General features: G+C 37.4%; 3 protein-coding genes and 1 long non-coding RNA gene across 7 annotated transcripts; 2 read left to right on the top strand and 2 right to left on the bottom strand.

The window, feature by feature from the left end:
* The first annotated feature begins 28382 nt into the window (after positions 1-28382).
* Positions 28383-29210, top strand: LOC145799022 (uncharacterized). The gene is made up of 2 exons (XR_014341008.1): positions 28383-28565; positions 29000-29210. It is a non-coding gene; the product is annotated as an uncharacterized LOC145799022 (long non-coding RNA).
* A 2975-nt stretch (positions 29211-32185) lies between these two features.
* Positions 32186-33890, top strand: LOC114271876 (CASP-like protein 1B1). Its single transcript, XM_028213543.2, has 3 exons — positions 32186-32554; positions 32836-32959; positions 33444-33890. The coding sequence occupies exons 1-3, from the start codon at positions 32313-32315 to the stop codon at positions 33684-33686; spliced, it is 609 nt and encodes a 202-aa protein (XP_028069344.1). The 5' UTR covers positions 32186-32312; the 3' UTR covers positions 33687-33890.
* Positions 33891-35232: 1342 nt separating this feature from the next.
* LOC114272143 (putative beta-1,3-galactosyltransferase 8) lies at positions 35233-39776 on the bottom strand. Of its 2 annotated transcripts, XM_028213809.2 has the most exons (8): positions 39246-39776; positions 37417-37487; positions 37076-37287; positions 36658-36930; positions 36464-36551; positions 35953-36078; positions 35736-35845; positions 35233-35631 (listed from the first exon to the last, which is right to left on the bottom strand). In XM_028213809.2, exons 1-8 carry the CDS (start codon positions 39423-39425, stop codon positions 35483-35485), a joined length of 1209 nt encoding a protein of 402 aa, XP_028069610.2. In that variant the 5' UTR covers positions 39426-39776; the 3' UTR covers positions 35233-35482. The 2 variants fall into 2 exon arrangements, with proteins under 2 accessions (XP_028069610.2, XP_028069616.2); XM_028213815.2 differs by lacking the exon at positions 35953-36078 and having other exon boundaries at positions 39246-39479.
* An 842-nt stretch (positions 39777-40618) lies between these two features.
* Positions 40619-54791, bottom strand: LOC114272123 (NAD(P)-binding Rossmann-fold superfamily protein). Of its 3 annotated transcripts, none has more exons than XM_028213800.2 (7): positions 54538-54791; positions 53964-54142; positions 48709-48861; positions 43015-43108; positions 42378-42460; positions 41339-41492; positions 40619-41080 (listed from the first exon to the last, which is right to left on the bottom strand). In XM_028213800.2, exons 2-7 carry the CDS (start codon positions 54114-54116, stop codon positions 40845-40847), a joined length of 873 nt encoding a protein of 290 aa, XP_028069601.2. In that variant the 5' UTR covers positions 54117-54142; positions 54538-54791; the 3' UTR covers positions 40619-40844. The 3 variants fall into 3 exon arrangements, with proteins under 3 accessions (XP_028069601.2, XP_028069595.2, XP_082742097.1); XM_028213794.2 differs by having other exon boundaries at positions 53964-54118; positions 54538-54672; XM_082885971.1 differs by lacking the exon at positions 48709-48861 and having other exon boundaries at positions 53964-54118; positions 54538-54672.
* Positions 54792-72089: the final 17298 nt, after the last annotated feature.

Raw genomic sequence — 72089 nt, 5'->3', positions numbered from 1 at the left:
CGGTACTATTCAAACTAGGGGCAACTTTCCAGTTGCTAGGATCCGAGGTTGTGCATCTCAATGACAGATTTCAGGTGTGTCCAGCTTTGATCCATATAGAAAATAGTTTTGAAAAGTTTTAATAAAAGTTGACTTTGTTCAAAATTAATCTTTTTACAACTTAGACCATTTTTGGACCAAAGCGGAAAATTTTCAGTACCCACAACCTTCAATTTCATTGATTTCAATACAGAGTTCTCCTACTCTTGCATATAAATTGAAGTTGCTTTTTATTACATTCGTAAAGAAAACTTGAAAGTACTAATAAAGCAATAAATCCGGGGCATAGATAAGTCAGGTGTTCCTGCGCCCCCTTCTAGAGCTGGTCGAAGCCTCTGATGCCAAAGTGGGCCCTTCCTGTGCCTCGTCATTGAGCCAGTCCAAGCACTCATCAGACAAAGTGCAACTGAAAGTGGGAGCGGGGGCCAGGAGCTCTCTAGTCCTCTATGCTGTGGCATACCGAGCAAGCTGTGCGCCTCGGACTGGAAATGCAGCGGGGTACTCTATCCCCTCTAACGGGCAAGTCTGATCATGTCCGAACTGGCGCCGGAACCGGAACGGAAAATAAAAGACACAGTGTGTCATGCCAATCAATTGAATCCCAGGTTGACGAGTCATGTTGTAACTCATTGCGGCAGATTGAGCCAAGGGCAGCGCCAAGCGATGCGGTTTGCAGACAAATTGCACATCCAGTTGTACCACCACCCCTCATCCAGGGCCTCAACTAGACGTTGTCGAAAAAAGTAGCCGCGAGCTGAGTATGCTGGGCAAGACTCCACAATCTGTAACCTGTCCATCAACCACACCTGGGGAGGGACGAAAAATGAGAGAATAAAGAATAGAGAGATGTACGATGAGAGAAAAGTAAGAAAAGGGTTTTGTGAGAAAAACCGAGCCTGAGGGCCGAGTGATGTGAGCAATACATATGTGAGATTGGGTGGGAAACATTACCTGCAATAGTAGTGGGCTCCCCGCAAGCCTAGCCGTCTCTCGGCGATGAAAAGCGTCTAAGCCCATCAATGTCTCAACCAATGTCATGGCAATGCAGCTCTTGCCCACCTTCAAACCTTGGGCAACCTCGATCAACCGGACACTGAATCCACCGGAGCCCGGGGCAAGCAAGAAATGAGATAGCAAGCATAGGCAAAGCGCTTGTCGCCGATAGCCCTGCCAATGATGGTCGCCGCGGTCACTAGCATCAGAAAACCAGCGAACCAAGCTTAGGATGTCCAGCTCCCTATCGTGAACCAATGATCGAGCATCATGCAAAGTGAGGCTGCACATTCGTCCTAGGGCTTGGATGTGGCCAAATCGCAGTTGAGGCAAGATCTCTTCATTGCTCTCGGATTCCATCAAAGCTTGGAAATCTTTGAAAGTATGACACATCTCTTGCCCGCTAAAGATAAAAACGTGTGTTACCGGATTCCAAAACCTTGCCACGGCATGGAGGAAAGGAAGATGCAGTGGAGTACGGCCCAGCGTGAATAGTGCATTCAAGCCGAAGCCCCGGAAGTTCAACTTTCCCGAGCCATCTAGAGAAGCAATCCAAGCTGTGAGATTTTGGATGAGGAACGCCTCCATTTTGATGCAAAACTGAGATAAAATGAATGAACCACGAGGCTGGAACTTTTAAAGAGGATAAGGCACTGTTCGGGGGACACATGTCGAAAAACTGGTGGTTGCCAAACCAGGTGGTCGGCCGACCACCTTTTCTGGTAGGCTGACCACCCTTTGGTCTCCAATGAAAAAAAGCTGGTCGGCCAGCTTCCTTAAGTGGTCGGCCATAGAGAGAAACAGGGCTTTGGTCTTGTCCTAGCTTCTAGAAGAAAGTTCCTAGCATTTCCATGCGTCGGGAGTGTTGAAGGTTCAAGTTTACCTCAGTTTTGGATACGTTCCGTCACCCAGATCGTCCGAAATGCATTTGTTTATCGAGTTGTTGTTAAGTCCTGCTTATCGAGTTGTTGTTTTTGCTTATCGAGTTGTTGTTTTGCTTATCGAGTCGTTAGGTTTTGTCGAGTTGTCGAGTTTTGTATATTGAGTTATTACTTTTTGTTTAATCAACATTGTCGAGCTTTGCTTATTGAGTTGTAAACTTGCTAAGGTTTTGTTGTTCTTAGTAAGTTGGGTTGTTTAGTTTGTTGTGTCGGTTCACTGCCTGACTTGGTAATATCCGTTATTCAATTTTCATTCCATCTCATTTTTGTGCGAAATGATGTGATGCGATGCAAGAACATAAAATGCAACACTTTTTCAAAATTTGTTTCATTCCATCATACTTCCCTTTGTTACAACATTTTACAACAAGGGTACAAGTTTTACAGAAAATAAACTACCTAATAAATGTACAATGTGCTACAACTACTAGTAAAAAAGGAAAATAAAGCAGGAACAGCTGCGTCAGTGCTATCAAGCACAGGAATAAGAGGCCCTTTTCGTCCTCTTCTGTGGAACAACCTGTGCACCATCATCATCATCTGAATCGGAGTCGCCGCCCTCGGAATCCTCCTCGGCATCATCTTCACTACCGAAACCGGAACCAGAGTCATCCTCCCTGCCAGCGGAGGTCTTTGATTGGGGATGTGCAGACTCCTCCTCCTCGCTGGACTCCTCCTCTATGACAGGCGCTCTGCGTCCGCCTCGGCCGCGAGTCGAACCTCCTTTCCCAGCTTTCCGAGAAGGCCTAGATGGCCCGGCTTGTGGCCCAGTATGTAGCGGAGGCATCTAAAAAGAAAGAGCGCAATTTGAATACATCAACCAAAGTTTGTATATCAGATGCAGATGCAAGAAAACTACACAGAGTGAGTGTATGCAGATACAGTACATGAATGTGGTATGTGTCAGATGTGCCCTATACATGCAGTCAATCAGTGCAGTGAAATGTTCAAGTTCAACATGTCATCAGAAGTATGACAAATGCAAGAAAACTAAAGAGTACTGGGACATCGACGATGGACAACTGCGTCTCCCTCCGCAGGACCATGCCCTCAAGTGAGGCTACTAACCCGAGTCACCCCTCCATATACTCCTTGGGAGGCTGCAGATACAAGCTCAAGTCATCAATGAGTAAATGAATGCTTAAGTATTTGAGTGGTAAATGAAAAACAGTGGAACATACCGGCGGTGAGTCAGGATCACTGACGTATCGGTGATCAGGCATAGGGGACTCTATCGGAATCGGGTAAGAAGTCCCATATCACCATTCTGTCAAATCAGTCGGGATATCTGGCCATCCGGCGTGATGATAAGTCGGGGGGACCAGTCCAGCCCCACCTCTCGATGTGCCGGCCCTGCTGGTCGAAGAAATATCTGCAGCCCGGGCCCGGCTCGATGATGGCATGCCAGCAGACCTCCTCGTGGGAGTACGGACACCTGTCAATGGAGGCATCAAGTATGTATGACGGTAAGTCGCATACTCCCTCTCTTCCAAATGTAGAAATACGTCGGTACCCAACATGGCGTTGTTGACATCTTGGAGAGTGAGCCCCTCAGTAGACCGTATATCGTCCGGAGGTGCTGAGGGAACACTCTGCTCGGGGAAGCCCATAGTCTGGCGCATGAAGCGGTCCCCTAGAAACCAGGCCCTGCCAACGGGCCCCTTAAATAAGATCCTGTACCGAGATGTGGCCCATCCCCCAGCAAGCTGAAATCGGGTATCTCCACCCAAGGGCGCCCAGGGCTGCCATGTGATCTGCGGATAACCAATGCATAAGCTGATTAGAAATCGTAAATGTGCAAGATGAATCAAAGATGAAAACATGGAGAACTGAGAGTTCTGAATTACCTTTGTCGACCGCACTGTATCAAAAAACTGTCGTAGGTAGGGGAGAGACTCCCGAGCTCTCGGCCGGTACTGGCCCTCAAATACAAGCGAGTAAGGGAACATGAGAGACACCTCCACCTCGAGCTCCGGGGCTAACATCAGGAAATACGCGAAAACCCATAGCTGTGGAAAACAGGGCAATAGCCATCAGAATACAGAATGCTGAGTGCAGAATGTAAATACAGAATGTACAGAGAATGCAGAATGCCGAGAGCAGAATACAAAGTACAAAATGTAAAGTGTGTCGTGTGTGCAATGTACAAATAATGAAAAGCAGAAATGTAAATCAATAGGGTAGAAAGTACCTCCCAGGCTCTCCAATAGCCGCCGACTATGTTCCCCCGTCCGCGGGAGGTCACACTCATGTAGCAATAGATGATAGCCAAGCTGGCGCCACCCCAGTCATAGTGGCTGACCTGTGATAAGTTTACCAGAGCACTCAGCAGGTAAAGTCCAACTGTGTTCCCCCTATCGGAGAACAGAGTGGTCTCGAGGAGGAACATCAAAAACTCTCGAGTGTACTGCGCTATCTCCTCGGGAGTCTCGGGCTCAGTCCTCCTGAAATGTGTGGAAAACCAAGTGTACCGAACCCTGCCCGATGATCTGTCAACCGGTGGGCGAGCTCCCAACAGATAAATCCAGGCAGCCTCCCACTCACCCATGTCCTTGTCATAAGGGATCGACCAGCCTGCCACGTCAAGGCCTGTCAGCACAGCAAAGTCGAACGGGGTCATAGTCATGTCCCCGGTAGCTGAGAAATGAAAGGAGTTGGTGGTGTCCCACCATCTCTTTACAAGGGCGCCTATCAACGTCCTGCTAGCAGGATAGCGAGATATCCCCGTGCAAAAGGGTCTGAACCCTGCCTGGTCAACCCAATCACGAATGGCCTCCGGGAGCTTCGTGTACCACTCCCTCGCAACGATGGAGCCATATCCTCGTGTAATACGGGAAGATACCTGCATTCAGAATGAACACATGTATTCAGTTCAACATGAAAATATAAGCTGGCTGCAAATCAAATCAATTACAATATTGTGAGCTGTGTGTTCAACATGAAGTATATGAGCTGTGTTGTGTGTTCAACTCAAGAGTTTGGGCTGCGTGTTCAGATTTCAGAAATAATGAGCTGTGTGTTCAACATCAAGTGTTTGGGCTGCATGTTCAAACTTCGAAAATAGTGGGGTGTGTGTTCACCTCAACAGTTTGGGCTGCGTGTTCAACTCTCAACAAGTGTGTGCTGCGTGTTCACAATCAACAATGGGCTACGTGTTCAGAAATTCAAAGTTTGGGCTGCGTGTTCAACTCTCAACAAGTGTGTGCTGCGTGTTCACAATCAACAATGGGCTGCGTGTTCAGAAATTCAAAGTTTGGGCTGCGTGTTCACAATCAACAATGGGTTGCGTGTTCAGAAATTCAAAGTTTGGGCTGCGTGTTCAACTCTCGACAAGTGTGTGCTGCGTGTTCACAATCAACAATAGGTTGCGCGTTCAGGAATTCAAAGTTTGGTTGTGTGTTCAACTCTCAACAAGTGTATGCTGTGTGTTCACAATCAACAATGGGTTGCGTGTTCAGAAATTCAACAGTTTGGGCTGCGTGTTCAACTCTTAACAAGTGTGTGCTGCGTGTTCACAATCAATAATGGGCTGCGTGTTCAGAAATTAAACAGTTTGGGCTGCGTGTTCAACTCTTAACAAGTGTGTGTTGTGTGTTCACAATCAATATGTGGGCTGCGTGTTCAGAAATTCAAGTGATTGAGTTATGTGTTCAAGATGCAAACGGAATACTGTGTTATAGACTAAGTGTTCAGAACAAGCTGTGTGCTAGAATGAGCAGATAAGCACAGTGAAAGCATGAAATGCACAGAAAATGCATAATACATTGCGAAAAATGTAAAAGTGAAGTACATACCTCTCGTGCCTGATGAAAGAGGTAGGACTTCGGCTCCCGCAATAGCAGATCCACAGGTGCTCGATCATCAAAATCGATAAAATGGTAGAAAACGGCCCGAGGAAGGATGTGCTCCTGAGGGTGATACCTCTCGGGATCGAATGGCCGAACCCTCGGAGGCAAAGACATAATGTTTGGCTCATCTCCGGCACCTGGAGGACCTCCGCCTTGAGGAAAATGACCTACCATTTTAAGAAATTTGCGAAAAGGAGCAAAAATGAGCGAAATGAGCCAAAATTGGAAAAAGTCAACAAAAGTCAACTCTCGGGAAATGAAAAAGTCAACAAAAGTGAACTCTCAAGAAAATGTTCCAAATATTGAGACAAACTTACCCCAAGTGGTGAAAATGGAGAAAGAAGCACCGAAATCAAAATTTAATCGGTTCAAAGTGAAGAGAACTGAAAGTTTTTGCGAAACAACTTTGCGTAGGACGTTGGAAAACGTGTATAGAGCGCAGATCTGAGAGAGAAAATGATCTAGGAAGCAAGGGGAGATGATTTTGGATCTGAAGGTGTGAGCCAAAAAGTGTTTGGTAATGTGTATTTAAAGAAACAAGGGTGAAAGGACAAAACTGCCCCTGTTTCTGGCTAGGTGGTCGGCCGACCACCTTTTCTGGTAGGCCGACCACCCCCTGCACCAAACCTGGTCGGTGGTGTTCCCAAGGTGGTCTCCAATGTCTCTTTGAGCTCCCTGCAAAATTTGGTAGTGATCGGAGTCCCCGGCACCCAAGAAAGTATAAGAAAAGTGCACTTTTCGTCGCGAAATCCCTCCACGGGAACTTCAACTCCAACTTTCGATGCGTGTTTCATTGTTACTCGTCAAGAGCAAGATGTATCCTTTTTGAGTACGTTGTGACCCTTCCAGGAGGTAAACTGGAGGCCGCGATTGAGTCGCCCTCGTCGAAACTTGCATTTCTTTGCCTGTTGTTTTGTGTCAAATGTGCATTCGAAGTTATACTTATCCTGCATTCTTATGCACGTCACTTGTATTGTTATGCACATCACTTACATTATTGTGCACGTTTCACCGGTATTGTCATACCTCCATGCTTAACTTGCGTTGTCGCGCACATTTCTCCTCCCATTGCGATGCACTCTCCCATCGACACCATGTTTGTCTGCGTTCGATATAGCGTTGAACATATGTTGCTAATTATGTTGTGCTTGTTAAGTTTCCTTATTTTGCAGGAACGATATTGTATGTACGGTTCATTTGAGGCTAGTGCGACCAGACGAACCGCACAGGTATTGTATCTTCTCCGTGTGAGACGTGTCGAGAATTGAATAAATTCTCCGCATTTTTTTGAAACTGCATGAAATGTAGTTTTGCTTTGCATTCTTGCTTAAAACTATTGCATCTATTGTGAATATGTGCTTCATTACAGCTTGCTGCTTTGCATGATCATGAGTTATGTTCGACTTGGTGCATATCGTTTTGCATTTTTCCCTCTCCCTGCGGGCACATCTTTGTTTATCTCGTCTGTTTGTCTAAGTCTTCGGCCTTGTCAAAAATGGATCATCTTTGGGCTTTGACATTTACTCCCGTCACGTATGACTTTTGAGTTCTGTCAAAGAGGGGCAACTATAGACACCCCATTTTTGACCGACCTTAAGACTCAGACGTCACCGATTGAGCGTTCGGTGATGACGCATATTGTGCTCGTTCTGAGGTTGCGGAGTCTCGGCTGAGAGCCTTACCTCCGGACTTCGGGGCTCTTTTGTGTTTTGCCTCGATTTGCGAACCAGGTCCTGTTTTCTCTATTTTTCTCTTCCCGAAGGGAGGGAGAGGTCTCGTAGACCATCTCTCAATGGCCGTAGGCCACGTTTCGTGGTCGTAGACCACTTTTCCCGTTTGGAGACCAGTTTTTGATTTTCGGAGCCGTCGGCCGCGCGCCTCAGTTCGGGACCGCTTAACTACCTCTGTTTGCTCCGATTTTTGGCACACACCTTATTTCCTCTCCCTAGAGGGACACTGTGGCCCGGGAGACCACCTTCGGGGTCGCACGCCACTTTCGGCGCTTAACAGTCAATTTTCGGGGCCCCCGGCTGCGCATTTTGGCCCCCGAACCCTCCTTTTGCATCGGTTAGGGTTCATTTTTGGCATGGACCCTAGTTTCATTGTTAGAAAGGTGGTAGTATGGTGGGAGACCACCTTTTCTTCTTAGAGACCATTTTTCTTTTCGTCGCCCGATTTTCTTGTTAGAGAGGTGGTCTCTCTCACTTTTGGGCCATAATTTCTAGTCTCTCATACCACCATTGTGTTGCATTCATCTGGGAGGCCACCTATTTGGTATGGCCGACCACCTTTGGTGCTTGACCCTTTTGACCCCTTGGTCTCCCTCACTTTTGAGCCACATTTTCTGGTCTCCCATACCACCACTGTGTTGCATTCACCTGGGAGGCCACCTTTTCAGCATGGCCGACCACCTTTTCTTGTTGACCCTTTTGACCCCTGGTCGGCCGACCAGGGGAAGTGGTCGGCTGGCCACTTGAACTGGTCGGCCTGCTATCTCCTTTTTGGCCTTCCTGAGTTGCATACAGCTGTGCTAGCTGGGAGGCATTTGCCCCATCTTCCAAGATTTAACCCTTTTGTTTGTCTTCTTAAGGAAGCTTTGGCCCTTTTTCCTTAGCTTCTAAGGAAGCTTGACCCTTTTGGTTTAGCTTGACCCTTTTGGTTTAGCTTCTTTTAGAAGCTTGGTCCATTTGCTTGAGGCTTCTCCAAGAAGCCTTGGACCTCTTCTTCTATAAGAGAGGCTCTCCTCTCCATTTGGTAGGGTTGAACATTTTTGGCTGAGGCATACATATACTCTCCCTCTATATCTCTACATCCAAGCTCCATAGCTCCATGGTTCTTGGCCATTTGCACTACACCTCCAAGCATAACACCTCCACTACCATCCTAAGTACCTTGGAGCTGTTTTTCAGAGGTTGAGGGCTCACTTTCTTGGTCCAGAGCTTGCTGCATTGCTGTGCTACAGGGGTAAGTCACCATTTTCCTCTTTGTAGCTTTATTTTGCTTCATTCTTTAGCCTTATTTGCAAGCATTTTTGGGTTTTGTCATAAACTAAAAAAAGTTTTTTTTTGAGCTTATAAACATGTTTGTTTAAGACATTTTTTCTGTTTGGGGTCATCTTCCCCTTTGCATGCTTCATTTCCTTATGTTTAGGGCTATGCATTAGAGCATTTGTGTTGGCCTTGGTTTGGCCTTTTAGCCACTGAAATCCAGTAGATTTTCAGTGGCTAACATATGTTTTTGAGCCCTAAAATCATAGAGGGGTGACCCTCTCACCCCTTGATTTGTTTACTAGCTTTGTTAGCCTTCCAAAGGGGCTCATACTTGCATGTTTCAAAGCCATATTTCAGGCCCTATTTGGTGAGTTTTAAGGTCTACATAGGCTCTGTCCAGAGCCCATTTTGCCATATAAAGTGTCTATTATGCATGTGTAGAACAATCCTATTCAAGGCCTTTCAAAGGGGCTTTCACTTGCATGCTTCCTAGACTAATTTCAGGACCTTTTTGGTGGGTTGTAGGACCCTCATAACCTCTTTCCAGAGGTGGTTTTTCCATTTTGTGTGTCCATCATACATGTGTAAAATAACCCCTTGCATGGCCTTCCAAAGGAGCCTATCATTCTTGCATGCATTGGCTGAGTTTCAGTGAGTTTTTGGGCATATTTTGGCATGGCATACTTTTGTTTTTGGCTGGTTTGGTGAGCTCTTATATGCTTCATATAGTTGTAGTACAACTCATGGTTCACTAGCTTTCTTTGCATGCTTTGTTGACCCTTAATTTTAGCACTTTTTGGCCATGCCTTAAACTGATTTTTTGCATATTTTGGACTACCTTAGCTCTGTTTTTGGGTCTCATGGTCGAATGATGCTTGTTTTGCATGCTTGTAGTTCAATGTCCATGCTTAGCTTTGAGTTTTGAGGTCCACTACATGCATATATTGAGATGTTTTCTTGTTTTGGGGCCATTATACATCATATTTCAGAGCTTATGTGAATGCCATATTCCCATGTTTTGTACTCTTTAAATGTGTTTGAGAGTCGGGCTTGTATGCCTCATTTACTGACCATTGAATGAGCTCCATTTCTTTACATTCCGAGCCATCATTTTAGGTCATTTCCCCACTGTTTCGGACCTGCCTAGGGTCTGTTTGGGGTTGGTTTTTCTATTGGTGCATTGCTTTGTGTACCTCTAGTGTAACTCGCTTCACTAGTTTCGGTACCCAGGCCATCTAGCATGCATTGTATGACATATTCGCATGTTTCGGGATCATCTTTTATGCCATTTCAGAGCTGTGTCATGTGTGTTTGTATGCCATACTTCATCCCTTGCCATGCTTTGGTAGAGTGGCATTTGATGCCTTAGGATCGGTCCTTGGCATTCGTGCACATCTGTATGTATTTCGGTTGTCTCATTTTCATCGTATGGCCACTGATTGGAGTGTGGCTGAGGTCCACTCACATTGGTTTAAGTCCATCTTGCATTATGTATGCCATTTAGTTCATGTTGTTGCATGTTTGGCCATTGCATTGTGCATGCCTTGATCATCTCATTGATAGTCTTCATCTATGCATGATAGTCTTCGTATGTGCATCGTGTATGCCATATAGAATCATCTTGCATTGAGTATGCCTTTGATTATTTCATAACATTGTGTATGCTAGTAGCATGTTTGCATGTCATCCCTTGCATGTTTGCGTCATTTAGTGGCATTTGCATCTAGGTTGCATGTTAGAGTTGCATTCATGCATGTCATGCATATTGCATGGTATTTGGAGTAGGGTCTAGTCCAAACACGGGAAACGAGGGACGTTTCATACTCCAAGTGACGAATCGTGCCTTGATTCTCAGTCGCCGACACTCTTGACTATCCATGATAGAGTCATTGGCTTTAGTTGCTTATATGTGCATTCATGTCCCATTGAGTCGTGCAATTCGACTCCTCGGCCATTATGCATCGAGATATGTGATTGATGGCACGAGGATCGAGGACTACACTCCCTAGAGCTTGTGCAATGATAGGGAGAGTGGTCATGCACACATTTGTTAAAAATACATTGCGTTTCCTCTCTCTTGCCTTTGTTACAGCAAAACTAGAAACCAGAGGTGGAAACTGGTCGGCCGACCAAATTTTCTGGCAGGCCGACCACCCTCTTTGGTCTCCACCACAAAGGGTGGTCGGCAAGTGGTCTCCCATGCTAATAATTGGTAGGTGGCCTTCCCAAGGTGGAGTTTCAGCCTTCTGGAGCTTTGTGTAAGTTTCTGAGATCAATTGCAAACAAGGGTGAGGCGAGGCATCGCAAGGAATTTCCTGATGAGGCGATGCAGGCATACATGCATCTTTCATCATTCGGAACAAGAGCTGAGGCAGTCCATTTTATAGCTTGCATGCTAGTTTATTTGCTTTCCTAGTTAATTTGTTAATTAATTAGGGTTTTGTAATATTTAATTAGCTAGATTCATTCGGTTGTATATTATTTATTCGGACCCTCCGAGAGAGGGAACAATTGTAATAAGTATGCGTGTGTGTGATGTATGTCTTCTAACCCCACGTCTTTCTCCTTTTTATTTACCAGCTTATGATGGTTAGATTAGGGCATGTTTCAATTAGCATACTTATGCTTGCATGTTTGCATCATTCATCTGTATTGCATGCACCGGGCTCGGCGCATCATACTAACTGCATTGTATTTTAATTTCGAGTTGAATACGTGTATCAGTTATTGCATTTCATATGCCATTTTAGAATAGCCGAGTCTATCTTAGTTGCATTTTTGCATGTACTGCATTAGCCATCTTAACATGAACTAGGATCATACATTGATTACTAACTAGTTTCTGTTTTGGCTTGGAGTATTCGGTAAGTATTTATGCTTTAGCATCCTTGCATGTGTGTGAGTGACTGCCATGATAGCATGCTTACCATGAGGCTATGCGCTTATGTGATATACCTGCCTGAATGCCTATGGATGAAGGTTAGGTTGCTTGAGTTGGAATAATTCGTCAAAACCCGCATTTTAGCTTACTTATGAGTAGCAAACCATTTTCAAAATAAACAAGCAAAATGTTTTGTTCCAATTCAGGCGACCCAGTCTATACTTGTATGCTGTGCGCATCACATAGTAAATCTAGGCTAATAACCGGAATAAGATCACATAATGTTTTCAAAACTCGATATCATGGTTAGTAGAGGCCGATCTTTGATCGGGCAAGTGGGGGTGCTCACGAAGTGACCTTCTCCAATCGTACCCAAGTTCCTGAGCTGAGGCAACTTTAGTGATGACGGACACGTGGCCTTAGGCAAACGAGTCAGGGTTTCCTAAATTCTCCAAAATAAAATATTTAGGTGGCGACTTTGTATCTGGCAAAGCAGTCTATGTTTGGCACTTCTTTCAAAAAAATCTGTTTTCAAAAATGATTTGCCGAATTTGGACTCTTTGATGATTTATCGGTCTTGCATTGCACTCTGCGAGATTAGATACAGGACCGTGACTTTTGAGTCCTGAACTGTAGTGAGCCCCAAATGAACAGAACGGGATTTCCCTCCCGGGACGTTCGGGGACGTCTACAGTAGCTCACGCGCCTCAAGTTAAGTGAATTGCTTACACTACTCGTCTATCTGGAGCCACCGGTTATCTGTGAGTAATGACTTAGTAAAGCTATGTTCAAGTTAAATTATTTTCTGTATATGAAATAAGATCTATTTTATGAAATGTTATGTTCACACTATGAATGATTGTCCGCCTTTGGCAAACATTTATGACATTAATGTTAATATTCAAGTATGCTATATGTACTCAGACCGGAGGTTCCTTATTAGAACTGGCAAGTTATCTGTACCTGGCTGGAGGTTCCTTTATGGAACTAACAAGTTATCCGTGCCCAGTCTGGAGGTTCCTTTATGGAACTGGCAAGTTATCCGTACCCGGCCGGAGGTTCCTCTGTGGAACTGACAAGTATGATCTATGATGTTTTGTATATGATCTATTAGCACTAACGGATGAATTATGAATGATCCAACATGATTTCTGAATTTTGTATGCGCGTTGAATGAGAACACAAATATGAATTGGTTCTATGTACGGATTTAATTATGGGACGTCATTCATTTAACCCTTCATTATGTTATTATTCACGGGGCTCCCGCTCACTATTTATATTACGTATGTAGGTGATCAGGTACGTGACCAGGCTCAAAGTTGAGGACCTGGAGTTTCTATTTTTGTCAGCCAGCTTTCGTGCCTCCCAAGGAGGTTCCGATTTGAGTCAAGCCTCGTGGATGTGTATTGGGGATGTAAAGGTTTTTGTTCCTTTTGATTTGCAATCAAGTTTTCTATTGTGTATACATGAAGTGACTTAATTGTTGCTTTTTGTTTTGATCACACATATGATTATGAAAGTTCAAAATTATCAGTCCCATGTATGTCTTTACAGCTCATTAGACTATGCATATTTCATGTATTTGCTTCCGCAGCCCCTATTTATATGGTATTATGTTAGGAGGCCTTTGGTAATCCAAGGATTACTGGCCGGTTACGACACTAAACCTATAGGGGCGGGTTGGGTCGTGACAGAATGGTATATCAGAGCACGCGTCTTACTGCACACACGAGTCCATACAAGCTTAGGGTGTCCTAGTAAGAAGTAAGGACATTCCATCTGCATGTGTAAGTGTTCGTGTTCATTGAAAGTCAAAACTAAATCTGAACATAACCACAAGAAATGGAAACAAACAATTTGAGTGTTATAAAAGGACTGTTTGCCTATATTTATAATGTTTTGTTTACCTATAGCAAATGGAAAATGCAAGAAGTGATGGAACAGCTGAATCCTCCGAAGCCTGAATGAACAGAATGGAGCAAATGCTCGCAGCTCTAATCGAAGCAATGACACAACAACAGAGACAATAGCCTTTGCCTCATCCGCCTCCGCCAGTACAACATGAGCCAAATAACAGTGACATAATCAATCTGACTTAGAAATTTATGAAGATGAAACCGCCAACTTTCGTGGGTGGTATTGAACCATTGACGCCAGAAACGTGGCTACTAGAAATTGAAAAATTGTTTGAGATATTTCCTTATTCCAAAACGCAAAAAGTTCTCTTAGCCACTTATATACTAAACGACGAAGCCTGAAGATGGTGGCTGCTGATCCAAGCTAATAATGGGAACATGACATGGGCTCAGTTTAACGAGATCTTCTACAACAAGTATTTTCCCCAATGCTTTAGAGATCGAAAAGTGTCTGAATTTTAGGAACTTAAACAAGACAGGATATCAATGGCTGAGTACGAGGCCAAATTTACTAAATTGGCTCGATTTGTTCCACATATGGTGGATACTGACTACAAGAAAGCATGGAAATTTGAAGGCGGTTTGGATTTGGAGATACTAGATCGGGTGGGAGTTCTCAACCTACCCACGTATGTGAATGTGCTCGATAGGGCATTAATGGTAGAAGCCATTTTGGTAGCAAAAAAGCAAGCTAAGACAACAGCAACTGAATGGCGAAGCAAAAGATCTGGATCCACTTTTCAGAAGGGCCGTTTGTTCTTTACGAACAAAAAGCAAAATATTGGATCTTCAAGTAGTTCGAGCCAAAGTAGGTGGTCTAAGCCAACCTATACAGAATGTGGAAGGAAGCATATAGGCGTGTGCCATCGTGCATCGAGTGTATGTTTCCGGTGTGGCAAGACCGGTCATATGATTAGAGACTTCCCAATGAGGTTCGTTAATGCAAACCATCGAGCAGCAAGTTCAGCCGGATTTGCCCCTGTAACGAGAACCAACACAAGGACTAATAATGCCAAGGGCAACGCCGGGAACGAAACACTAAGGCAAGAAAGGGTATTTGCACTAGTGCTTGGGGATGTACAGAATACTGAACCAGTGGTGTCAGGTATAATCCCCATCTGTGCTCAGACCGCCTACGTATTAATTAATTATGGTTCTACACATTCATTTGTGTCACATGCTTTTTCTTGGAAATTGACTCGACCATTAGCACCTTTAAATTACATACTATCTGTGGCTACACTATCGGGAAGTTTTATGATGTGTGCATATGCATATCTGACATGTAATATTATGATTGGTGAGATGACATTATATGTTGATCTACTATCCTTGAGCATTGATCATTTTAATTGTATATTGGGCATGGATTGGTTGTCGAAATATTGTGCCACTATTGATTGAATGAATAAAACCATTGAGTTTAAACCACCTGGTATGCCTGAGTTTGTGTTCACTGGGCGTAGAGTAGTTCCACCACCATACTTGATTTCATTTATGAAAGCTAGAAAATTGTTGAGAAAAGGTTTTCAGGGCTACTTGTTTAGTGTGTTGACTAAGTCTTCGAGTAGTACTAGTGTGGACCCTATTCCTGTCGTTTGTGATTTTCCTGATATGTTTCCTGATGACTTACCTGGAGAGCTAATCGATAAGGAAATTGAGTTCACCATTAATGTTGTGCCTGGAACACAGCCGATTTCTAAGACCCCTTACAGAATGTCAACCTCAGAACTGAAAGAATTGAAAGCCCAACTTCAAGAACTATTAAACAAGAAATTCATCCATCCGAGCACTTTGCCTTGGGGTGCTCCAGTTTTGTTTGTTAAGAAGAAAGATGGGTCCTTGAGATTATGTACAGATTACTGTGAATTGAATAAAGTAACGGTCAAGAACAAATACCTTTTACCCCGAATAGATGACCTATTTGATCAACTTCAGGGAGCCCAAGTGTTTTCTAAGATTGATCTTAGATCCGGGTATCACCAGTTAAAAGTCAAGGCAGAAGACAGAGAAAACTGCATTCAGAACCAGATATGGGCACTATGAGTTTTTGGTAATGCCATTTGGGGTAACTAATGTACCTGCAATGTTCATAGATTTAATGAATAGGGTGTTCAAACAATTTTTGGATGAATTTATTGTTGTCTTTATTAATGATATATTGATTTACTCTAAAAGTAGGGAAGAACATGAGAATCAATTGAGAACTACCTTGTAGATTCTGAGAGAAAAGAAATTGTATGCAAAATTGTCCAAATGTGAATTCTGGCTTGACAGTGTGGTATTTTTGGCGCATGTAATCAACAAAGATGGTATCTCTGTTGACCTACGAAAAATTGAAGCTGTTGTAGACTGGACTAAACCGACAAATATGTCAGAAGTTAGAAGCTTTCTGAGACTTGTAGGTTATTACAGAAGATTTGTAAAAGACTTTTCAAAACTTGCTATGCCATTGACCCAATTAAATCAGAAAAATGTGGCGTTTGATTGGAACAATCAAAGAGAGTCTGCCTTTGAAGAGTTGAAGACTAGATTAGTAACTGCACCGATTCTAACACTACCTAATGGTACTGAAGGATTCCAGATTTATAGTGATGCTTCCTACAAAGGCTTGGGGTGTGTCTTAATGCAAAATGGAAGGGTAATTGCTTATGCCTCTCGACAGCTCCGTTCTCATGAAAAGAATTATTCGACCCATGACCTTGAACTCACCGTAGTGGTGTTTGCTTTGAAGATTTGGCAACATTATCTATATGGTACGACTTGTGAAGTGTACACGGATCATAAAAGCCTCAAATATTTTTTCACCCAAAAAGAATTGAACATGAGACAGAGAAGATGGTTGGAGTTGATCAAAGACTATGATTTACAGATTTTGTATCACCTGGGAAAAGCTAATATTGCGATAGATGCCTTGAGCCGAAATTTGATGGGAAATTTATCATGTTTTCTTACCGGTCAAAAGGAATTACTATGCGACTTGGAAAAGAATGAGATTGAAGTTGTATTGCGAGAATAGGGTGGGATCTTAGCCACTATCTCTACCCAGCCTGCAATCGTTGAAGAAATTAAAGAGAAACAACTGCAAGATGAGTTCTTGAAAAAGATTGTGAATGAAATTGACTCAAAATCAAGGCTCGGGTTTGTATTTAAAAACAACATGTTGAAATTTCAGAGTCGTCTTTGTGTACTAGATTGTTCTGATTTAAGGAAACGAATCATGACAGTAGCTCACAACTCCAAATTTGCCATGCATCCAGGAAATACAAAGATGTATCATGCTATGAAACAAAATTTCTGGTGGCCTGGAATGAAAAAGAGCATTGCAAACTTTGTAGCCCGATGTTTGTATTGCCAACAAGTCAAACCTGAACATCAACGACCCATTGGGTTACTACAATCGCTTCCGATACCAGAATGGAAATGAGAGCATATCACTATGGACTTTATTGTGGGATTACCTTGCTCTTCTCGAGATATGGATTCTATCTGGGTAATTGTTGATCGTTTAACTAAATCTGCACATTTCTTACCTGTTAAATCATTGTATAATGCGGATAAGATGGCTACCTTGTACGTTAATGAGATTGTGAGATTACATGGCGTGCTAGTATTTATTATGTCTGACAAAGATCCTAAGTTCACTTCAAGATTCTGGCAGAGTCTACAGCAAGCTTTGGGAACTAAATTGAGGCTAAGCAGTGCTTACCACCCACAGACAGATGGCCAATCTGAACGGACCATTCAAACGTTGGAAGACTTGTTACGAATGTATGCTCTAGATTTTCAAGGCAGTTGGGAAACCTACTTACCATTGGCCAAGTTTGTGTATAATAATAGCTACCATTCAAGTATCGATATGGCTCCTTACGAAGCTTTGTATGGTAGAAAATGTGGATCTCTGATTTGCTGGGCCGATGTAGGTGATAGACCGTTATTGGGACCAGAACTGGTGCAAGAAACAACTGAGAAAGTGAAACTGATTCAACAATGCCTAAGAACCGCACAGAGCCGACAAAAGAGTTATGCGGATGTCCGGAGAAGAGATAAGGAGTATGAAGTTGGTGATTATGTGTTCATAAAGGTGACTTCTATGAAAGGGCAAACCCGATTTGGCGTTAAGGGTAAGTTGGCGCCAAGATATGCTGGGCCATATGAGATTCTTGAGAAGATTAATTCAGTAACATATCGAGTAGCCTTATCTCCAGTAATGGAAAACATGCACAATGTCTTTCATGTCTTTATGCTTTGGGATTATTTGAGAGATCCACTACATGTGATTGAGCTGACACATGTACTTCTAAAAGATGATTATACATACGAGGAGAGGCCAATGCAAATTGTGAACCGCCGAATCAAAAGATTGAGAAACAAGGAAATTCCGTTAGTGAAGGTTGATTGGCAGAATTATGGAGGAACTTGTGCAACTTGGGAGACAGAAGAAGACGTGATGAGAAGATACCTTGAGTTGTTTCCTCTGAATCCGGTGTTCTTCCAAAATGAAGATAATTCGAGTTCAGAGGACCAAACTCTTTAAGGGGGAAAGACTGTAACAACGCTAACCCATGATTAGTGCTAATTCATACTTAAGTATGCCTAATAAGTAATTAAGAAGAAATCCTGAGTTAATTACATGTGCATTGCATTATTTTGTGTTTATATCTTTTTAACGTAGAAAGATCGGTTCATGTTTTTATTCAATTTATGAATTGAAGGCCTTGTTGGCATCCGATTCGGAAATTAACTTGATTTATGTGTTATTTGGAATTTTTAGAACATTATGGTAAGTTTAATTAAAATTCGTTTCGGAATGAAATAATTAGAATGATTAATGCTCAATTAAGCACAAGTTAATGAATTTATTAATCAAGCCTATATAAGGCCATTTCATTGACTCCTACACATTGTTTTGACACTTTCATTTCCTCTTAATTGAACATCAAAATGTCATAGAGGAAGAAAGAAGAAAAGTTGAGCTCAATTATGAGGATTGCTAGAGAACTTGTGAATTTGGACTTAGGAACTCAAGGATCAAACTCTTAGCTCTCATCTTGACAAGTTTAGGTAAGAATTCAACCCTTTGTTTGAGCAACTATGAAGTATAAGACATGAACTCTAGAGAATTGAGATGATTAATGTAAGAATTGAGTTAGAAATGAAGAGTATTGAGCCATACCATGCATGCATGCATATTTTCTGATATTTTGAGTTTAATTTCCAAGAATTCCCTCATGAATGTCTTGAATTCACCTTAATTTTGGGAAATCATCAAGTTTCATGTTGTTTTGTAGCATTTGATCATGTTTTGAGAAGATTAAGTTCAAAGAAATTCATGTATGCCATGTTCATGGAACATTCATAAATTTTAAGTTGAATGCTTACGCAATTGGCAAGCTATTAGGCCATGATTTCTTGAAATGATCCTTAATTCATGATGTTTTATGAGTTTCTCAATGTTTCCTCAAGTTTTGACCCAGAAAAATCAAGCTTGATGCTTTAAGATTGAGTTTTGAAGCTTGGAAGCAATTCTGGAAATTCTAGAATTCTGTGTCCACGCTCGAGCGACCACTTTGTGTCTCACACTTTCGCTTGAGCGACCAAGGGCTGGCTCGAGCATGAAATGCATGCTCCCAGAAGTTTTTATGTTTTACAGCATGCTCGAGCGACAACAGTTGCGCTCGAGTGCGGGCATATCTCTCACGCTCGAGCGAGTGTTGAGTGGGAAAAACAAGCAACCAGTACTTCTTCAAGGTTTGTAGACCACTCGAGCGAAAGAAGTTAAGCTCGAGCGGACCCTCACATTTTGTATGTCCACTCGAGCGAGGAAAGCCACACTCGAGCGTGGACCCTATTTTCAGCAAGTTTTGAAAAAATGTTTTCACGTACATTTTTGCATCTTCATTCCATCCTAGGCATTTCTAGGCCAAGATTAAGACACTATGATGAGGATAAAGGCTAGAAACACACTAGGAACAAATGAAATAAGTTGTGTACAAACCTATCGTGTGTTCAATGTATGTATCTGTCATGTTATGTAGGTCACACGCCTCACGCTAAGTAAATTGCTTACTCTACTCGTTTATCTGGAGCCACCGGTTATCTGTGAGTAATGACTTAGTAAAGCTATGTTCAAGTTAAATTAATGAAACGTTATATTCACACTATGAATGATTGTCCGCCTTTGGCAAACATTTATGACATTAATGTTAAGATTCAAGTATGTTATCTGTACCTGGACCGGAGGTTCCTTAATGGAACTAACAAATTATCTGTACCCGACTGGAGGTTCTTTTATAGAACTGACAAGTTATTTGTGCCCAGTACGGAGGTTCCTTTATGGAACTGGCAAGTTATCCATACCCGGCAGGAGGTTCCTCTATGGAATTGACAAGTATGATCTATGATGTTCTGTATATGATCTGTTAACGCTAACAAATGAATTATGAATGATCCAACATGATTTCTGAATTTTGTATACGTGTTGAATGAGAGCACGACTATGAATTAGTTCTATGTACGGATTTAATTATGGGACGTCATTCATTTAACCCTTAACTCTGTTATTATTCACTGGGCTCTCGCTCACTATTTATATTACGTATGTAGGTGATCAGACACGTGACCAGGTTCAAAGTTGAGGACATGGAGTTTCTATTTTTGTCAGCCAGCCTTCGTGCCTCCCGAGGAGGTTCCGGTTTGAGTCAAGCCTCGTGAATGTGTATTGGGGATGTAAAGGTTTTTGTTCCTTTTGATTTGCGATCAAGTTTTCTATTATGCATACATGAAGTGACTTAATTGTTGCTTTTTGTTTTGATCACATGTATGGTTATGAAAGTTCAAAATTATCAGTCCCATGTATGTCTTCACAGCTCATTGGACTATGTATATTACATATATTTGCTTCTGCAGCCCCTATTTATATGCTATTATGTTAAGAGGCCTTCGGTAATCCAAGGATTACTGGTTGGTTATGACACTAAACCTATAGGGGCGGGTTTGGGTCGTGACAAAGTTGGCCTAGGTCCTTAGTTTGGTTAAAGATTTGGGATGTTTTCAATTTGATACAAGTTTGATGAAACCATTGGAGACCAAAAAAGTGTAATTTTTCACCAAATTTAAATTTGGTGATGGATTTGGTTAAACATCGGAGATGGCCTTAGGCTAATAGTATTCAAAAGTTTAACATATAATAATACCAAAAAAAAAAAACTAAAAGGATATGATTAATGTTGTAGAGTAATTTTGATTGTTAATTGCCTCTACTTATTATTTTTTTTTGAACTCCACTTTTGAATTTAAAAAAAAAAAAAAGAAGGGATTTAGGCTCTCACCTTCTTCTTCTTCTTCTTTATTTTTTTTAATTTAATTAATTAATTTATTTTTTGGGTTTCTAAGGCCTCGCTTAGTAACAAGCTATTTTAGTAACTTTTTTACTTTTTATGAAAAGATGTGCAGAAAAGTAGATAGTGATGTGACCACTTATAGTAACATTTGACTAAAATGTATAGTTGACAAACGCGACCTAATATTACTTTTATCCTTAACATTTGGAACCCTACCTAATCCCCTATTTATATCTTTGGCCACCGGCACCCTACTTTTCCAGCAATCTATTCCCCACATCCGTATCACTCCTAGCCCATCCTCGTCCACCCTTGCCACCCCTAGCTCATCTCTATCCACAGTCATCTCTTTGTTTCATTATTTCTAAATTTTTTTTTTATTCTTGGCAATTTTACCTTTCCCGAATGAGACCCTAACTCCTTGCTTGTCAAAGACAGAATGTGATAGAGAGGGAGGTTATAAAGTGAGGAAGAGCAAGAGAAAAAGAGCGATAAAGAGATCAATAGAGAAGATAGAGAGAGTGAGAGATAAAGAGATCAACACAGAGAGAGACAAAAACAAAATGATAGCGAAGAAGGTTGTAAAGAGGAGATTGAGCGGGGCGAGAATGACAAGAAGGGACTAAGATAGCGGAGAAAGTGGTTGTTAAAGCTAATAGGTGGTAGAGGTAGGGTTAGAGTTAAGATTATGATTAAGATTATGGTTTGAATATAGGAAGTTACGAATGAAGACAAAATTAAAATTTTATGATGTGATAAAATTATAATGCAAAAACCATAAAGAGATGGAGGTTCAAAGAAAAAAGTAAAGTGTTATGAGCAACACTCAACATTAACGACATGATTCTAACATTTAAACCAACTAAATTGACAATATTACAAAAATATATATACTTTTCAATTATTGGGTTCTAGGAGAGCATGGCACGTGGTATCTTTTTTTATTGTGATTGGATTTGACAGTAGGATTCATTACATTTATGTTGGGTGTTTTAGAATCAGTAGCAGCATATACATTTGTGATTAGTGAAAAATACCACTTGATAGTGCCATGTGGTATTTTCAAGCATGTGAGGGTAATAACAAACCAAAGCATGTGAAATCAAGCATGTGAGAGTAATAATATCTTATTAGAGTTAACCCTTTGTATTAGAAATTTACATAAAATGATCATATGCAAAGTACATAACACATATATAGAATTTTTAAGACAATAAAACCCTTATATAGTGATTCCGTTTATATTTTGCTACTAAAATAAGAAAGACAAAGTGAAAATGAAATTACTAAATAAAGATATTATTGTCTTAAAAGATCAATAACGGAAACTATTATCCTAAAAATTCAATAAAGATGTCTATGCTTTACCTATGATTTGATTGGGCATAAAATTTTAACAAAATAATACTTTAAGATGATTAATAATTAAATTTTAAAGTTTAAGACAAAATGCAAATAGATCATAGTAAAGAGAATATACTTTAATTTACCCTTATTTAAAAGAAGAAGAAAATAAAAAGAGTAGATGAGCTAAGTCATGAGAAAACAAAATAAAAAAAATGAAACAACAAAAGACAGATATATATATATATATATATAGTGAGAGAGAGAGAGAGAGAGAGAGAGAGAGAATGGCATAAGAGGGGAAAGGAAGAAGAAGAACCGTCGCTTTTGTTAACCCTCATACATTAATATTTCTTCATTTTAATTATTATTATTGTTACTTTACAAAGCAAAAAGAAAGTAAAGTATTGCAAAATCTCCACCTGTGTTTAGACACACACCCACAGAGAGAGAGAGAGAGAGAGAGAGAGAGAGAGAGAGTACATATTCATCATTTTTGATATCATTCATTCCTTTTCATTTATATCGCAAATGAGTTGAATTACAACAAACCTAATCATTCAAGCTCGAATCTTGTGAAGATGATTTCCATATTCTGTTAATGTTGTTCGTTCGACCTCTTCTCTGATTCACCTTTTCATCTCTTAATCCATCCAAAAAATAGGTTTTTTTTTTTTTTTTACACACTCTCTCTACATATATATATATATATATATATATATATATGTATATGCATGTATGTATGATTCATATAGGTTTATCGTAATGATTTGTGGAGAGTGTTATGAGTTTTGATGTAGGTGGAGACATTTAATTTGTGCCTGATTTGATCTGGATTTGATGATGTAGAGAATATGGATCTGGATACTTTTCAATTCTTACGTTACGGGGACTTGTGTTTGTGTCCGTGAATGTGAAGGTGAAGCGATAACAATTAAGACTTGAATGGTTAAGCTTGTACCTGTAGCAGATAAGGAAGGATTGATTCAAGCCAAAGCTTGTTTCCAGAATCAGACCACGTGATGGAAAAATCAATAGATTGACGAAAAAGTGATCAAATTACAGTGACTTCGGATGATAAGAAACAAGTGATCGAAGTAGAGAGATGAATAAGTTGAAATACGAATGAATGATTCGAAGACTCACTGAGACAAGAGAGAGAGAGAGAGAGAGAGAGAGAGAGAGAGAGATTGAGAGTTCATACCATTGGAGATCTCTTCTTCAAATGACCATGGTGATCTATAGAGCGAAATCGAGAAAGGGAAATCAGATTCTTTTACTCAGACACGATCGAGCAAAATTAGATTTGGGGGAAATGAGCGTCTAGGACAAGTTTTACACAATCAAATTTGGAGGAAATGAGAGTTTAAGAAAAAAAGAAAAATATAAATAAATTGGGCTGAGTGGGTTCCCAATAGTGGATTTACAAGTTTTTGCTTCCGCTGATTGAATTCACAAGTTTTTGATCGTTGGCTGAGTGGGTTCACGAGTTTTTACTTCGGCTGATTTGCCGTTGCAAATAATTTTTTTTTGCAATGGTCAAATAATCAGATGCAAAAAGATATTTTTCTAGTAGTGCCATGACCAAGATTGAAGAGTGTTGTCTGCACTTGTGAAGTACACCATGGATCTCGTTCGATGATTCAAACAATTTATTTTGTAGGATCATTCATGTATACTATTTATTAAAAAAAAATATTACGTTGATTCGATAATTATAACGTATTCAATTTATTACATTTGTCTTAAAAAGAATGCACGATAAATATATTTTTAAAAATATATCATATATTTTTTTGGTAATAAATACAATAAATTGAACATGTTATGATTATCTGGTTAACCTTTTTTTTTTTTTTTTGTAGGTGATATTTATGAAGAATCTTACAAAATAAATAGTTTGAATTATTAAAATGAGACCGTTGATGGACCCATAGCCTTCTCGAAAGAGCCTCAAATATATATTCTACTTGCTCTTTGTGTTTTATGGCCCTATTTGGGAATATGCTATTTTAATTGGCTATTTAATTTTTTATAATAAAAAAAATGTAAAAAGTAAAGAGAGTGATGTTATGGGATGTTTTCTTTTAGAAAAATGATATGCAAATACATTTTCTAGACCCATTTTTTAGACTCAATGATGTGTAAGTCATATAATTGGTTGATGATTAGAAAAAGATTTGAGAGAGTGTTTATCTTTAATATCTTAATTGATTACCACATCATTGAGTTTGAAAATTGAGTTTAATTTTTAATCTTAAATAACAATGATTTTTATTTTATTGACTATTTTAGCCTGAAATGGCTTAAAATGCCCATCCCAAACACCCACTACCGTTTCGCTACAAGAAATTAAGGTTTTAAAGACAAATTTTTAGGAATAAAAATAATTTTTTTGTAAAAAATATACTTTTAAAGACAAAATGAAAGAATTTTTTTGAAAATATATTTAATCATGTTATTAAATTTTCTAGATAAATTTATTTGGTTGTAAAATGATCAATCACTTTTTCCAACAATTTTAATTGTTCCCTAATTAACTCAAATCATATCCTTACAATTTTAATTGGTCCCTAATTAACCCAAATCATATCCCGATAATTTTAATTGGTCCTAGTGAACTCGAATCATATATTATTATATTTTATATATTAATTTTTGATCTCAAAGTCGGGACTACCAAAAACAAAAACAAAAAAAAGTTTCATCACTCCATTGCCGCCTCCGATTTTGATTCTCCTTCTTTCCCCCCCCCCTCTCTCTCTTTCTCTCCCATTCTCTCTCAATTTAAATTTCTTTTCATATATCTCTTCTCTACTGATTCATATATCTCTTCTCTACGGATTCGATATCTGGATCGCTCCGTTGCCGCCTCCGATTTCCCGATTAAATAGATGAATTAGTCTGGATTCGATTCTCCGATTTCCCGGCGAGTCTCCGGTAGCGATTCTGATAAGGTATCATATATTATCAAGTTAGTTGATGATTGACTATCATATATATGAATTGCCTATATTTAATATGTTTGACGTAGCAGCAGCTTCTTGGATGCTTTTAACATTCTGAGATTTGTTGGAATTGAAGTGAATGAAAATCTCCCTATTTCAATGCATGATATATGGATGTAAAATTTGAAGTCAGTTGTTTATAATTGTTATGTCAATGTGGATTCGTTTTTGTTTTTGTTTGTTTGTTTGTTTGTTTTTTTTTTTTTTTTTTTTTGAGAACTAATATAGATACGTGGATGTAGCAACCTACATTTGCTACATTTACAGACCATTGAAATCTCTTATTTCATTCATGTAATGATGAGGATCATATCCAATCTAGGCTTCAGTCCATCATAGATCATCCAACTGATGCTCTGTTAATGTGAAGCCATGATGGAGTGAGGGGAACAATTTCACATTCAGAGGGCAAATGGAATTATGAGTGGTTGAATGTAGTACCTATAATCTGTTAACCTCTAGAATTCAGAACAATACCAGACCACATTTGCCTACCAACATGCACATAAACTTATCTCCTTGTTACTATGTCTAATCAGTAACTTCAAATCTTCATTTATACGTTAATCTGCTCTTCATATTGTCATTTTAGATTTTTCTTGATATCTTCAAATTCAGCAAACAGAATAAACCTACAGAGAAGATTCCTACGTATTACCGTCAAAAAAATGAAATAAATTTGGCTTTGGCTGATCTGCTTTCTTATTTTTAGAACTACTTGTTTTCATACATAACAAAACAATTGGGTCTTTTGTCATTTGCAGAGAATGTGGATGGAGGTTCAGTGATAATACTCATGCATGCTTAGACCCTTGTGTTGTTTGTTTGGAAAGAAAGTGCACTGTAGCTGCTTAAGGTACATTCCTTTCCAAACTTGCAAACTAGCACCATAAGGATTCTAATCGATTTTTTTGAGTAATTTTTTTTTTAAAAAAAAATGTTTGGATTCTTCCTAAACGTTAACATGTGAAAATGATGCAGTTCAATGCCATCTAAATGTTAACATGTGACAGTATATATCTTGATGCTTCAATTTACATTAAGCAGCAAACTTGGGTATGGATTTTAGCTGCTTGTTTATCATGTATTGTTTTCCTGTGATTGTATTCTCATGACCTACTTTGAACTTATATTAATTGCTGTATTGATTTTTCCCTAAGAGATGAATCCATGTAAATCAAATATATGTTCTTGATAATAATGTTCTTTAAAATTGTCAATAAATAGTTGAAACTTCAACTAGAAAAGAATAATAAAATAGTTGAGTAACTGCCTAATTACAGACTAGCAGAAGAGTTCATTGATTCTTGGGATTCTGTTGGATTAGTATCTGCTTGATATTACATACTGCTGATGAAAATAATGGTCAAAAGTTATGTGCAACAAACCTTTAAAGAAGAAAAGCCTAACATGTGAAAAGCGAAAACAACTTTGCTCAAATAATAAACTAATATCTTGACTAATAAACTAATAAACTAATTTCTTGAACAACTTTGCCCATATATTAGTTTTCAATTTTGCTCAAATAACAAACCTTTCTTGAATGTTCTCACTAAATTATGTGAATGTTCTCTTGAATCAGTGAGATATTAGTTTTTGTGTGTGAGTGCACTAAATATATTTTTTCTAAATTTCTACACATTTTGAGTATTGTGAATTATTGCAAGTTGCAACCATATGCGCATTGTACAATGTAGACCTAATAATTCTAGAAAGACAATGTCACTCTTTGCTTTTGTTTTCTATATCTATTCCTCCTCTAAACCATTCTCTCTCTCTCTCTCTTTGTGTGTGTGTGTATGTGTGTGTGCATTGGTAATTCATTTGCTGAGCTATTTGTGGCATCAAATAATAAACTAATTCGTAATTTAGAATAGTAGAACCAAACTTTGATTTTCTTTGCCTTGATTTTCAAATGCTATATATATCTATCATTGGCCAACATATATATTGGCTATGGTTTTAAATAAGAGTATAGGGATATATATCAATATTGGCGATCACGAGTTATCAATATATATGTATATCACGAGTCACGGGATAGGTTGTGATCACAAGTTACTAGAAAACTCTAAAATGACAATATGAAGAATAGATTAACATATAAATGAAGATTTAAAGTTATGATTAGACAGAGTAACAAGGAGATAAGCTGTGTATGAAGAATTTGTAAAATCCCTATATTGATGCTTAATCTGATGTTTCTTTTGCTTTGATGATATGGTCTGATCTAATCCTGATTTGTTTGATTTGATTATATTTGTGTTATTTGGAAATGTAGATGCCAATTTGATTGATTGCATTGTTAAATTTATTTTGATTTGCTTGTTTTATTAGAGTAAAAAATTGTAGCATCATATTTGCTATTTTTAGTATATCCTATTTTTTAAGGTTTTTTTTTTTTTTTCTCTTTCTTCTTTAGTTCAAAGATTGCAAAAACTGTGGGGCCACTATTTTGTGATAGTGGTTCTCATCAGTTCACAACTTTATTCAAATCAATTTGTAATTATTAAAATTTTGAACTTTCTAAGGCTGCTAAAAAAAAAAAAAGAAACAATTTATTACTGATATACATTATTGTAACAAAGCAAAACAAAGTTTACAACAGTTGATGCTGATCATTGAGTTGAATTTATTAGTTTATCGATAAAATTAACCTAATACACTAAACCCAGAAAACATTTTCTTTGTCTGCACTATGTTCTGCTTCAATTGGCTTGAAGTATTCTTCTATGGTTTTCTTCCACAATAACTGTAAATTAGAATAGAAACTCTCATGAGCTAAATTCATATGTGGCCTTGAGAAAAATGTAAGCCCGTTTGTTTAAGATTGTGGAATTTCTTGTGAGATCTTGTGTTCAACTTTGTTGTTGTCAAGACCAGTAGTTAAATGAATGTCTCCCTTCCTAGCCAACCACCAATGCAGTATTCATTAAAAAGAAAAATCATGAAACCAAGAATTTGGATCATAATGTTATTTGTTATTAGACATCGTCTCAAAGCGTGCTTAGATTTGAAGCACTGAGTTACTTAAGATGCTGAAAGTGGCAATGCATTATCTTTGTGACAGATTTTATGTTCTTGTGATTATCTATGATGTCTCTGTCTTCTGTGTTTTCCCACCTTCAAGTTGTAATTTTTTCTGTTTGGTGGATCTGCAGGTATGTGAGCAGCCTTGGTAATAAGAGAGTTGAACTCTTTGATATGGAAGCAGGTGCTAGTGATCCTACAGCAGATGATAATGTTCAAATGGAGTCAGGTGAGATTAGGACCCTCTTCATGTCTGCATCTGAACAATTTGTTGAGCATGGTGTATTATTTTGAAAAGAAAAGTTGTTCATGTGCTCTATGCTTCTCATGTTTGTTGTTATTGAATGCCCCCGATATGATTCGTGGCTTATTTGTTTTTGTTGTTAATTTGTTTTCTGCAAATTAGTAATTTTTAGGCCCTAAGTTCTATGATTAGCAGCTTGGACTTTTTCTGCTATTAAGAACTTCTTGGTGGTAGAATCCTATTATATTTCTGTTGGAATTGAAATCTGCCTTCACCTCTTCTGTAGCTAGTAGCCAATGAATGTAATGATGTTAATGGGTGTGAATTATGATTGTTGCATATGAAATGAGTACAGAAACGAAGTCATTGGATAATTTTTGATTGGTAATCTATTTGAGAGTTTGGCCTATTCTATGCAGGTTCTGAAAGCTTGTGTCAATTTGAAGCTTGAGAATTGAATGCCATTTCAACGAAGCCATTGAGAAGAAGATGCGATGAGTTGAGTTGTTTTGTTATGTAGGTAGATATAACTCTAATTACAATCTGTTCATTGAATAGTTGAATGCTACAAACAATGCTTATGACACTAGCCTTATAAATTGGAAATGATACTTTTGAAATCTCTATCAATTTATGATATACAATCAAGATATTACATACTAATGAATCAAAGTATGGTATTTGTTTGTTATTGAAATATCTTTTAATTAAGCCTCTTTGAATGTGATAAGCATTTTTTTTTCCATGTAGTTGAATTTTAATTTGGAGATGAGTAGATGATCTGGTGATATGTTTGATATTTTCTGTTTGGTTGTTGAGAAATCAAGCAAGGAATATAGGTTGATGTTCAAACTAGTATTTTTAGATTAATTGTTACAAAATCAAAAGGCCAAAAAAAAAAAAAAAAAATTATCAAACTTTTAGAGACCAATTTTAGTTGTCTCAAAAAAATTATAACCTTTACATAATACTTTCATTTGTCCCAAAAACTAAAACTTTTAGAAACCACTTTCATTTGTCCCCAAAACTAAACTTTTAGAGACTAATTTCTATTGTCTCAAAAATTAATTTCATTTGTCCCAAAAACTAAACTTTTAGAGACCAATTTTTGTTGTCTCGAAAATAAATTTTGTTGTCCCCATAATAATTAGATTTTTAGAGACAAATTTTGGTTGTCTCAAAATCAAAACTTTTCGCAACTATATATTTTTGTCTCTAAAAGTCTATTTATAGTGACAAATGCAAAATTTTGTCTCTAAAAGTCATTTTTTGACTTTTCCGGACTGACCATTTGGGACAAACTTCGCGACGGAGGAAATTAGTTGGCTAAAGTTTTTCCCAACAAATATTACGCTTTTAAAGACAGAATAAATTTGTCCCTAAAAAGCTAATTTCTTGTATCCTTTCTCGCATAAAGAGAGAGAGAGAGAGCGAGAGAGAGCTCCTTGTCTTGCTCATTCAATTTTGAAGTTCATTAAGGTACTATGTGACATCCCTTACAAAAGTGCATTTTTTTTTTATTATCTTTTTATCTTTTTGGGAAATTTAGCTGTAAACCCCTTTTACCTTCCTTTTATTGTTAAAAGGACTAAGAAAAAAATTATACTTTCTAAACCCCCTCATAATTATAAAGTCTTTCCTAAAGGACAAAATTTATTATTTAAATATTTTATATGACTATTATACCCTTAACTAATTCTTCCCACTCTCTTCCCCACCCTCTTATACTTGATTGGTTCAAGTTAACCCACTGTTTTGCAGTCCTCATTATCGGAAAGGCGGTGGAATAAGAATATGATTTTTCATGTTCATCGTTGTCAGGAGCTTTTCATACTCATCCAAATACGCAGGTCACTCCATGCTAAACTTTCTTTTTGCTTTTGATAATTTCTCGAGAAACAAACAAGCCAAATATACAAAGCACCAACCAGATCAAGAGCTTTATCTATACTTCCGAAATTGAACATAAATAGACCTCAAAAGTATAATTCTCTCTTTTCCTTCTCTCTTCCATTCCTAGGGTTTGGATTGAATTCGTTCGGAGCTCTCGTGATTTCAACCAAAACTGTGAATATATCTCTATATATCTATATATATATATATGTGTGTGTTTGTGTGTTTTGAGATTTGAATTGTTTGTGTGTTTTGAGATTTGAATTCGAATATATATATATATATATATATCTACATATTCCGATCTCTAATCTATATATATGTGTGTTTTGAGTCTTTAAAATCGCAGATTTGAATGATTGCATAGATCGGTCTCGGCGATCATTTGATTCGAACTCAAAAGCTCAAAGATGTAAAGTAGAATCTGAAAATCTGTGTATGAAAAATCTCAAGATGTTTGAAAGCTCAAAGTTTCAAAAATCTGAAAAATCTGTAAAATCTGAAGAACCGGAGTATGAAAAATTGATATTTCTCTAAAATTTTCAAATTATAAGCCTGATTCAATGATTATAGGCATGATTCAATGTTTTTCAAAGTAAACATCGACTGATTCAAGGATTATAGGCCTGATTCAAAGCTCATAGCTCAAAGTTCCAGCGATTTTTCAGAGTAAACATCAAATTTCATTTGATAGAACCTGAGTAAAATTTTACTCTGGTTCTATTGCTCTGTTTTTTTCATTTGACAGAACCAGAGTAAAATTTTATTTTTATACAAAGTAAAATTTTACTTTTATACAGAGTAAAATTTTACTTTTAGTTTCAGAGTGTAAAATTTTACTCTCATTCAGAGTAAAATTTTACTTTCATACAGAGTAAAATTTTACTCTGAAATACATAGTGAAAATGTAGAGAGAATGATGTAGAGTAAAATTTTACTTTTAGCTTCAGAGTCTTACAGTTTACTTATTTTTCAGAGTAAAATTTTACTTTTATACAGAGTAAAATTTTACTTTTAGTTTCAGAGTGTAAAATTTTACTTTCATACAGAGTAAAATTTTACTTGCATACAGAGTAAAATTTTACTCTGAAATACATAGTGAAAATGTCTTAATAGGAGAGCTGATAGATATGAGGATAATATAGTAAAAGAAACAAGTTTTAAAATATCAGGAGGTTTTGAAAGTACTTATATACTTCTTGTCCTTTTGAAAGAGAAATTAGATAGTGAGGGGGCTATGACCAAATCCCCCTATCTTTTTTAAGTTATATCATCTTTCTATTTTTTGTGTATCTTTTCGTAAAAAAATCAAAAAATATATTTATTTAAATCATTCCAAACACCCTCTAAAATTGTTTATGCTCTCGCTCTTGTTTCTTCCTCCGCCCTTCCTTTCCTCTTTTTTCCTTTTTATTTATTTATTTTATTTGTCTTTTTTCTTTTAATGCCAAGCTTTCATGTCATGAGGGGTCAGACATGTATAACCTTGTATTTAATTCCCATATGTGTCTGTATATATATATAGATATGTATATATAGGATCAGTAGTAACGTGGATTACACACTAGTGTATATGATGAGGGATGGTTAATTTTTTCACAACCACCAAATACAAAAGACGTAAACATAAACTGGTTAGTTAGGCTCCCCAAAGAAATTACACAGACAAACGGCTCTTAGCTTATTAGACTTGCAAATTATGTAGGTAATCCATCTCACTCACTCTCATTCTGTGGCATTGGAAGCCAAGGGAGGACTCCAATATATAAACCCCCAGCCCACCCTCCCTTCCTATCCGCATAATTGTTCCATACATACATATCTATATATCTCTCTCAAATGGATCCAGCAGCAGCAGGAGGAGGTGGAGAGAATAAGGCAGAAGTGGCAGTGAAAAAAGCAAAGGGTTGGGTGGGTTGGGTGATTCCATTGCTGAGGGTGGTTGCATTCTGTGCGACTGTATCAGCAACAATTGTAATGGCACTTAACAAACAAACCAAAACCATGGTTGTTGCCACTATTGGAACCACCCCTATTACGGTCACTCTCACCGCCAAGTTCCAACACACCCCTGCATTTGTGTATGCCCCCTCCTGCCCCCCTTTCCTTTCCTTTCCTTTCCTTTCCTTTTTAACATCTCATTCATTCTTTCTTTTCTCTTTCCTCCATATTATATTATTTTTGGAGATGATGATGATGAGGAACCGTTCACATCACATTAAATTTGAACTTATACATTAATTACATCATACACTTTATTTTCATATTACTTTTTGATAAATTTTGTCTGTACATATACACGAAGCAAACTGTGAAAAGTAGTAAGAAAGGTGATGTAATAATTGTTGATATAAATATACAGGTTCTTTGTGATTGCTAATGGCATGGCCAGCCTCCATAACTTGTTGATGCTAGTGTTGGAATTATGTGGTCACAAGTTCGATTTCAGGGGACTCCGCCTGGTCACCATTCCCATTTTAGACATGGTATGGTATATTTAAATATAGGAATATGAAATCCAAGGTCCCAGCTGTGACCTTTGGCAGGTCCATTCTAGATTTATGTTCATGATCTAATTTGTTCATCTTGTAAGTATCGCAAGACAAATAATTTATGTAAAAAATCATTTTGATCAAATATCAATAATTACATGCTCATAACACATAATCTCAAACTAAATAAATACTCTATTTGTAAAATTATATTTGCAGTTTCTTTATTTTAAAAAAATATGTCTCTATCATGTGATTAAATAATATCCAATGAAACTAAATTTTCGCATGGATGATCTGCTCTGCGATTTCTATAAGATGCATAATTTAGATCATGGAAATAGGCTTGGGACAAGCCGCACTGAGGGTCACACAGATCTGTTTTGGATCATTTTTCTTTTTAGATTTGAAATTAATGTCCGAAAGCTCATTTTGTTGTTGTTGTGTATATGCATGAATGAATGAATGAATGAATCAGATGATAGCCAGTCTATTGTCAGCCGGGGGAAGTGGGGCAGCATTCATGGGAGAGCTGGGGAAGAATGGGAATTCACATGCAAGGTGGAACAAGATCTGTGACAAATTTGACTCCTTCTGTGACCATGGAAGTGGCGCCCTCATAGCTTCCTTCATCGGCCTCCTCTTCTTGATCCTCCTCAATGCCATCTCCATCTTCAAACTTCGAACCCTCAACTCTCTCACTTATTCTGTTGTCCCCTGAATCTCATGCACTGGACTGCATCACTCCTCTCCTCTCTCACCCTTATAATTCTCTTCCTGTTTTCCATTTTTGTGTTTACTTAATTAGTTTACTACTTTGCATGCACTGGACTGCATCACTCCTCTCCTCTCGGCCTTATAATTCTGTTCCTGTTTTCCATTTTTCTGTTTACTTAATTAGTTTACTACTTTGCTCTCTCTTTAATTAGTTTACTACTTTGCTCTCTCTCTCTCTCTCTCTCTCTTTCTAATAAAATATAAGAATAATATTAGGAATCGTGAAAAAAATATCATGAAATATTTCATGAAGATTTTTCATCCCTTGAATAGTGTGTGGTATTTTCTTATATGTGTAATCTAACGGTGAAGAATATTTCATGATATGTAACATAACTCTTAGGCCTAGTTTAGGAAGACTAAATAAGTGCACTTTTTGACTTTTTATGAAATATGGGTTGTGTTTGGGTTGAGTTTGAAGTGATGTGTTAGAGAGATGATGTGACTTAAATAAGATGATGTGACTTAAATAGGATAGTGACTTTTTGACTTTTTATCTTTTTTGTCTCATGCCAAACTTGACCTTAGTTTGTGGCTCAAAAGTCTCGTTTGAAATGGATTTTTTGGTTTTTTTTGACTTTTGTAAGAGAAAAAATAAAATGATTACGGTTTGAATGTAACATTTTGTCTTATTGAACTAAAAAGACTATTTTGTCTTTTTGTGATTATTTTAGCCAAAAAAATCCCATTTTAACCTATGCGAAACGAAAGCTTAATTAGAAAATGAGTAATGCTATAGTGAATATTTAATTATTTGATGCGCAGTACTATAAAAGAAATATACATGAATTATAAAACCCAATACACTAATATATTGTATTAATAAGTAAGATGATAAGTATAAGATCATACCAAAAAAAATATATATTATAAATAGTGTTATTGGTACAGAAGTCTTGGGTAAATTACAAATGCATTCCCTGAGTTTGTTTAAAATACAGGTTATCCCTTATAATTTGAAAAATTACAAATACATCGTTTATTAGAATTTTTTATTTAACAGAATTAACTAAAAAAATAAAATTCATAATTGCTCTCCTATACAATAACAAAATTACCTAAATTATTAATTGAAACATATTTCTAACATATTAAAAATTGTTAATTGATTTGACGATTTATTAATAAAAATAGCGATTTGATATGAAATTAAAAAATCCAAAGGTTGGAATGTAATTTTTAGAATTACATGGGACGATTCGTATTTTAATTAAATCTCAGGAGATGTATTTGTAATTTATCCTGATACCTTTTACCGAAAATTAAACTCCATGTCTAATGCTTCTAGTTCAAAGTAATAATGGATAGTATAGTATGAGTCAATAGATCAAGATCTTTTACTATAAATCTATATGAATGATTTTGTTTTATTAATTCAATGATTTAAAACATAACAATGCTATTTTTAAAATACGTGTGCTAAAATGGGGTAAGACCAGGCATGACTTGCCATACATATAGACATTATTACAAAGGCAGACAAACTGAACTTGTCATAATCTTTGAAATTATATAACTTGGTGTCATATATATAGACACTGTTACAAAAGCAAACAAACTGAATTTGTCATAATATTTGAAATTACATTATTCAATAATTTTGTCTTTCTAAATATATATAAGATAGAGAAAGAGGAACAAAAATTATGAAAGGAAAAAAGAAAAAGGCGAGTATCTTGTGTTTTTGAAGGATGTATATGTATTGTATGAAAACATAGTGAGAGATTGAGACATATTCATTTACAAACTTACGTTCCAAACAACACCATCTCCTTCTCCACACGTATTGTGAACATTTTTCATTCTCTCCGCGGATTTGCATATTCCACTGCATGACCAATCAAATGATGCCACACATACATTCCCTGCTTGTGCCTTCCATTCACAATCTATATATATATATATATATATATATAAGTAGTTGATCAAGATAATTTCATTTAAAGGTAAAAAAAGTTGATGGAAAAAAATAATAAATTATTTGTACATATACCTGGAGGGCTTCCACAGCACATAGAACGATGGTCAACATGTTCAACTTCTAAGCCAATGAACCATGACCCCAATGACACGTCCTCATTTGCATATCTATGCAAAATGGGCCTATATATACATTCCATATATATTATCAGTCCTTCAATACTCTTCTATATATTAAGAATTTGAAACATAATGTAGAGAGATATATATAATATAATAGTAGTACTAACGAGTTGATAGAGATGTAAGTTGCGAGGTCATTGGAAATTGCATAGATTTGACCGGTAGCATGTCTAAAGTACTTGTTCCCTTCTTCCCCAAACTTCCAAAATTCTGGCTCGTGATATTTTGCCCCTCTACAATAACATCCCAAACTATTTACTATAAAGTAAAATAATTTGCTAAATATATGATGTCATTGCAGCATTTTTCAAATATATGATGTCATTGCAGCATTTTTAAGAATAAAATTCATGCAATTAGAATTATGAAAATCAAATCGATATAGGAGGCAAATTAACTATGAATATGTAATTTGTTTTTATAATTAAATAAATATAAAAAAGTTATATATATATATATACATTACGTCTACCTGATGAAGACTAATTACAAATCAAGATAATTTGAATTATAGATTCACCATATCATACGATAGATATAGGTACATAAAAAATGCAATTTCTATATAAAAATTACGTTAACATAAAATTATCCTCCAACAAATTAATTATAACTTACATTCTAGAGTGAACTGGTCCAGACTTCATACATCCAATGTAGATCCTGGGTTTCGACCGATACTGCGCTAGCGTACTCGCTAGCATACCTATATATATATATATATATAACATAATATTATTAAAAGTGTAAAAGAAAATCCTCAGGAAGAAAAAAAAAAAAAAAAAAAAAAAGGGGAGGAGAAAGTGAGATACCCAAATTGACATGGACATCATCATCCACCTTAACATAGAATTGAGCATCCCAGATTGAGAGAGCGGTGGAGAAATACAAGCGAGTCTTGGTGGAGAGCCTATGGTAGGCCTCCACGTGGTTGAGGCGAAGGAAGTCATTATACTCAACCTCCTCTTCGTCGATCGCTCCATCAAGGACTCCTCCACCAGCACCACCACCCGGTGTGGCACTGTATCCTATTACAAACCTTATTATGATCCCTTTCTCTTCCTCCAATTTCCTTAGCTTCTCTCCTGTTTCATTTTACTCCATTAAAAAAAAAAAAAAAAAAAAAAAAAAAAGGGTTAAAAGTGATTGCGACAATTGAAAGTAAAGGAGGTAAGGTGGATCAGATGAGATAGACATAGATAGATGAGATGAGATGAGAAGGAATTAAACCTGTGGGCATCCAAGTTTGACGAATAGAATCTCGTCGTCTCTTGCTGCTGAAAGCAGTATTAATTCCGATGACCACAAATGCTTTCTGTATTTGATTTTGATGAGTCCTATTGGATTCCTTTTCTGATGATGAAAGTTGACTGCCTAGTCTTCTTGTTCGACCTACCGCCGCCAATTCCATTTCCAACGTTGATATTGTTTTGTCCAGTGATCTGCATACATGTTTATTACACACACAAACAAAAGCGCAAAAAAAAAAAAAAAAAAAAAAAAAGGAGATATCTCATGAGATTGTAAACAGTAAACACACAATTAATGTTCCAAAAAGATCATATCTTAACTGGATAGCTTGATGCGTCTTGGTTACTTCTCTCATAATATCGCCTGAACTACTACTACCTTCAACCAATTCCTGATCCAACAACAATAATATATTTGCTCAGAATATTCAATATAGACGCCAAAGTGAAAGTGATTGTGGCAATTCTAAGCAAAAGAGATCAAAATGCAGCACTGCCCCCACACTCACACCCACACCCACACCCACACCCACTTGCAAGCCTTTGCAATTGTATGTGGCTATAGGCTTATTCGAACCGCACAATCCGTTCAACTCAAATCGATTCGCATACAAATGGATGGTTTTGTAGACACAATACAGGCAGATGCGGTTTGAAATATGACATGATTGCGGGTTGCGAGTTTAACCCGCACTCACAAGAACCCGCCTGCACTTAAGACTTTTTTTTTTTTTAACCTGGACCGTTGTTATTTTATTATTACATTTTGAATGAATGTAAAAATTAATAAATAATTACTTTTAGGTAAGCTTAGGATTTTGAATGATTTTATTTTAATTGTATTGTTGAATAGTAGATAGTGAATGAGATCGATGATCTAGTTTAGGATTTTGAAAGATATGCTTGTGTTAGTTTATGATTTGATTTAAAAGCTAGGATTTTGAATGATTTGTTTATGTTAGGAATTGATTTTGTTATGTTTTTAATTTATAAGTTTTAATTAATTAATAATTAATGTTGGAGCATTTTAAAAAAAAAGAGACAAGGGCCCAAAATAAATATTTACAAAATGGGAAAAAAAGACTCCAAAATAAATTTTTAAATAAAAAAGTCAAATCCTCAAACCGCCCGCACATCCGCGAATCCTATCCGCATAAACCGCAACCCGCATTGCGGGTAGTTGTGGGTTGAATTTTTCTTAAACTACATACATGCGGACAGATCTAAACCGATTCACAAACCGTCTGAAATTGAACCGCAACCACCCCCAAGTGTAATGCCTCAAATATCATATTTTATTCCTATAAATTGAACGAACAAAACCAACAATCAATAGTTAAATTGGCAAATGGAGAGTTTTGAGCCATCAAAAAATTATTGGTTAATCTAAGCATTACGTAGTCATATTCTTATTCAATCATAAACTTTCATATCTCTTACGTTCCTTAATCATCTGACCTAAAATTATAAATCTTGCCCCTCCATCATCTTGGGCACCACGTGGTTGTAGCCCAGGACCGAAGAATAACTTCTCCGAACCATCTCACATATTCATCATCGGACGATCTTCCCAAAGTGGGATCAAGTATTATAGCTAACAAAGATAGTATGTTTACAGCTGTATTGTCATAGCCCTAGCCTCCCATAAGCCAATTGAAAGTAGAGAGGGTGGCTGGAGCTACAATTGAAAGTAGCGGGTTCAAAATATAATTTTAATGAAAGTGTATGAATCATAGGTATAACTAATTTTAAAAATTCTAAAAGAAAAATAAAGTCACATTTTACAAAAATTTCTAACTGTGATATCAGAGATTGACCAAAATTCCAACATTATTTGCGTAAATAAATAAATATATTCTATTAGTAATAGAAGTTTTGTCAAGTTTGTTTGTTTGTTTGTTTTTATTATTATTTTATTTTTCTAAGAATATTTTTAAATTTGTTAAATACAAATTTCACATCACATCCAATAGCTGTCTTAAGTCATTTTCAAATTCAACTTATCTTCTTTATTTATTAAACGTTTCAAAAACAATTAAAAAAGAAAAAAGAAAAAAGAAAAAAAAAAGGGAAAAAGAAAAACTACACTAGCAAAGGCATCATTTGCATCCACCTAGTATAATTATAAATACATATATAAGGGTACTCACGATTTTATGATCAAAATCATTTGCAATTGTGGTGAGTTCGTCGTCTGCATCTTTATTATGTAATAAAGAAGAGTGAATAGATGTCCTGATGGTAGTAAAAAGTGATCCTCCCAGGAAGCTTGCAATGCAAAGCATGAGAATGACTTTTCCCGAAACTGCCTTTATTAGCTTTACACGCATATTGCCCTTCTTTTACTCTATCCTATCTCTCTCTGCCTCCTTTAATTTCTGTTGTCACTCTGCCAAATGCCACGCGTACGGATGATATCAAATGCTGAAGATTAACCCATTACAAAATATGATTGGTAATAAAATTCTTCATGAACCAAATTAATTAGCAGTATAGAAGCAAGTATAAGCCCAGTTTGGTGCAATTTCTGGAGCTAGTTATTAACTCTTTTTTTATTTTTTTAAAATTTTATATATACATTTAAAAAATGAGATTAAATTCAAAATTAACATCAGTCGCAGACAAAAATGAAAATGTAAGCTCAAATTAGTTAAAATAAAAAATAAAAAATAAAAAAAAAACTAAGTGAGAGTGAGTACCTGCTAATGACATACAATATCAAAATGCTTGGTCAAATTAATTGGAGGATATATATATATATATATATATAAGTAATATTCTCTTTGTTAATAGATAGGATAGATATATAGGTTTGGTTGCTAGGGGGATGGTATGCATGGCAGTTCAGTCATGTGGTTTTCATGTCTCAACAAACTGTCCACTTCAAATGACATATAATAAGAGATTTTGAATCCATTAGGGTTTCCTCAGCTAAGTATCACTTGCGTGTATGCATTTATTTACATATGTGTGAGACTGACAGACAGAAGCAGTCGCCCTACATTTTAGTTGTCTAAGTGTCTAAAGAGGGTACACCACAATTCATCTGTTTCACTTCCCATCTCATCCCCCATATTGTCATATTGTGTTAATGAGAAAACTTGAATCTGTAGTCACCAGAGTACCTACTACTCCTATTCTATAAGTCTGTTAAATTCTAAGATTGTTAGAAATTTCTTTCAAATGAATTCTATATTAATTATAATAAACTGAATAGTACTAAGGCTTTTAACCGTTACATTTACAAATATGAGAAACTCTAAGCGAATTAAGAAGCAATCCAAATAAGACAGCTCCTTAATTAACACCGCAAAATTAAAGAAAACAAGAAAATTGAACCCCATTCATATATAGATCAAGTAATTGGCAAATCAAAATTTTCTAAAAATTGATCAAATCACTCTTGATTGATTGCATATTGTGCCATACTACATATATGATATGATTATTATGCTGAGTAATATACTATTTAAATTTAATTTGAAAACTTAACACATTTTAAAATGTGTTCAAATTTAACTAGTTTAAAAAATGAGTCAATCTCAATCGAATTTTAAAGTTAGGCTCAAATAATTTAGTTTGTTTTACAACCCTACTCACAAAACATATAAACAAATTCAAATGTGCATCAAGAGCTATTGATAGCCAGTTAATTCACATACAATTCACTCAACTGAATCTTCATCTGATTTTGACAAAGAAACTTTGAGAAATTGATCGAAGAATTCCATTTAAAAAGATTTCACCTATTACCAAGGGATTTCTTGACCATCCCAGGCAAAAAACTTGCCATTATCATGACTTTTAGCACCATTGATGATACTTAAGAGCTTCTGCACTGAAAACTGCTTAGTGAAAAGCTTGCCTTCAGCTATATTTCTTTGAAATGGCCTAGAGAGATCAGTATCCACTGTGCCTGGGTGCAATAGAAGGCATATGATTGGATCTTTCTTTCGTGCAAATTCCACTGACACAGTTTTTGTCACTGCAAGCATCAGTAGATGTAGTTATCATAAATACACAATTCAAATTTAACAAATCAGTGCCAATTTACCCTGAATGGTACTTCAAAACTGGAGTCAGAATAATACCAAACAAAACACAATGCTATCTATATGAAGGTCAATTAATGGCAGATTTTCCTCACATCCCATGAAAATAAAAATAAAAAAAAGTATATTTTATTTTGATAGTAAAAAATAGAAAATCTAAATTAGAGAAACTTCAGAACAAACCATCATACACTGATTAAGTGCAGCCTTAGAAGATCGATATGAGTGCCATCCCCCCAAGCGATTATCCCCAATGGATCCCACTCTGGCACTTAAGTTGGCCACAACTGCAACATCTCTTTCAGTCCCATACCCTCCTCCAACCTTTAGGAGAGGCCACATGTGCTGCTCATACAAATCACATAGTATACAATTATATTCTGAGTTATTGAGGCCTAAGATGAATGATAAAAGGTGCAAAAAATCCTATTTAAATGGCATGTTATTCAGTCACCATCATCTGACAAGTTTGTCGGAGTGTGTCATATATGGATACTTGTCTATGAATTAGCACTGTCTAACCTCCATAAAAAACCTATCTTAGCTCAACATCTTCTTCCTCACACCCTCATGAATTGAAATGTCTATGTAACATGGCATGCGCCTAAAACAGCTGGTAAGTTTTTTAATACCCATATATGCGTACGAAGTCAATAAATGATGTTTTCTTCAGTTGAACAGACCAGTTGGGTGACATATCCACGAGCAGGCTCACTAAATGCATATCTGATATCCTTATTGTGACATTTTCAGGCAATTTGGAAGGCAACAACCTCTACTGAAATAATTTGTAGGAAGAAAACTACGAAATAAGAAATTTTATAGTTGGCTAAGTTAGTCAACCCATTGTGGGGATGGCTGCCATCTTTCTTTTGAAGATGGTCTCCAACCTTCGATGTGTTGCCCTGGGGTATGCCCTTGCATGGTGTATATTTTCTTATCTTTCCTTTTTGACTGACTTACTTTCACACACACACACACACAACAAAAAAAAAGTAAGAAAGAAAAATAGACATTTATTTGCCACAGACATGTGCTTCTGTTCATGCTTGATGTATCCATATACCTCCAATGCAACAAAATGGGACTTTGAAGAACATTATCCACTAAAATTATTCAAACCATGTATTTGATGCATTTTTTAGCACTCAAAAGTACTAACTTTCTGCTGAAACAAATGGAAAAAGCCATAAAAAATTGAATAAATTTTCATTAGTTGAGTGATCATACCTTTATCACCAAAATTGGACCCACAGCATTAACCTCGTAAGCCAGTAACAAGGATGATTTCTGTACTTTGCTCAACGTTGTTTCTGTACTGGAAATTTTACATGATAAGTCTATTCATTTTTGTTGTCCAGCAAAAGGAAAAAGAACTTTAATGAATACTAGTAACTATTTGAATATATATTGCTGTTGATTAAGTTTATGGGTAAATTACATTGGTAGTCCCTGCATTTTTCTGCTTGTATCATTTTGGTCTCTGTAATTTTAATTAGCTCGATTTTGATCATCAATTTTATATTTTATGTCAATTAGTCCAATTGATAATGACGATTAAGGTTTTCGAAAGAAAATGATCACCGAGTTGGTTCAAGTTAACTCATTGAGTTGAACAAGTTTATAATTTTGCCTATAAAAGCATAACATATGTTGCTTATGTGCGCATTTTCCATTGAAAAACATTAACAATCATAATCAATTGGATTAAAATGAAACAAAATTATAAATTCAAGGTCAAAATTGAGCCAGTTGATATTATAGGGACCAAAATCACACAAGGTTAAGGACTATCAGTGTAATTTGCCCTAGGTTTATTGTGATTGAGAAAATCCTTGACCAAGCAATGAAGTAACAACATCTATACCTGGTTGGAAAACATCAGGTATTGAGAGAATGCCAGACGCATTAATCAGAAGGTTTAAAGAGCCATATCTCTCTCTTATGGATTTCGCCGATGCCTGATGTACAACATTATATAATGTGACTTGCAAAACTGAAAATAAGAAAGATTGAAGAGAGAGAAAATTTGGAACCACACAATTAACTTTCCAAACCCAAATGGTTGTAGGATTCCAAGTGTCTATTCTCTTAACTGACACTTTCACTAAAATATAAGCCAGTACCTCAATGACACCAGTCAACTAACTCAAAGTTTTTGTTAGAATAGGAAATAGGAAATATTAGAATTGTAAATAATTGGTTGTATTCTTATTCATTCATTTTTTGATTACTCAAACTATGCTTGTAATTGCTCAGTTATCAATATGAAGTCTAACTCATTCCCTAACTCTTTCTCTTCTCTAAAACTACATGGTATCAAAGCCAAAACCCTAGCCCATCCGTCCTTACCTTTCTTCTCCTCTGTCGGCAGTCCTCTCTTGAGTCCAGGAGTCTCGATAGCCCTTGTAGACCCTCCGACAGCCAGTGTTGACCTTCACCCAGTCTCCGACAGCCACCGTCGACCCTCACCCAGCCTAAACCAGCCTCCGACAGCCTTGCCCAGGCCTTCAGCAGTTCGCCTAGGCTCCCCGACAGCCTATTCAGCTTAGGCGGCAGCCCCTCTGGCCTCCTAGGGGCCTGTCAGCAGCTCCACTGGCCCTCTTGGCCTCAGTCGGCTTCTCTCCTACCACCTAAGCTGCTGTCAGCTTCTTGGTATCATTGTTTCTCTCCTCGCGACTATCTCCTGTAATGGTTTCACCCTAGACTTTGTTTAAAACACAAAAACAAAAACAAGAACAAAAACAAAAAAGAAAAAAAAAAGGAAAAAAAAAAATGATGATACATTAAAATAATAATAATAATATATATTCCTTTGCTGATCTCTTTGTGGTCATAGTGTTTGCTATTCCTCTACTATCTTCCGAGTTTGTGATTGGCACTGGGTTTGAGGGTTACTTAGTAACATATTCATGGCAGATTTCACTAGTGAGTCCACAATCTCTCAGCCACCTAAGAGCGAGAGTTCCCTTATCCCTTCTACTATGACTGATAATCTCAACCCTAGCCTTAAAATCACCACTTCTCTATTCAATGGTCAGAACTATCTAGTATGGTTGTAGAGTCTGACTATTTTCTTAAAGAGTAGAGAGAAGATGGGGTATGTTGATGGCAGAATCCAGGCTCCCCTCACCACAGACCTGAGTTATGATCAGTGAGAGATCACCGACTCCCTTATTATGGGTTAGTTGATACATTCTATGGTCCCGGAGATTGGAGAGGGCTATCTCTCTATGGGCACTGTCCAGGATATTTGGGAGGCCGTGACTACCACTTACTCCCGGAAGAGGAACTTCTCAAAGGCTTTCGAGTACGTCGCTCCATTGAAAGGTCGGTACAAGGTGAAATGACGATCCTCCAATATTTTACCTTCCTTAGCAATGGGTGAAAGCGACTTGATCACCTTCAGGATTACAAGCCTGTCTGTCCCACTGATTTTGCTGCTTACCGGACATTTGTGGCGCAAGAGAGGGTCTTCAAGTTCTTGGAAGGCCTTAATGTGGAGTATGATTTGGTTCGAAGCAGAGTACTTGGCATGGATGTGCTTCATTCTCTCCAATAAGCCTTTGCTTTTGTGCAAAATGAGAATAGTCGCCGCTCTGCGATGCTTCCTTCTACTACTCCTGATCGCTCGGCCTTGGTTTCTACAACCCCTTGCGATGGAGACCATGTGACTCGTGGTTCTTGTTCTTCCTCTGAGAAGGATAATCTTTTCTCTGACTACTGCCGTCGACCTCACCATACACGAGAGACCTGTTGGAAGCTGCATGGGACTCCTCCTTCTGGTGGCTAAGGAGACCGTCTTGGTACTCGAGGGGGTAGGTCTGGTCAGTCTAGAGGCCGAGGGGCCAATGCTCGGGCACATTATTCAAGCACTGTTGAGCCACCATCTTCTTCTCCAGTTGTCTCTCCTGCTGTTGATGTTTCGGGTTATCTGCCTCTGATTTTGAGATTACTCTTCGCCATTTGTTGGACCGTCGAGCCTCCACTTCTGCTACAAGTGCACCATCTTCTTCTTTTGCCCATTCAGGTAACTTGGCTTCCTCCCCATGTGCATTGCTCACTCATACGACTGTACCATGGATTATTGATTCTGGTGCTTCCGACCATATGTCTAGCTCCTCTAATTTATTTTCAGAGTATAAACCCTCATCAGGTCAGGAAAAAGTGTGTATTGCTGATGGTGCTATGTCCTCGGTGTCCGAGAAAGGTTTAATTCATGCAACATCCTCCCTCCCTTTGTCCTCCTTCCTCCATGTTCTAAATTTTGGTATTAATCTTTTATCTTTAAGTCATATTACCCGTGACTTAAATTGTAGCGTGACATTTTTTTCCTGATCATTGTCTTTTTCAGGACCTCGTTACGAGGAAGAGGATTGGCAGTGGTAGCGAGGAATATGGTCTCTACATTCTGGATCAGACCAACAAGTTGGCTCACTTATCTCTTCAGCTACCATCCACCAAGGAAGACATTTGGTTATGGCACCGTCGCTTAGGACATTCCTCTTTTTTATTACTTAAGCATTGATTTCTTTATATTTTTGAGAAAAATAATGTGTCAGATTTTTAATGCGAGTCTTGTCAACTTGAAAAACAACACAGAGCCTCTTTTGCTCATTCTCTTAATAAAAATTTAGTTCCATTTTCTTTAATTCATTTTGATGTATGGGGTCCATCCCGTTTTGTGTCTTTGACCGGTAAAAAATGGTATGTTACCTTCATCGATGATTATTCCAGGGTCACTTGGGTCTATTGGATGAAAGATAAAAGTGAGGTCTTTTCTGTGTTTTAAAATTTCCATAAAATGGTTTGTACTCAGTCTAGACAGTTGTAAAAATTCTACATTCTGATAATGGAGGGGAATATATTGACTCTAGCCTTGCCACTTACTTCGCCACTCATGGTATTATTCACCAGACTTCATGCGCTAATACCCCTCAACAAAATAGTGTTGCAAAACGAAAAAATCACCATCTCCTTGATGTCGCTCGTTGTCTATCCTTTGAGATGTGGGTTCCTCGATCCTATTGGGGAGACGCAGTTCTCACTGCCGCTTATTTGATTAATTGTCTTCCTACCCAAGTTCTTCAAAAACAGACACCTCTTCAAGTTTTGTTCGGGTTTACCCCTTTCGGGTTCTCTATTCCTCCTAAGATTTTTGGCTGTGTTTGCTTTGTCCATAATCATTCACCCACTTGTGGTAAATTGGATCCTAGGTTTCTTAAGTGTGTTTTTCCGAGTTATTTTGCCACCGAAATGGGTTATAGGTGTTATCATCCTCTCACTCGCTAATGGTTTGTCTCCATAGATGTTACTTTCTTTGAGTCTCAGCCCTATTTTCTGACCCCCCCCGGTATCACAGTCATCCCTTCAAGGGGAGCCTTAGTGTGAAGAGATTCCTGTTCCTGTTAAACAGATAGCGGATGATGAGCCAGCAGTTGTTGAGAAAAAGAAAGCAGGCAAAGTTTATATCAGGGACAAGGATAGACAACAAGTCACCTGGATGCAAGAGACTACTTTTCTTCCTCTACTGCCAACTTCTTCTCCGGATGTGTGTCCAGAGTCACCTACCTCTACTGAGAGTCCAGGTAATTCTGATTCTAGTGCTTCTATTCCTGCTTTTTCAAATCTTGATGTTCCCATTGCCAATAGGAAGGGGCTAGGTCATGTACTCAGCATCCTATTAGTAATCATGTCTTTTATTCTCATCTGTCTTCCTCATATAAAGCTTTTCCATCTAAAGTGTCTTCTGTGAGTCTACCTACCAATTTTCAGGATGCTCTTTCTATTTCTGAATGGAAACATGCCATGATGGAAGGGATGGGAGCTCTCTCAGCAAGAGTGGCACTTGGGAGTTAATGGAGTTACTTAGCGACAAAAATTTAGTTAGGTGTAAGTGGGTGTACACGGTAAAACATAAAGCAGATGGTTTCATAGAACGATACAAAGCAAGACTGGTTGCTAAGGGCTTCACTCAGACTTATGGGGTGGATTACCAAGAGACATTTGCACCGGTTGCTAAGATGAATTCTGCGAGAATTTTACTCTCTCTTGCTGCAAATTTGGATTGGCCCCTTCATCAATTTGATGTGAAGAACGCCTTTCTTCATGGAGATCTAGCCGAAGAAGTCTATATGGATATTCCTCCTGGTTTTGCAGATGCTAAGTCCAACGGTAAAGCATGCAGGCTCCGAAAGTCTCTTTATGGGCTAAAGCAGTCTCCTAGGGCTTGGTTGGAAAGGTTTATTCAAGCTATGCTGAAATATGGGTTCAAGCAAAGTCAAGCGGATCACACCTTGTTTGTAAAACGCTCCTCACATGGTAAGACCACAGCTCTTATTATCTATTTTGATGATATTGTTCTGACAGGAGATTATGTTGAGGAGATTCCTCGTGTGAAAGAACACTTAGCCAAAGAGTTTGAAATCAAAGACTTAGGCTATTTGAAGTACTTTTTGGACATTAAAGTAGCTCAGTCCAAGGATGACATCTTCATATGCCAGAGGAAGTATGTACTTGACTTGCTAAAAAAAACTGAAATGCTTGGAGGTAGACCATGTGATACACCTTTAGAACCGGGCCAGAAACTGAGTGAGGATCAAGAGAGAGATCCAGTGGACAGGGGGAGATACCAGAGACTAGTGGGCAAGTTGATATACTTATCCCACTCACGTCCAGACATTGCCATTGCCGTGAGTATAGTGAGCCAGTTTATGCATGCTCCTAGAGCTTTCCACTCGGAGGCTGTTATGAGAATCCTGAGATACCTGAAGTTTTCTTTTGGAAAGGGTCTCTATTTCTCAAAACATGGCCATCTCAGTGTAGAGGCATTTACTGATGCAGATTGGGCTGGATTAGTCACTGACAGACGATCAACTTCCGGATACTGCACATTTATGGGTGGTAACCTAGTCACATGGCGAAGTAAGAAACAAAATGTGGTGGCTAGATCTAGTGCTGAGGCAGAATTCAGGGCTATGACTCAGGGTGTATGTGAGTTACTATGGATTAAACTATTGTTAGGAGACTTGGGAATCCATCAGACTGACTCCATGCGACTATTCTGTGACAATAAGGCCGCAATCAACATAGCTCATAATCCAGTTCAACATGATAGAACTAAGCATGTGGAGATTGATAGACACTTTATCAAGGAAAAAATCACTAGTGACATCATATGTATTCCATTTGTGCAGACTGGGGACCAACTAGCTGATGTTCTCACCAAGGGACTAGGGAGCAAATCCTTTCATGGCATTCTCAACAAATTGGGCATGAGAGATATCTTTGTACTATCTTGAGAGGGAGTGTTATAATAGGAAATTGTTAGAATAGGAAATAATTGGTTGTATTCTTATTCATTCCTTTTTTGATTACTCAGACTATGCCTGTAATTGCTCAATTATCAATATAAAAGGGAATGAAATCTAACTCATTCCCTAACTCTTTCTCTTCTCTAAAACTACAGTTTTAATATACCAATCTTGGATAGATATATTGCTATTATTGTCAGTTTTATTTGCTTTAAATATTTGACTAAGTGATGAGAGAGTGAAGTAACCTCTATGGTGCTTTCTACAGTCAGATCTAACTGTAGAATGTTAAGGCGTTCAGCAAACTTATTTTTTAGTTCAAGAAGCCCTGTTGCCCCATTGGGATTGCGGCATGTAGCAACAACGTGCCTGTTCTCATTTTTCTCCAGCAGTTGCTTAACCTATATATGGCAGCAACCAAATCAAGTGAGACAGAAATAACTGATTTACTGCATGATTGGTTTCAAATATCAATACTAGGAAAATTAAAAGATACAAAGAAAATCTAGAGATCTCATTATATCATGCATTCTGTAATGGTAGATCGCTTATCAGGGTTAACTACAAAGGTGGTCAATCACAGAGCAAGATAATGAAGAATTACCACAAACATCAATATAGTATCACAGCCATAGAAGTTACAGCATAAGGAATTTAGAGGGTTGAGTTTTTATGCTGTCAAATAGTGTACAGTCATGTCCTGTTGCTCAACTTTTTGTTATTTTTTTTATTTTATTTTCAAAAATCAGGCCCTACCTTTTTTAGATTTTGTCTGAGTGTATAATTCTTAAAAAACTCATTTTGATCTCAAGAACCTTAACCTTTTGATTCCTCAAATATTTTTTGGAACATTATTTTAAGCATATTCTAACCATCAAATCTTTTTGTATAAAAGTGTTAAATAATATTGATTTTCTTTTTATGCATGATCTTTACAGTGAGCTCCGTCAAACAGTACTTTTTTCACAAAATGTTAAATTGCATGCTAAAAATGTTGAAAGTACATGGCTGCACATATTAATTTGTAACAGTAGCAAAACCTTCCCCAGAATTTAGAATCCCGCGAAATGTTATATGCAAGGAACAAAATTTTGTTTTATTTCCATTGTAACAGGTGAAACAGTTACGTTTTCCAGGAAACTAACATGAAACATTAACAAAAAAAATCAAAACTCCACAGTTTCCACTGATACATTCCGAAACTCAACATTCTGAAACAATGAATTGTTTCGACGCCTATTAGCGAATTTAAGAAAGAAGAAAGGAGAAAATGAGAGAGAGAGAGAGAGAGAGAGAAGACATGGTGAACTTTGTTTTATTTCCATCTTTCTTCTTTGTGGCTCAGATTTGTGTTTAATGATCACACAGCCCTTTATCATTGGCTCTCTTGCGAGGGCTGTGAGCCTGTGACCACAGTGTGTTCAATTTGAAGACAGGGCTGAAAACTGGATTTCCTTTGTTGCTTTGAACTGGATCTTGAGACCAAGATACTTTATGTATGGTCCTCCTTCCTTTGCATGAGTAGGACTAATAAAAAAAAGTCATCCAGGTTGTAGTCTGGTTTTGCTTCAAGATCAAGAAGGTTCCCCCAAACTGATCTTCCTTTTGGCTGTTGCCCTTGTCATTCCTGCCATGTTGATAGACACCATGTTGGTTCCAAACTCAGCACGGAATGGATCACAATCTACTACCATCACATGCTTCTCCTTTTTCGGGAACATGAATTATCCTTGATCAATTTGGTCATGGATAACATTTCTAAAAACAATGCAATTATTGGATGCTTGATTCCAACAATTGTGGTACTCAATAGTATTCCTTATTTTTTTCTCTCTTCAGCAAAAGAATCTTGTGGCCAACGGAGAATCAAAACATCTTTTCCGTCATCAAATGGTCAAAAATCTCCTATGCTTTGGTGATGTTGGAAGTGTACAAATTTCTGTTTAGGATCTTGGCCATCGCCACCTCCGGGTTGAGGTTGGCATCTGCATTAGCAACAATGTAATTAGGGTCACTCTAGTAGGTTCCTTGGGTGATGCTTTCAATCCTGCTCTTCTTTCAAGATTTGTTCAAACTTTGTTGCCTTCACGGCCAATTCAACCAAGTCTCTTTTTTTTTTGATTGGCATTGGGGTCTCTAGATCAAAACCCAACTAATCCCCAAGGGTGCATAGGCTCTCGGTAAGGAGTTACTCGCAAATGTACCATGGTTAATTCAAGGGTTTCCCTAGTCTGATGGCCCCAAGGAATTGTTAGCACTTAAGAGATTTCGATCCTTGAACCTTAGAGGGAGCACACACCCAAGACCCAAGGCCTTGCCACCAGGCCAACCCCTTGGGCTTCCAATTCAACCTAGTCTTTGAACTCCATGCCTTCGAATTTCTTGTGAAGCTCAAAGTCTAGGCCGTTTTGGGCTAACCTAACATATTCTATATGTAGGAGGACCACTAGTATTTGAACCTTGCTTTCTTTAATCTAGCAATGTGTGTCTCAACCGATTCTCCAGGAAGTTGGAACATCCAGGAAAGGTCAACAATGGTTATTTTTGGTTTCGTCCTGTAAAATTGTTGATGGAGCATATCCTCCAACTGTTGCCAGGAATGAACATAATTTGGTTGCAGGCTGATATAACAATTAAAGGTTGTTCCTGTCAAAGAATTTGTGAGCAGCCTCAACTTGAGAAAGTCATTCTTTCCTATTTCACTACATTGTACAGTGAACCTTGCAATGTATTCCACAGTAGAATGGTTACAAACTGGGGCACCTTTTACTCTTTAGGGAACTCATATTCCCTGTCAATAGCTTTAGGATAGGACTTCCGAAAGATTGGTTTGCTGATGTGCCCAAGCGTAAGACCAAATTGATCCTGAATGAGGTCTATCATTTGTTCTCTATTCATGACCATGTTGGGCCGGTAGGCTCCTCAAGCTACTTGATTCAAGTGAGGTTTCACCCCCTCTTGTACAAGTGAATCAATATAGAGGATTGAACTCTCTCCATCTATTCACCCAAAAAAAAAACTCTCTCCATCTACCTTGAGACTGACCGTTTGGAGTAGGTCTAGAACCCTTTCCCTAGTTAATCTGGCCGTTTGTGCTTTCTTACGGCCTGAACCTAGAAGGTTGCCACTCTTGCTCACCGCCCTGCCCCTTGGCATTGGGCTGACAAGGCATGGAAAAAGCATAGGGGCAAGTAGGTAAGTGACAAATTGCTTGGTTTGATTTTGGTCTGCAGTAACGTTGGGTGGTCCTGTTGTTTCAGGCTATGATGGAACAAGTGGTGAAGTTGTTGGAGCTCTCTCACCTAAAGTTGCTATCATTCTGTTGATAGCCTTCGCCAACTCAGCCATATATTGCTTGATCTCCTGTAGTGACATAGTTAAAGAATAAGAGACTACATGAGAAAGCTCTCTTTGTTGGTTGCGATGATACAATTCTTAAAACTTTGTCACTTCTGGCAATCCTTCAAGACTAGACTGCGACGCTGAATGTTGGTGCTACTCCGATCCTGAGCAGTTTGAAGAACCTTATGCTGCAGTTTCGTCTTGTTGATAGCTTTTCCTCTTCCTCTACCAGCCATAGTATCATTGCAACACACCTAAAGATCTCATTGGGCATGCCAAAATTGTTTGCACCTTAGGAAAAGTAAAAACTTAGACCATGTGTGTATTAATGTGCAGGCATGCCAAGACTGGATGCTGTCCAATTGATGACTTCGAATGATTTCTGACTTCTAAACAAAGATGATTGTGTGAGGTCAAGAGGATAGACCACTTGGTCCAGATCTTGCCTCAGTGAAGAGGACTCCTATAAATTTCTAGGTGTGTGAAACTAAATGAAGTTGTAAGACAAGTATTGGAAAATAAAGAAAATTAAACTTGCATTAACAAGTAATGACGTACAATTGGAATTGAAGTTGACAAGTGCTTGAATTGAAAGGAAACTCAAATTGACAATTGCTGGAATTGAACAATAAGTGAAAGACAATTGCCGGAATTGAAATTGATAAACTGAATTAGCAACATTTGTCCCATGTATTGTTGACTTGTAGCTCAATTCTAGTAACCACCAGCCCACTTTCTGCATTTATATAGGAAGATGCAACAAACGAAACCATGTGTCCTATTTGGCGCCCTCAATCTCCAACTCCTTCATCCCTATGGAAGCATGTTCCTAGAATATTTAAACCATTCCAGCACTATAATAGGAAAAGGAACAAACAGGTTCCCTACGGCTTGATTATCTTGTTGTATTCCACTTACTACTTTATATGGGCAACTTGTAACAACATGCCTACTTAGCTCTTGACATGTCATTCTTTCATTCCACATCGCATGCCACATGTTTTTCTTCCCCATCTCATTCACGGCCACCTACGTGTCACCGAGACAATTTTACCACAAACAATGTGTCAAGGCCAAACACCTCGTTTCCACTTCAGTCTATAGTGAATTAGCAAATGTTAAGTGGTGGGGGATGGTGGGTTTATGCAGGGCATGATGGGAGTTATGGAGAGGGATGGATTCAACTTTTTTTTTTTTGGGTGGGAGGGGAGGGGGTCTAATTTTAATCTCTGGCCTAATCAATGATGTAGTGCTAGGGAGGAGGATTTCAATAGTTGGTTTGTCAGTGTTTTCTGGGTTGATTTCAATTGTTGATGGATTTCAATCGTTGGTTTGTCCATGGTTTCCGTTGCTAGGTGGTGATGATGGGTGGTGGTGGTTGATTTAGGTGATGGGTGGTTGTGATCGGTGGTGAGTAGTGGTGATGATGGTTTTGGGTGGCATGGCAGTGACTAGTGGTGACGAAGGGTGATGGTGCTAATGGGTGTTGATCAGTGGGGCTAATGGGTGTTGATCAGTGGGGCTAATGGGTGGTGATAGTGATGGGATGAGAGAAGAAAGAAAAAGAGAGAGAAGCAACAAAAGAGAAATAAGTGGTTATTTTTATCTTTTTAACATTTTCATTATAGCCATCCATTTTCATAGTTTTGTATTGACCCTAAGAGTTTAGTGTCACAGATCAAATTATAGATGGAGCACACCTCATTTTTAGAACCAATCCCAGGGATAAAGTGTAATATACTCCAAATAAAATCTCTGTGAATATGTATTAAACATTCTATCAAAAAATAAAAGAATAAAAGAGCAAAAGAATCATCACTGACCAAAGAAATAATCTATGTGAAAAAAAAAAAAAAAAAAAAACTAGAACCACAAGCATTTCAGAATTTTGAGCAATGTTAGACAATTGTACAAGAGAATCTACTTTTTTTAGGTCAAGGAAAGATGCGATCCTTCGAGCATCAAGCAAGCACTAGAAATGAAAGCGGTATAGCCAGCTCATAATGGGTCTTGCCACAACGTCATGTGAAAGAAGATCAAATCCAGCTTACAAATAAGAAACCAAAATGCAAGAGACAATCAATGCATAGAATTGTAGACAATGATTTAAGACAAAGTGCTAATAAGAGAGAAATGTAACAAAGTTGGAGAATTCGCTCACAAATTCGAGGCCAATGCCTCTGGAAGCTCCTTGCACCATTGAAACACCACCTTCCCACTTCAATGCAGATGTACAGAAAGAAGATACCATTTTGACTGATCTCAGATACGGTGTTGCCATGTAACCGTGATGGAAGAGAAGATGAAACTTCATACCTTGGTTGTATTTCAACAGAGAAACTAGTAGTAGTTAGAGAAGACGAGAAATGGACATTGAAATTCCACATACTCTTTCCCTGCTATGCCCATTCCACTCATGCCACAACTCATGACGACACAGTCTATTATTATTTTTTTTAATTTTTCCTTCCAGGGACTGCCGTGCCAACTTCAATTACTTATGAACAGTAGTGACATCGAATGCAGATTTCTTGATCATCCATGAAAACATTTGATCAAACACATGGCGTGCATATTAATGTCTCTAAACAATTGATCAAATCTAACACATGGATTAAAGGCATGCATAAAGGCTGTGGTTTTAGATAGACTCTTTGGCTTCTGAATAAAGACATTTACAAAGACACAAATACAGAGAGAGGGAGAGAGAGAGAGAGAGAGGGAGAGAGATTTACCTATGCGCAGAGCGGCTCAATGAGTGGCAGGTGAGATAGAGAGAGGATAATTGAGCGGATACCAGCGGCCGGGCTGGGGGCATTTCCCTAAATAAGCCAAAATAGTAAAGGAATTTTCAACTAAGTCTAGTTTTGAAAGATTTTTCAAAATGAGCTAACTCGCGGTTCACAATCGTGAATTCAACACTTTTTCACCTCCGTCGCTTGAGACTTGCTAAAATTGAAACTCGTTGTTACGAAAAGCGAGTTTCATTAAGAACTCGCGGTTACGAAACGCGAGTTTAATTAAATTTTTTTCCTTTGAACTCGCTTTTTACAAGCACGATTTCATGCTGAACTCGCTTTTTCAAAACACGAGTTCATCAAAAAATAGATTTGTTCTGAACTCGCTGTTCATAACCACGAGTTTAGATCAAATTTTTTTTCTTTAAGTGAAATCGTGGTTCACAACCACGATTTTAGAACTTCTATTTAAACCCCTCCAGCCCCGTGTTTTCCATTCACGCTTTCTCCTCTCCACTGCTGTCTCTCTCTCGCTGTTTACTCTCTGTTCTCTCTCGCTCTTTACTCTCTGTTCTCTCTCTCTCTGGAGCTCGCTGCTCTCTCTCTCTCTGGAGCTCTCTCTGATTGATTCAGTACTGTCTCTCTCTCTCGTTGGTATGACTTCTATCATCTACTTTACTGTAAATAAATTAGGATTAGAGTTTATATTTGTGAATATATTTGTGTTTGTGAAAATGTGAATAAATTAGGGTTAGGGTTCATGAATGTGGGGTTAGGGTTAGGGTTTATATTTGTGAATAAATTAGGATTAGGGTTCATGAATGTGGGGTTAGGGTTAGGGTTTATATTCGTGAATAAAATGTTGTGAAATCAGAAATAATAAATTAGGGTTACGGTTTATATTTGTGAAATTTTAAGTATAGATAATTTGTTGAATATGTTGAATTTTAATTATAGATAATTTGTTGAATTTGTTTAATTATAGATAATTTGTTGAATTTTAATTATAAATAATCTGTTGAATGTGAAATCTTTTGCTATAGATAATTTGTTGTTGAATTTGTTGAATGTGTTTAATTATAGATAATTTGTTGAATTTTAATTATAGATAATATGTTCGATGTGAAATCTTAAATTTTAAATTAGGGCTAGGGTTAGGGTTAGGGTTAGGGTTAGGGTTAGGGTTTATATTTGTGAAATCTGTTTAGAAATCTGTTGAATGTGAATGTTGAATGGTTTATATTTATCTTAAATCTGTTTATAATTGTGAAATCTGTTGAATGTGAAATCAGATTTGTATTGAATGTGAAATCAGATTTCTGTTCAATGTGAAATCTGTTGAATGTTACATCTGTTTAGCAAAATTTAAATATTATGTTTGAAATAAGAAAATGAGGGTTATGCTTTTCTATTGAATGTGAAATCAGAAATGAGGGTTTTGGTTTTGAATTAGGGTTTTGAATTGATGAATGTGAAATCATTTTTCAATTAACGATTCTAAATTGTGAAATCGGAAATGAGGGTTATAGTTTCAGAAATTAGGGGTTAAGAAATTTATGATAAGTTAAAATTTTTAAATAATGTTATATAATTTTTTTTAGGAACAAATAATTTTTACGTAATGAATAGATAATTATCTATAATACTAATAATTACATAAGAAAGAGAAACGTTAATTTGGCTGTAAAAATTATTATTAATTAGGTGATGTGGAGTAGTAATAACTTAAAATTAATAAAGTAACAAAAATAATTTTGTTCTAACTTTCAATTTTTTAAGTAAGAATAAGAAATTGAAAAGTAAGGAACAAAATTTGTGATAAGAAATTGTTACGGAAGTTTTCTCATCATTTTGGCCAGAAACAAATATATATATATATATATATATTGGAGATAGGGATATGGCAAAATAGAAAAGTTAGATAATTAAATTTTATGTCGGTGTAGGCCTGCTTAATATTTTCTATGGGTGACCCTTTAAGTAGTACACTAAAATTTTATTAACAAATTAAAAATCTAACTACTTAGAATGTTGACCCAAAAATAAAAAAATAAAATAAAACCTTAAAATATGCCATTAATGCCACATGCCCCTACGATAAGAAAAATTGGTTTGACTAAATTTATGCACTAAATTCAAATGTAATCGTGGTTAAATATAAAAAGTATAGTTTACTTGAATTTCTTGCCCCATTTACGGTTGAATTTCATTTTCGAGTTTTTCCTCCTTAAAATTCATGACATTCCCTTTTATAAATTTGATATAAATAAATGACTTTTTAGAAGTGATCTACAAAAAATTGATATAAACATTAGAGGTCGAATAATTTGATCCACAAAAAATTAGAAGTCAAAACATTACTTTTTACCTCTTTGCCAAAAGAGACCTTCCAAGTCGTCATGGAAAATGCTATTTATGAAAACATTTGATATTAAAAAAAAAAAAACAAATTTGTTTAGGAATTATGTTTGAAAAAATTAAAATATTTGATTTATAAAATGAGTCATTCTCGATAATTTTTACCCACTTGAATTATCCAATTGACTTATTCTCTATGCGCCTGCATTATGTTTATTCAATTAAGTTATAACTTTTTATGATAGTCGGATGTCTGAATCAGTTTACGTATTTATCAACTAATCTTACAATCCACACCAAACGTCCATTCTACGTAGATCCGACAAATCTCAATTAATGAAACATACTGAGATTTCAACTTGAGATCTGAAAGGAGCATACCTAATTTCTAACACATAATGAGAGCTCTTTAATATTAATGAAACTCAAGTTTGACTCGCTTCAGGTCGATAATTTTTTTGTTATGTTATTTCCCTAAGTTATTTCCTACGTTATTTCGAATGAGGTTATTTCCCTAAGTTAGGGAATAATGTCATAGGAAATAACCTATCAAATAACTTTGTCATTAAGGTCCTTATTGGCAGAGGGAATAATGTCAATAAAAGTAACTTCTCTTTAATTGTCCACAAATCTCACTAATTTGACCACCAGTTATAAAAAATGACGTGAACAATGTTTGAAATTAAAATTAAGTACAAGTCATACAAAATCAGTCGAGTTTATTTGAACTCAATGAAAAAAATAATAATTTCATAGAAAAAGTTACACTATGATTTAAGATTTTTGTATGACTTGTCCAGTTTTGTCCAATCGCACTGAATAAATACAATACTTCATACAAATTATAGTATAAAATTGTAAGAATAGAAAAATAAAAGAAGAATCTTCGTAATGTCTTCATATTGAAAATTATTGATATATCTGTCTAGGTTACAAATCACGCTTTTAAGGAAATTTTATTTATACAAAAATTTTGAAGTAATTACTTTTTTAAAGTAAATCTGATTAAGAAAATTTGATTTATACATAACCATGCTGTGGTTAACTAATTCTTTCTATCTTCAGAAAACGTGGTTGCAAACCACGGTTTTATTGTTGACCCGTGGATAATAATCACTTCTAAGCAAAATGTAAAAATTCAACAAAGAATTCAAAATCAGCACTCATTCTTGTTTGTCACAGACACTTACAAACACTCTCTCTATCCCTCTCTCTGACACTCACACCCACAACACTCACACTTACATCAAACATATAGGCTTTTTAATATATATATAAATTTTATTTTGTAAAATTCATACCAATATTTTATTATTATATATATATATATAATAATTGATAATAGCAAATAATAATCAACTATATAAAATGATTATTTTTTTACTTTAATTCTTAAAATGTAAATTTTTTTTAAGGTAAATTACACTAACACCCCTGAGGTTTATTTGAAAAAAAAAATTCATTGGAAAAAAATAAAAATAATTTGAAAAATAAATTATTTAAAAAGATAAATTAAATTAAAAAAAAATTAATTGTTCTGAATTGTATAAAATAAAATTTATATATATTAAAAATTATATATGTTTCATGTGAGTGCAAGTGTTGTTGGTGTCTGTGTCAGACAGAGAGATAGAGAGAGTGAGTGTCAGTGTCTGTGACAAATAAGAGGGAGTGCTGGTTTTGAATTTTTGTTCAAAATGTATTTTGAAAACACGTTTTTACATATTTTACTTACAAGCGTGGTCAAGAATATGTATAAATCAAATTTCTTTATGTATAAATCAAGTTTACCAACACCTTATAATTTATATAAGGTCACAACCTAGGGCTATTTCCCAAAATAAGTCAAAATACTAATTCAATTTCCAAACTAAGCCTAGTTTTGAAAGAATTCCCAAAATAAGCTAACTCGCGGTTCACAACCACGATTTCAACATTTCTGGGCCTGTCCCGCGTGGAATTTGGAAAATCTTAAAATCGTGGTTACAAAACGCGATTTTGATTTAGAAATCGCGGTTACAAAACGCGCTTTTAATTAAAAAAAATTTATTATGTACTCGCTGTTCTGAACCACGATTTTAGCCAAAAAGAATTTTCTTCTGAACTCGCTGTTATAAACCACGATTTTAGTCCAAAAAAATTTTGTTCTGAACTTGCTATTATAAACCACGATTTTAGCCAAAATTATTTTTCTTCTGAACTCGCTGTTATAAACCATGACTTTATCCAAAAAAAAAAAAAAAAGACTTGTGTACTCAAAACATATATATTAAAATGTGAACAAAGCATCATTTATGTTGTTGGTAGCTAAAGTGGTAGTGCAATGGTGATGCCGAGGTAATTGTTTGAAAATTGAGTTTTTTGAAAATTGAGAAGGAGTTGGCGTGGTTTGAACCCACGCCTCTGCCTGGGCATCACCATTGCACTACCACTTGAGCTACCAACAACATAAGTGATGTTCTGATCACATTTTAATATATATGTTTTGAGTACACAAGTCCTTTTTTTTTTGGATAAAATCGTGGTTTATAACTGCGAGTTCAGAAGAAAATTTTTTTTGGCTTAAATCGTGGTTTATAACAATGAGTTCAGAACAAAATTTTTTTTGGCTAAAATCGTGGATATGTGCATACCTGATGAGAAGTATCGACCATACATATGATACACTTATCTAGGTGTCAAGTGTCTGATATGGTTACTTGATTTGTTTTCAAGAATCCATGTAACACAGACATTTTTGATAAATTTTAAATTACAACTTCAGAAGTAAAATAACAAGTCCTTATAAAATTAAGATGTTCATCACACAAATAAAATTATATTTATTTAATGATTACAAATGTTGTTACTTTCTAATTTATACAAAATTAATCCAAAATTAATAAAGATGTTTTTTGACCTAAAATTTAGCTGAATTACATTTAATGTGCACAAGAGCATGATCTTAATCATAATAAGTAATGTAAAAAGCATAGCATAAGAGGATGATGTTAATTTTTTCATAAGTTGTAAGATGTATTTCTTAAAAAGCTAAAACATCTAAACCATTATCATTATTTTAACTCATATCTTAATTAAAAAATCAATAATGAATGTTGGATTATAATTGATGATTACTTAAATAAAGTTTTTGCGTCACAAGTAATTGTAATTGAATGAGTATAATTTCATATAATTCTTTTACAAGTACAAGGACATATAAGTATATTGTTGCTATTTTAATGTTTTTTGTCTTAATTGAAGCAAGTATATGGAGACTGTTCCAATTATTTTCTACTGGGGGGGAAACATAATTCGGGATCCTGATGAAGGCGTAGCATATGATGCTGAGCCGAAAGGGATATATGCGGTGCAAATTGGCACCACGCTTAGCAATTTGGAGGAGATGTTTACGTCAAAGGTGGCAAGTTACGGGGAAAGTGTCCGATTGACCTTCAAATGTAGATATCCTTATCGCCAGTGGCAAGCACACAGCAAATACAAGATATTACCGATCAATGACGATGAGGCGTTGAACACCGTATTAAGTATCGGTGCAAGTTTTCAAGCACCAAATTGTTTGGAAGTCTACATTGATAAAGAGATTGTACACAATATCCCGAACATGACACATATGGATTCTCGTCCGTTCACTACATTGCTGACGCATGGGATTGACACAATAGTGTTTCAGTCTCCTATGTATAAATCAGATCAATGTTATCCATTGGGCTACACACAACAGTCATTTCAGGGCCATGGTGTAGAATCAAGTTCACGTGGTGGATATGGTTATGAATTTGATAGTAACACACAAGATGTGCTGACATGCAGCCATCATACCACTCCGGTTGAAGTTACTGGTAATATGGCTGAAACAGTGAACGAGGTGCAGTTTGCTGACAGTGACATGTACGGTCCTGATGTCGACCTAAACGATTATGACAATGAAATGTGTGAGGAAGAAAATGTATTAGGCGGATCAGATGATGATGATGATGAAGAATATGATGCCCAGGCTCCCGTTCAACCTGAAAATGCCCCCATTCCACCTAGAGTTGAAATCCCTTTCTATGACAACATTCACATGGGTGGTGATTTTGACATTAGTACCCGTGATGTCGTTCCCCGTAACCGGATCTAGAGTGCTGAAAATCCAAAGTTAGACAGAGGAATGGTTTTTGTTGATAAGGAGCAACTTCTATATGCTGTGAAATTGTACCATGCAACAAATAATCGAGAGTATAAGGTCGTAACCTCCAAGCGAGACCTTTGGGTGTCTGCTTGCAAGCACGACTACAGTTGGTGGTTGCGTGCATCTCTTAGTAGGAAACATGGTCTTTTTGAAATAAAGCAGTACAGGGGTCCTCACCATTGTTTATACCCACGAATGAACAGGGACCACACTAATATTAGCTCCAGTTACATTGCTTCTCATATTTTGGGACAAGTTGCGGTTAGTATAAAAAATAAATGTTTACATATACATACATATTTGTTTGTTTATAGTGTTCACATTTAGATAATCCAACTCATATTTGATTGTCGTATGCAGAATGAACCTGATATGCCAATTAAGAATGTCATCGAAGATATAAAAAAGACCATGAACTATAGTATATCATACAAGAAGGCGTGGCATGCAAGGGCAAAGGCAATTAAAATGGTATTCGGTGATTGGGATGAATCATAGAGGCAATTGCCTAAATTCATGCATGCATTACAGACATCTAATCCTGGCACCATCGTGACATGGAAGCATAGATATACCGGGCATGCAACCATTATACCCGTCTTCCACTTTGTTTTCTGGTCTTTCAAACCCGTCATCGATGGCTTTAAATATTGTCGGCCTGTTATAACTATAGATGGTACATTCTTATACGGTAAATACACTGGTGTGTTACTTGTAGCAACGATTGTCACTGCCAATGGCAAAATATTACCGCTTGCATTCGCTGTTGTCGATAGGGAGAGTTTGGAGTCTTGGTCATTCTTCATTCAAAATATCAAGGAACATATTGTCATGGACCAACATGGAGTAACTTTGATATCTGATCGAGCTGAGAGTATTTTAGCTGCTATGAGGCGGCATTGGCTGAATCCCTCGCTTCAATTTGTTGGATATCATCGGCACTGCCTTCGACATGTTTGCAGTAACTTTAACACACATTTCAGAAATAAGGAGCTCAAACAACTTCTGTGGAAAATAGGGAGTGCTGATCAACGACGAAAGTGTAATGGTTACTTAGATCAGATACAGGCTATTAACCAAGAAGCCATCGATTGGGTCCACAAGATGAATCCTGAGGACTGGGCCCTTGCATATGACGGTGGATATCGCTGGGGGGTATTGACCAGTAATGATGCAGAGTGCTTCAACAGCGTCTTGAAAGGTGCAAGGAACTTACCTATTTCAGCTATGGTTGAATTCACATTTCGACGACTCGTCAAATATTTTGATGACTCGTCAAATATTTTGACGAGATGGGAGCCCAAGCTGAAACAGATGTACGCAATGACTTCCAATACCCTAGAGAGATGCAAAGAACTATGGAGGAGGGTATCGCAAGGGGAAATACTTTCAAGTTGATATCGTATGACAGGTTAGTTTGTAATGTGAAAAAATTGTTATTATTATGTTGTTAAGTTAATTACATCTAAAAACATGAACTTGATTAGTTTGTTTCAATATTATCTTATAGGCCCCGCCGTGTATTTGAGGTGCAAACATCCTTTCGCCGTGGACGAGGTCGCAATAGACAGATTGTGCGGATGAATCAACCCACGTGCAGTTGTGGGAAATATGAGATAAGACACTATCCATGTTCTCATATGCTCGCTGTAATGTCTGAATGCGGTGACAATCCATTCCAGTACGTTGATCTAGTATACAGGCTTCCTGTATACATGAGGGTTTGTGAAACTAAATTCAACCCAATACCGCATGAAGATTATTGGGATGATCCGCAGTGGACCTTAATGCCTAATGACCTTCGTCTGCGAAAAGTAAAACGGGGTCGTTCATTTATGGCTCATATTCTGAATGAGATGGATATATTAGACAGGCGTTTGACAGCTCGTTGCAGTGAGTGCCACCAGACAGGTCATGACAGGCGAACATGTCCGGCGCGACTTGGTCGATGAAGACTATGTAATACTTACATGTTGTAATATATCATTTTGAAATTCTTAATTTGTAATAGATCATTTAATTATGTATTTTTAAATTCTTTATTTGTAAACGGGGTCGTACATTTGAAGTGTGTATTACAAAATGTGTACTTGAGTCAAAAATGTGTAATGCAAAATTGAAAATGTGTACAATTTATTCAAACTTTTATAATTTATTGAAAATGTGTACTAGTTTTTCACGGAGTACTTGATTCGAAATATGTATTACAATATTCTATACTTAATCACGTAGTTCTTCTACCATTTCAAAATTTCATATTTTTAAATAAATGAAATATCGAATGCTGCAATCATTGTTCACATTTTATAATTTAAAAAATTTACAAATTTTAAAAAAATTAACCTATTAGAAATTAAAATTTTAAAAATTGGAATGCTGCGGTCATTGTTCACAATTACAAAATTTTATATGTATTTTGCAAAATTTATAATTTATTCAAACTTTTAGCATTACAAAATAAATATTTCGGTTTTGTCAAATATGCCATAAATGTAATCATTAATTTCGAATTGCTTTCGTGTAAGTGGCACATAAATTTGTCTTTTTCTCGAACCCATAACATTTACTTCATTGTATTTTACATCGTTCAGTACAAAATCAATAATTACAGTTTTCTCTGTTATTATGTTATGATTAAATGAGCTTTTGATATGGATCAATAATTTCAGTTGTACAGGCTTCATGGCACATGTACCTGAGGAGGTTCCACTGTTCAGACAGGCACATCAGGCTGACAGTATGTGGGACCGTCCGGTATGCAATAACGTTTGTTGCACTTTACGGCTACAATTAAAATACATTGCATTTTGTTGTATATTTCGGGATAATGTTATTATTTGAACTGGTAATTCTGTTGTGCAGGATGAGGCACGCACCGTGTTGACATGCCGTTGGGCAGATTCTGGATTGTGGGAGCATCCGTTGGACCATAGAGTCTTGCAGTATCTATTACGCGCGGGATTCTATGGTGTGTATCGTATCGGGCATATTCGACTGGACCACGCACTCATCACTGCTCTCGTTGAGAGGTGGCGCATAGAGACTCATACATTCCATTTCCCGATCGGGGAGGCCACCGTCACGTTGCAGGACGTATCCGTCCTATATGGTCTTCGGATTGATGGCTGAGCAGTTACTGGAGTTGACTCTTCTCTCGCGACGGAGCAGTGGATAGCCCTATGTGCTGAGCTATTGGGAGTAGCACCTACACCAGCAGATTTACAGGCAGGTAGAGTGAGGGTGAGGTGGCTGGCCGAGCACTTTGCTCATCTTCCAGATCATGCTCCAGATGAGTTGGTACAACAGCATACCCAAGCATATATTCTGTGGCTTATTGGGGGGGTATTTCTCCCTGATAAGTCACAGAACCTGGTCAAGCTGATGTACTTGCCATTACTGAGAGACATTGAGGAAATTGGGCAGTACAGGTAGCGCGGCTCTGGCATGGTTGTATAGGATGCTATGTTGAGCAGCTCAGGTGGGTACGAGGGAGATTGGAGGACCACTTGTGTTGCTACAGGTTAGTAACAATTTTATTACATGTCAATTCATATTTATAGCCATATATCAGTATTGTAATTGTATTCAAACTATTGCAGATTTGGGCATGGGAGAGATTGATTCGCATTGCCCCGTCTAGGCAGCAACCGGTTGGTCCTGGTGAGCTTCCTATGGGTGAGGGGGACATGCAGGTGCCCACTGGACCGCGAGCTAGCCGGTGGAGGGTTGACATGGGCCACGAGGTCATCTCGACCCACGTAGTGGTAGTTTATAGAGACCAGCCGGGCCACATGATCGAGGGCGAGGTATGAACTTTTTTGATTGCGTTTTAGTTGTCTTCTTCATTGTATATGTTTTGAGTTCACGAGCAAAATTTAAATTATTTGTCGTCATTGTAGTTTATCTGGCAGCCTTACGCTGGGGTCCTCGATATGCTCCCCGACTACTGCCGACTGGGTTAGGAGATATGGATAGCGAGAGTGCCACTTATTTGTTTTGACATGGTTGAGTGGCATCTCCCCCATCGTGTCCTCCGACAGTTTGGTCGGGTGCAGTCCGTGCCGGATCGGTTCGACACTGAGTGGCAGTTGCACGTCACTGATAGGCGTGGCCGAGCTGGCACTGACTGGCGTCTGTTTTATATGCGATATATACAGTTGTGGGATGCCCGCCGGGATAGTATTGTACAGGCTGACTACAGCGATGACGTGATCCCCTCTTCCGACCCTTACATGTTGTGGTATCGGCGACATACACACCTACTAGTCGGGAATCTGAGCCACGTGTCTGAGTCTGGATATCAGGGAGTTGGCCCTTATCTTGAGGCATTGGTGAGTATCATATTATGTGTCAGATAATTATTAAAATCATACTTGATTTACTTTCAATGAACTGTAGCCTAATAATACGTCTGAATGTTTGTTCAGGTGGCTGGAGCTGGGAGGTCGTTTCACTTGGCTGAGGATGCCCATTTGAGACGTGATGCACAGCATGCCTTGGAGGCCGTTGCAGAGATCCGGGAGTTATTGTACCAGGCATTCCAACTTGCCCATCGGGGAGATCGTTTGCATTTCGGCCACTACGGTGTACACACTTCAGCAGCTGCTCCAGACACATCAGCGCCGTCCACGTCAGCGCCTTCCACTTCAGCGCCTGCCACATCAGCTCCTTCCACACTGCCTTCGACCCCACCACATACTACCCCATACATATCTACAGATTCCCTCAATGTACTTCTTACGCAGCATACTGGCATACCTTATGTGCCTGACCCTGATTGGACACCGCCCCGATATATGCATGACGTTGTTACCCCACCCACCCAGTTACCACCACCAGACAGTTCGACCGTGACCATGAGTACACATGATGCAGTTCTCACTGACATCTCCCACGTTGACGTTGAGGGCCATATTGAGCCCCCCCCAGAGCGCGCGGGAGAGGCCGAGGTTTTGGTCGTGGCGGATGTCGCGGCAGAGGTCGGGGTGCGGGCAAAGGCAGAGGTCGAGCTCCAGCTGCAGATCCTGATACAGTTGCACCAGATGATGGAGTTTCACAGCTCACAGCAGTATCCGATCTTTCGCCACAGCCAGGATCAGGGGCAGCACATGCAGTAGATGGGGAGTCACAGTCACAGGCTCCACAGGAGCCAGATATTCAGAGAGTCTACCGCAGGAGACCGAGGAGAGAGGTCCACGGTCGGGGTTGTGGGACTGGGGGCAGGTTAGGGCATTAGCGGGTGTGATGTGGAGTGTATAGTTTTTGTATATCAAACTTGTACAGATGATGTAAATGTGTCATACTTATTTCTTCGAAAAATATAATTTCACAATTTTTTATTCTTACTTGTTTTGATGATTTCCATAAAAATGAAAACGAAAACAGGAAAAAAATGATAAGAATTGATAGGATTTTATGATTAAATGAGATTGGAGGACCACTTGTGTTGCTACAGGTTTGTAAAAATTTTATACAACAAAAATCTGGGAAAAAAATGTGAACATTGCATAATGGATAGTTGTGGGGAGCAATATGAACAAAAAGGAAACAAAATAAATATCTAAACAAACACAAGTATTTCAACTATCAATCGATATGAACTCATACCTTGTTCATTAAGTATCATTATTATATTCCACATCAATAATGCATGAAATCATGAAAGTCTAGTTCAAGTTGCGTTCTTCAAAATAACAATAACAGAGAGAAAGTAAAGGTAGAATTACAATAAATATTCGAAAACAATTGAAATATCTCCCTTCATTGATAAGATAAGTCGTGGATAAGCATTAAAAATTGCATGCATTGCAGAAATGGTTTGGGCGTTCATCCAAACAATTTCATTCATTATCATCATCATCTGACATCTCAATATCAGATTCATACATAACATCTATGCTCCGGGCGTAGTACTGGTGTGCATCATCCATTAACCCATCTTCGGCACGCTCATTTGTGGTCTTCATTAGTCTGGACCTTTGCAAATGTTGGGTCATGCGATTAACCTCGTCGCGGATACGATGCAATGCCCTTTGCAACAATTGTGGAGTGTCAGTTGGCATACGCATGGCTAACCGGCGAGGAAATTTAAGATTAACTTCACGACATAGCTCAACGGGAACGTTTGCTCGAGTTTTGCGAAATTCCCACTCAGCTCTCATGGTATTGACGGTGGCACGTGAGTAACGCAGATTTAGATTCATTGGGTATTCAAATTCATCTCCATTTGCAACCCAATAGCGACCCATTGCTGAATATAGATCAACCACCGTATATCTCATGATGATATCGCTCGAAATAGCTGTAAAACTTTTGTTATGGTATGATGCGGTATTTATACCATATATACACATGGTAGCTGTATGTATGAAATTATTGTAATCAACTATGCATCAGAGTTGTCATGTCAACTTTTATGACCTGAACAACTATGCATCAACTTGATAGGAGTTGTCACTTCGACTTTTATGAATTGCATAATTTATTGTTATTCCAAAACAAAAAGTAAAAACATAAAAAAAAAATAATAATTATGAATTGCATAATTTATTGTTTTATTTGACAACTCACTGCACCAATATGAAGGGATTGCAGTGTCATCCTCTGTCCTACAATGATGACTTTATTTGACAACCACGTCCGTGACTACATCACAGGTACACAAAGTCACGGGTACTCAGGATTGTATGAAATAAAAAGCTAAAAAATAATATCACGGGTATCACTTCTTCCATAGTGCCCCAGCATGCATTATCGTCACTAGATCATCTCTAGTTAACCCTCAGTATGATGTCTATAAATAGCGACAACCCCAGTATGATGTTTGTTCAAGTCATAACAATAGTAATATATCTACAATTACTATTATTATTTGTTTGTTTATTTTAGGAATAATGTCTTCAAGAGGTGCAGGAAGTTCACGCCAACAAAGAAATCCGAAAGTGTGGCTGCTACCTCCATTTAGTTATGACTACAAGAGCGAAAAGTACTCGAGTCCGAAGGATTATTATGCTGGTATCCGAGCAGAATGGGCGTTCAGGGTAACGGAGCAAGAAGGATTATTTAATGATCTACGTAACTTTGGGGCACCGATACCTCATCGTCGTTCATTAACCATGGCTAGACGAAATGTCAGTGACTATGAAAAAGCAGTTAGTAGAATTAAGAAGGAGAACAACAGAATGTTGATGCGAAGATGTCGACATTTCATGCTTCAGCTAGCCACCGAAATGGCAGAAGCAAGCAACAGAGATTTGAAAGTGATTGAGCGAAATAATGTCTTAAACAATGAAAAATATCTCTCTGACTACTACATGTCAGATGAGGAATGAGAAATCAAACACCTTTATCTTTCATATATATTTGTATGTTGTCTGGAATGTAAGACAATGTTGTTGTTCATCTAACGTACGGATGTATTTGAAGTATTTGTTTAATGAACCTGAAGTTTATGAAATAACTGCATTTATAACAGCACATTTATTAGTTCATGACTTTCTTTATTGAATTGCAATGAGTTAATGAATGTTCTGGATTAACAAATGGATTAATATATGTTGAATTATGTGAATACTTAAAATACATAAAACAGAACAGGTAGCTCGGTGAAAAGCTTCCCCTAACTGGGCTCGTGAAATAGAGATCCTGTACGTAAAGAATTTCAATCTCCATGAGGAAAGAAGAAAGAGTCGCCTTCCAATTCCTGGAAGTCTAGTCAAAATGATGACTCTAGTAAGCAATTTAAAACCCAATTGGTTTACCTCAACACCAATTTGATATATGTGTGATTCTCAATTCAGAAAGTCACATGGCAACAGTGAATTCATTGATTTACCCTACAGTGAGCATGCCCTTATTTTGTGGGTATATGCAGATGGACTGTCAGGTCAGGTGACTTGGTGCACACACTTTGGTTTTCTCAATTTTTTGCTCGACTTTTTTATTAGACTGACAACTTATTTCTTATTAATATATGTGCGATTCTCAATTCTGGATTAATGATTGGATTAATGTATGTTGAATTACGTGAATACTTAAAACACCTAAAACAGAATAGGTAGCTCGGTGAAAAGCTTCCCTTAACTAGGGCTGGTGAAATAGGGATCAATTTACAAAGAATTTCAATCTCCATCAGGAAAGAAGAAAGAGTCACCTTCCAATTCCTGAAAGTCCAATAAAAATGATGACTCTGGTAATGAATGAGGGGTTGACAGAAAACTAAACTCGGTGAAACGAACTACCACCTTCAATAACACATAAAACAAAACAGGTAGGTCGGTGAAAAGCTTCCCATAACTGGGCCTCGTCAAATAGGAATCCTCTACGTAAAGAATTTCAATCTCCATTAGGAAAGAAGAAAGAGTCGCCTTCCAATTCCTGGAAGTCCAGTAAAAATGATGACTTTGGTAAGGAATGGAGGGTTCACAGAAAACTAAATTTCGGGGGCTGGACAAACAAGCTCAAAGCCAAGCGGTTGGTCCAGTTGGGGAACTAATAAAGTTCAGACAAATGAACTACCGCCTTCAATAACATATAAAACAGAACAGGTAGCTCGGTGAAAAGTTTCCTTTAACTGCGCCTCGTCAAATAGGGATCTTCTACGTAAAGAATTTCAATCTCCATCTGGAAAGAAGAAAGAGTCACCTTCTAATTCTTGTAAGTCCAGTACAAATGATGACTCTGGTAAGGAATGGGGGGTTGACAGAAAACTAAACTTCGGGGCCTGGACAAACAAGCTCAAACCCAAGTGGTTGGTCCAGTTGGGGGACTAAGTTTAAAACCCAATTGGAATTGTGTAGAAACTAGAAATTGACGATTCTCTTAGTATAGAAACTAGAATTGTAACCAGTTCTAATGACGCTGATTTGTTATTTTTCGGATTTATACCCAAAGAGAACAACACTTCTGAAGTTACTGTGTAACACTAGTTTTCCAGACAGATTTTAATGCACCAGTTTTCTGGACAGATTTGAATGCACCATGATATTCACAAACATTGGTGGCCAAGTACTCCTACCTAACCCACGTTTCACTCACAAGGTCCACCATTATTTTAAAGTTGATTTCAAAAGTTGAGATTGTAAATGTTTCCCAAAATATTACAAATCGAATAATCAAAAGTTGATTTTAAAATAATTCCAAATGACAACAAAAATTCAAATAGTCATACTTTTCCCGTTGATAGAAATAGTAGGTCATAACAACGAATGATGCATAGCTAAGTGAAACACAACAATGCCTACATAAGCTTGATTTTTTCAAACATTGAGTAGTCAAATCGTGGAGAGACTTGTCAGTATATGTAGATGGATTGTGAAGTCATGTGACCTGGTGCACAAGCTTTGGTTATCTCGATATTTTGCTCGATTATTTGATACACAATGACAACTCATCTCTTATTGATATATGTGCGATTCTTAATTCAGAAAGTCACATGGCAACAGTGAATTCACTGCTTTACCTTACAGTGAGCATGCCCTTATTTTGTGGGTATATGCAGATGGATTGTCAAGTCATGTGACCTGGTGCACAGGCTTTGGTTTTCTCGATATTTTGCTCGATTATTTGATACACAATGACAACTCATCTCTTATTGATATATGTGCGATTCTCAATTCAGAAAGTCGCATGGCAACAATGAATTCAATGATTTACTTTACAGTGAGCATGCCCTTATTTTGTCGGTATATGCAGATGGATTGTCAAGTCATGTGACTTGGTGCACAGACTTTGGTTTTCCCAATTTTTTGCTCGACTTTTTTATTACAATGACAACTCATTTCCTATTAATATATGTGCGATTCTCAATTCAGAAAGTCACATGGCAACAGTGAATTCACTGATTTACCTTACAGTGAGCATGCCCTTATTTTGTGGGTATATGCAGATGGATTGTCAAGTCATGTGACTTGGTGCACAGACTTTGGTTTTCTCAATTTTTTGCTTGACTTTTTTTATTACAATGACAACTCATTTCTTATTAATATATGTGTGATTCTCAATTCAGAAAGTCACATGGCAACAGTGAATTCACTCATTTACCTTACAGTGAGCATGCCCTTATTTTGTGGGTATATGCAGATGGATTGTTAAGTCATGTGACTTGGTGCACAGACTTTGGTTTTCTCAATTTTTTGCTCGACTTTTTTTATTACAATGACAACTCATTTCTCATTAATATATGTGCGATTCTCAATTTAGAAAGTCACATGGCAACAGTGAATTCACTGATTTACCTTACAGTGAGCATGCCCTTTTTTTGTGGAAATATGCAGATGAATTGTCAAGTCATGTGACTTGGTGCACAGACTTTGGTTTTCCCAATTTTTTGCCCGACTTTTTTATTACAATGACAACTCATTTCTTATTAATATATGTGCGATTCTCAATTCAGAAAGTCACATGGCAACAGTGAATTCACTGATTTACCTTACAGTGAGCATGCCCTTTTTTTGTGGGTATATGTAGATGGATTGTCAAGTCATGTGACTTGGTGCACAGACTTTGGTTTTCCCAATTTTTTGCTCGACTTTTTTATTACAATGACAACTCATTTCTTATTAATATATGTGCGATTCTCAATTCAGAAAGTCACATGGCAACAGTGAATTCACTGATGTACCTTACAGTGAGCATGCCCTTATTTTGTGGTTATATGCAGATGGATTGTCAAGTCATGTGACTTGGTGCACAGACTTTGGTTTTCCCAATTTTTTGCTCGACTTTTTTTATTACAATGACAACTCATTTCTTATTAATATATGTGCGATTCTCAATTCAGAAAGTCACATGGCAACAGTGAATTCACTGATTTACCATACAGTGAGCATGCCCTTATTTTGTGGGTATATGCAGATGGATTGTCAAGTCATGTGACTTGGTGCACAGACTTTGGTTTTCCCAATTTTTTTCTTGACTTTTTTATTACAATGACAACTCATTTCTTATTAATATATGTGCGATTCTCAATTCAGAAAGTCACATGGCAACAGTGAATTCACTGATTTACCTTACAGTG

This window comes from Camellia sinensis, chromosome 9 (assembly GCF_055761805.1).
Source record: "Camellia sinensis isolate YWXY chromosome 9, ASM5576180v1, whole genome shotgun sequence".
Taxonomy (NCBI): Eukaryota; Viridiplantae; Streptophyta; class Magnoliopsida; order Ericales; family Theaceae; genus Camellia; species Camellia sinensis.
This window is presented reverse-complemented; position numbering and strand designations above follow the sequence as displayed.

What these genes read in the sequence shown, in the direction of transcription:
- LOC114272143 (XM_028213809.2), bottom strand. Translation starts at nt 39,425, where the DNA reads ATGCGTGTAAAGCTAATAAAGGCAGTTTCGGGAAAAGTCATTCTCATG. An exon ending in ATGATTTTGATCATAAAATC is followed by an intron (nt 37,488 to 39,245) that starts GTGAGTACCCTT and finishes TTGTTGGATCAG; the next exon opens with GAATTGGTTGAAGGTAGTAG. An exon ending in AAGACGCATCAAGCTATCCA is followed by an intron (nt 37,288 to 37,416) that starts GTTAAGATATGA and finishes ACATGTATGCAG; the next exon opens with ATCACTGGACAAAACAATAT.
- LOC114271876 (XM_028213543.2), top strand. Translation starts at nt 32,313, where the DNA reads ATGGATCCAGCAGCAGCAGGAGGAGGTGGAGAGAATAAGGCAGAAGTG. An exon ending in CAACACACCCCTGCATTTGT is followed by an intron (nt 32,555 to 32,835) that starts GTATGCCCCCTC and finishes ATAAATATACAG; the next exon opens with GTTCTTTGTGATTGCTAATG. An exon ending in CCATTCCCATTTTAGACATG is followed by an intron (nt 32,960 to 33,443) that starts GTATGGTATATT and finishes TGAATGAATCAG; the next exon opens with ATGATAGCCAGTCTATTGTC.
- LOC114272123 (XM_028213800.2), bottom strand. Translation starts at nt 54,116, where the DNA reads ATGAAGTTTCATCTTCTCTTCCATCACGGTTACATGGCAACACCGTAT. An exon ending in GTCCAATTTTGGTGATAAAG is followed by an intron (nt 41,493 to 42,377) that starts GTATGATCACTC and finishes TTGTATGAGCAG; the next exon opens with CACATGTGGCCTCTCCTAAA. An exon ending in TAAGGCTGCACTTAATCAGT is followed by an intron (nt 41,081 to 41,338) that starts GTATGATGGTTT and finishes TGATGCTTGCAG; the next exon opens with TGACAAAAACTGTGTCAGTG.